General features: G+C 43.2%; 1 protein-coding gene across 4 annotated transcripts; it reads right to left on the bottom strand.

Moving 5' to 3' along the window:
* Positions 1 to 1,242: 1,242 nt before the first annotated feature.
* Positions 1,243 to 55,856, bottom strand: side-VIII (sidestep VIII). 4 transcript variants are annotated; one of them, NM_001103912.3, is made up of 21 exons: positions 55,538 to 55,856; positions 50,418 to 50,790; positions 48,331 to 48,351; positions 20,574 to 20,706; positions 17,985 to 18,190; positions 16,221 to 16,334; positions 15,366 to 15,575; positions 15,117 to 15,268; positions 14,403 to 14,547; positions 13,255 to 13,385; positions 12,417 to 12,576; positions 11,772 to 11,986; positions 11,314 to 11,395; positions 10,569 to 10,728; positions 10,074 to 10,210; positions 9,616 to 9,780; positions 8,219 to 8,653; positions 7,861 to 8,120; positions 6,149 to 6,433; positions 3,943 to 4,284; positions 1,243 to 2,310 (listed from the first exon to the last, which is right to left on the bottom strand). In NM_001103912.3, the coding sequence occupies exons 2-21, from the start codon at positions 50,557 to 50,559 to the stop codon at positions 2,200 to 2,202; spliced, it is 3,606 nt and encodes a 1,201-aa protein (NP_001097382.2). In that variant the 5' UTR covers positions 50,560 to 50,790; positions 55,538 to 55,856; the 3' UTR covers positions 1,243 to 2,199. The 4 variants fall into 4 exon arrangements, with proteins under 4 accessions (NP_001097382.2, NP_001137720.1, NP_001097383.3 ...); NM_001144248.2 differs by lacking the exon at positions 48,331 to 48,351; NM_001103913.3 differs by lacking the exons at positions 9,616 to 9,780; positions 48,331 to 48,351 and having other exon boundaries at positions 8,210 to 8,653.
* Between the last annotated feature and the right edge of the window lie 5,092 nt (positions 55,857 to 60,948).

Genomic DNA, 60,948 nt, shown 5'->3' with positions numbered 1-60,948 from the left:
GTATCCTGTATTGTTGTCTGTCTCTAAATTTATTTATTTATTTCATGACTGCGGCCGTATTTCATCTTCTTTTTGCTGCAGAGGTAGCAAAATCGCTTTCAAATTGATTTTTAATATTTATTTATGATTTAGGAAACAATTGAGCGCCATTTTTCTGCCAACGGAAGTATGATTTCCAGCCATGCGATTTCCAGCTTTATGGCCACCGCCTGATTGATGGCCTTCAACGGATGAGAGTTTCTACTTGTAGAACTGGCCCACCTCAGCTTCGAAAATGAGCATAAGCAGGCGTTTAATTTATAATTTATGTGCCGCATTTTGATTAATTGTTTTCAATCTGGCGGCTTAACGGCCGCGTTGGTCACCGTTTGACCCCGTTCTGTGGCTTTGCGGTCTGACATGTGGTCCACTTCAATTTCGAGCCAGCTTCGGCGTCTTGGATTCAAATATTTGATCTGTACATATGCGTTGCGTTGCGCGCTTGTGTGCCTTTGCCCAGCTTATGGCATATATGGCATATCTTGCAATCTAAACAGGTATTCCGGAGCGAACCGCAAAATTTACAAGTCATCGACGGCGGCGGCGATGCGTTCGAAATTTGCATAATTTGCTTTCCATGTAGGCAGGCCTGCTTACCGGCTCATAAATGCCGGTGACTGTCATCTAACTCAGTTACCTGGGCCGCCACTACTTCCTGGATGTTTGCGTTGCTTAAGCGAAAACGGTGTTAAGTGCTTTCGCATACAAAATTTACATGGCCCGACAATTTTTGAGAGCTGTATCGGCCATGTTGCTGCTTCAACTAGTTGATGTTGCTGTTGCTACTTCGGTTGCTGTTGCCTTTGCGGCTGCTTCTGTACTCAATGCAGATTGTCAGGCGCTTTTGTTATTGTTCCTCTGCGGTTGTGTCGCTCGGCTTGACTTCCGCTTGTCCCTTTGTTTGTTCACGCGACCCGTCAATATTTACCGTTGGCTACAAGGCAGTGCCGAGCACACTGGACACACGCCGCCCCTCGCTGCCACGCCCTCGTGTTTGAAAACATCAACATGCTGCAACATCCTGTTTGCTCCAGTTAGTGCCCAAAAAGGTGAAATCGAGAGGGAACGGGGTCGCAGCATCCCAACATGTATACTAACTTCTATTGCCATTTAAATTAACTTGAATTGAGAGTTGAAGAGATGGGAAACCTGGTGTAATTGCACCCACTTGCCATTGCCATTATCAGTACGCTCGTGCGATTTCTGTTTTCATACATTTTATTAAATTTAATTTATTAACTTTAGCCTAATACTCAATTAAATATTTTACATGCAGTTGCTTAGCCTTTTAATTTTATTATTTTATGCATTTCTTCTTAGAGTAGAATTTTACTTTTCCAGGGATTTGGTTGCTTTGTCGCAAACCTGTTCGGATTTTCATTCTCGTAGTTTGTTACGTATAAAATGCAAACTGGATTTGCTAATTTAAGTCGTTTATTAATTGTTCATTATTTGGTTACCTTAGGGTTAGTGTTTCTTTAAATTCTTTATGATCTTTTTATTACAATTTGAACTATGCTAAGTCGGAGCTTAAAGCTAGATGAATTTGATTTAGATGTTGTAAATGCCTTAGTTACGCCTAAGTTACAAGCTAAATGGTAATGGGAGCTAGGTTACTCAAACTCAAAGGTCAACAACAATTATGAATTCGTTTACTTAGCTAAAAGTTTATGTTTCTCTTTTGGCGCTTAAAGCTGTTGTTTAAAAATATATTAACAATTCAGTGTTTTTTTTTTGTTTGTTATCCAGATGTAATGTTAGTTTCAATTAGAGCTATAAGTGTTAATTGTATTCCGTAATTTACACGTCATCTTAGGCCTAATGGATTTTTCTTGCTGAGCTTCACGTTTGCCTCGAACAATTTACATGCACAGTTTATTGTTATCTTTTTACAGGGTTTGCCATCATCCATTTGGTATCAACGCATAATGTTCTTTGCTTTCTTAAAAGAGTGCTAGCTAAGGCAGCTCCCTCTGCTTTAAAATCAACTCAATTGTGGCTTTTTTTTACTGGCTCATCACATACAACTTATAGTCAATTTGTTTACCAATTATTCCCCGATTTTTTCCTCATAGTTTCTCATAGTTCTCTCTTTTGATTTGCATTCCCTGTTTGGCTATGACTTTAGATTAGTTGCTCCTCCCGACCTAGAGCTTAGCGTCAGAAGCGAGTTCCCGATCCGAGATTGCGATCCTGGGCGATCAGGATATCCTCCCCGTTCAGCTGATGGTGAACCTCCTCCGGTACGGTCTTTAGCAACTGTGGTTTGCCCTGAAATGGCGAGAAGAGAAGAATGGGGTCGAGATGAGACATTTTGACAAAATAACAATGACAAAAACCGTATTTAGCCAAGGAAATACCAGGAGACAGCTCGGGGGCAAGAAGTCCTAAAGAGCGCTGCTTTAAAATTAATGAGCCGCACATTATTTGAGTACTCACAGCTATTACAAATTCAAGTTTCCCGCCACCCTGGCCAGCGAATTGTACCAGCAAAAACGCTGTGTATGCGTAATATTTGGTTTTGCCAAACCAAAGACAAACACAAAAAAGACGAAACCAACAAGTCTCGCAGCCATTTTCTGTGTTTTTGGCCAACTCCCCTGGGTCAACAAGGCCCAAAGTGTTTTGGCCGCCTTTGGGAGCCGAATGCGGGAAAAACAAGGGCCACATCAGTGACAAACGAAAGGAGCAGCTCAAGAAAAGGCAACACAAAAAATGGCCGAGAAGGCAGCAGAGGAATAAAACATTGTGAATTCAGTCGCTGCTGCTGCTGCTGCTGCTGCTGCTGCTGCTCTTGATGATGATGTTGTTCTGCTCCCGTTTTTTTGCCCATTCTCTTCATGTCCCGGTGCTCTTCTTCTTATTTGGGTCATAATAATTGCAATCATTAGAGTCAAAAGTTGTCACACCGCAGTGTCCTTTTGGCATGATATTGTTGTAAAAACGTAATTCTTTTTGTGGAACGAACATCAGCGGGGACAATGCAATGGCCAAAGCCTGTTGGCCTGGTCCACTAGCGGCTATATCGTGGAGAAGGGCCAGGACGAACGCACTGCTGCGCTGCTGCGTTGGGAGTATACATAATGGGGTATTTATAAAGCAACGGACAGAGACAATGAATGGCGGACACTGGCGGCGGGAGCGGGACAGCGAGCGGCTAGCTTTTTTTTTTTATTATCCTGCAGCACATTCAGGGGTCATTTACCGCCTTGAACCCATTGAAAATGCCGGCAAAATTCTATCTATCTTTCTCTGTCTCCCTCAAGCTGAGTTTAAAGTTGTCTGTTGAGGGATCAAAGGTTATGGATTGCCAGAAAATTGCACTGTCACTGAGTTGAGGAGACGGTGAGTCATCTGTTGATCGATGACGCACTGGGTGGGCTAATCGATTGAAAGGCGCGTAATGTAGAGGAAATTGTGATGAGAACCGAACAAAAAAACGGGAGCTCTTAGGTCCCAAAAATGAAGTTGTTCAATCGTGTTCTACTTAGGCGTTAAATATCTGAACTCGAACAGTTTCCAGTCTTAATTTTCTACATTTGAATACCCTTTCGGCGGTTGCAATCACTTTAGCAGTTATCAGCCCGACCGCAAAAACCCATTTTCCGCCCCAGCGGCTACCATTTATAAAGGAAAAACGAAAACAAAATTGGGCACAAAAGATGGCCCCGAGGTGCGGGTGGTTCGGGGGCGAAGATAAATGTTTCCTGCTGCCGTTTCCCCCAAACCCCTTCGTGCCAAGAAGCACTGCCAAAAATCCTTGCCCGAAAATCCACTTTGCATATTGATGCTTTCAACGTTTTGGACATTAGGCGAGAGAGTTGCCTTGACGACCGGTTCGCTATCAACAAGGAGCAGCAGGAGCTTCCAGGAATTGGGGAAGTACATCAAACTGACACTTACCACATCGCTGCCATAAAGGCTCATGCCCATGCCGACGATGCTTCCGTTTCCGCCATTGGCCGCTGTCAGCTGCTGCTGTTGCTGTTGCTGCGGGGCCAGTGGAACAGGACCAGGAACCGATGCCCCTGCCGAAGATGTTGCCACCAGGCCCATGCACGTCACCGGCTGCAGGAGCCCATCGCCAGTGGTCACCATACTGTGGGTGAAGATGGGCGGCGGCGGCGTCGGCGAGAAGGTGGCCAATTGTGATGGATGCGACATGGTGACTCCGGTGATGGTGCTGTTCGTGCCAAACATCGGGCTCGTTGAGTACATGGGCATGGGATGATGTGCCAGATCGATCTGTGGCGGTTAGGTAGAGGAGGTAGGTAATGAGGTTTTAGTCATGTGATGATTTATATGCTGCGAGTTAGTCACGAGTTTGAGGGTTGAAACAAAAGTAATTGATCGATGAGGAGAGTAAATGATAATGCTGAACCTAAACATAATTAATTTAGAGAACGCGTTAATTTAGGTCCCACGTTGGGCGCCAACTAATTAGCAGTGGCTATTCGTTGGGCCCAAACCTTTTCAAACTTCTAAGTATGAAATACCAAAGTACACAAGTACTAAAATCAAACTTTAAACTTAAACAATTTGATTGCATAGTACTGAAAGATAATATTAATTATTTTCCGCAATTTAATGCCATGGTTTGGTATAGTAAATCTGAATACTGTGCCAGTGGCCTGTATGTTAATATGTATATGTGGTTTCCCACGCATATTGCTGGCATCGCGGACTCTGCGGTTCCACCGCCCCCACTTACCCCTCGCCATGTTACTGATAGTTAACATCGCGGCAGGCGTTTATTTAGCCAACATGGTTGCCGTGGCATACAAGAGGCTGGCTATGTGGTGAGCTACTACAATAATTGGCCCATCGGTGGGTCGTGTTTCTGCGAGCTGGCTTTGTGGGCGCGAGTATGCGACGCATGTTTATATGCTTATATCCGTAATTAACGCGTACGCCTGGGCGGGGCATGCTGACGTTGTTCTCTTAATGGGCACAACGGGATTTTAATGAATTAATTTTTAGCTCCATTCAAATTGGAGTATATGGTCTGGCATAGACTTCAAAATATGCAATTAAGTGTGGCAACAAAAGATTATGTTATATTTAATAAAGCGGTTTAAGGGATTTTTGTTTTTTACTTATGGGACATAAAGAAAACCAACTGAAATTATTTCAAAATATAAAATAATACAACTATTAGCTGGATATTAAAGGAACTTTTTTTTGGATTGCATAGGAAAAGCACTCGAGAGCCAAGTACATGTCGTGTACAACTTTTCGATAAATGACAATAAGGCCAAACAATGTCATTATGTGAAATGGATGCCAGAACTGCGCTCATGTGGTTGCATTAATCGTTGTTTTGGTTTGTATTCCCAACGAACGAGTTCTCCTACATCACAATGGCTGTTCTAGTGCATTTGCTACCTGTCCAGCCTGAATCTATATCTATTCAACTACACTTGGTCATAACTCAAGTCTTTTCAATAATTGAGAGGAATGAAAGCTGGCCGGATAAACAAAGAGAAGTAGTCTCGACTGTGCAAAAGTCCCGATGGGAGTGTTCCACAAAATCGGAACACAACTTGTCTGCCATTGCCAGACAAATTCGAAAAATTTTCTTCTCCTCTGTCATATCTGTCAAGTTTATGTATTTACGTTTCACAGGCAAGTTCTTTGCAAGTCTGTGGCCAGAGTCCCAGGTACTCAATTTTCTGGGTAAATTCCATCAAATATTTTATGCGCTTTCATCGAGGGTATGCCTTCGTCATTACTCTACATCTGTCAGATTTTCTGTGTCTTCTAAAGCTCGAACCTCAGAATTCCCTGTTTTTGGTCTTCACTTGTGTGTGTGTGCTACGGTGCGTATGTGTAATAACCAAAATTGCTTTTCGATGGAAGATAAATATTTTCCATGCCGGCTCGGAGTATTTTTTTTTGGACGTCGATTCATTGATTTGGTCAGCTTTTTATCGTGGCTGGATGATAATTTATTTTCTGTGGCTCCCCACAAATATAGAATGTAATTAAGCTAGAACTGTGCACAAATCATACAGTTAATGAGTGGAATAAATTAAGTTTATTTTTAATAACCAAAAACTATCAATATAAATAACGAAATTATAATCAACTATTCGATTCAATGCTAAACACGCGTCGCATAGCCTTGAACGTAGAGATTGGGCGCTCCGCCCACATTGTCGACCACGGCTCCAGCCACATAGCTTCTGCCGGATGCTGTGGCCGCCTGCAAGTCGGCCAGAATCTCGTCGTCCATCATAACATTTACCTGCGAGTAGATGTTCGGCTCCGCACGCTTAAGTTCCGCCTGCCTGCCCGGCCGTCCCAAGGTCGCGCTGCAGTAGGGTGCCATCCGTTGAACGCCCACCGGGCCGCTGACGAGAGGAGCGCTTAGTTCGCTATAACTGAGCTCAGTCTGAAGGAGAGAAAGTTGAAGGAAACAAAGATATTACAAAATTATACCTTTTGACCTATGAATTTTCGAAGAAATCTTGAAAACTGTTTTTTCTTATAAAATTATTTCTGTCACTCAATGAAATTATATTTGATACACCACCTCACTCATCATTGTCACAATCATAACCGCCTTTCTAAATAAAACAAACCGCAAAGCTGCTGGAAACTTTCAATGATTGCCCTATTAAACATACAATGTTTGGTATTGTCAAATCCTTTCCAAGGAAATATAAAGTAGTAGATATTAAGTGACACGAGCAGAAGGTATTATTAATAACCTGAGCAGGTTTAAGCTAATACACATCAAACAGAATTCACGGTTCGCTTCTGACTGCTTTATGTCTGCTGTTGGTCTGTTTGTTTAGGCCAGACACCGCCCACTTCCGGCGCCTGTTTGTAATGTGTCTGCCGTTGCTGGCCCTGCCCTTAACAGTCGTTTTCCAACCAGAACCAGAACCAAAACCAGAACCCTCAGCGAGGCACACACTTGGCCGTTTATTGCATTTCGAGGTTGCTGGCGAAGGAGCGGTGGGGTTGGAAACAGGATGCGCACATCCTTTGGCTCCTTAGCGGTTGCTGCTTCGCAGTCTCGAATGGCGCTGGGTCCGCCTGCAACTTATTTTTATTAAATTCGCAAATGGAAAATTTATATTGCTGCAGCTGCTGCGGCTGCTCTTGGAGCTTCAGCTATCGCTTACTGGCTCTTACTCCTTCGGAAAGGGGCGTGGCTAGCATAGAGAAATTTCTACTTAAATGATTTTCAAATTATGTTGGTTTCTTCGCTTCTCGTACAACTGCAGATGATGCTGTTCTATTCCCATCAGAGTCATTGTTGTTTCGCTTATTTTTCACTGGCGACCTTCAGGAGTTTTTGTTAGGAAACTTTTCGTTTTTTGTAAGTTTGCTATATTTTTGTAGTTCTTCAATGACAGAGTGTGGTAGCTGTGAGTTAGTTTTAAATAGTTTTCTTTTCAGCCCCATTAACTTTTTGTTCAAGTTATGTGTATCCTAATGTTTAATATTGATCCATTTGCTTCTAATTATTGTGCATTAATTATATACTGTTAAATTGACTCTAGCCCAATTAATGGCTTTTACTTAATAGTTATATACTTTTTAATAGCCGTACTTCTAAGCAAGAGCTTCCTTTAAGAGACTTCTTTGTGATTATCAAGAGGCAACGGCAACAAACTAAACTGCTGGCTATAAAAACCACTTAACCAGAAATATGTGGATGGCTATTACCAAGTGAAACAATAAGGGGTGACCATCACCTGGTCAGCCGTCCATGGGTCATAAATTAAGGCTCCGATGGCGGTATCTCAGGCATATTGTAAAAGGTTTTGTGCCCGCCAGTGAAAGTGGATTAGGGTGTCCATAACTTACCTTCTGTTGCGGCTGCTGCTGGAGCTGCTGCTGTTGATTGGCATAAGCGCCCATTTTGCTAACGGGAATGAGTGTATTATACTGGATGTACTGGCCATGGCCGGGAGGCGGTGCTGTCTTCTTGTCGACAACGGCGTACGTGGGCATCAGGTGATCATAGGTGCCGGAGGTTATCACGGCATTTTGCTCGGCCATCGCTGCCGTGGCGTAAGTGCGACCATGTCCCTTTGTCGTCCACTCATCGTCTAGGTCGTGTCCGTCTGCAAAAAAAAAAAAAGGGATTCAGCCCCGTGGGCATTGAGGATTAGCTCGGCGACCGTTATAATCGAAGCCACCTGTGGAAACTCACCCAACCCACCTTGCGGTATGATGTCCGGATTCTTGTCGATGCTGTCCAGACTGCTCGTCACATGGCACGTCTCCCGGCCGATGCGGTGCATATCCTGCACTGATTGCCCACCATTGTGGCCCAGGGTGCCGATGACGAGGCTGCCATTGTTGTTGCTAGCCAGCAGCCCCAGACTGCCATTCCCGTTGGCCGTGGTGCCGCCCACACCGCCGCCACCGCCGCCCATCCCACTGCCGTTGCCGGTGGTGCCGCCCACGCCGCCCACGCCGCCGACGCCGCTTCCCGGATGTGAGTAATTATTGCGATCGCGCCCCGAAGAGCCGCGCACACGCACCACAATCACAATGATGAGGGCCACCAGGAAAATGCTGCCCACGATGCCGGCCAGAATGCCGAGGAATGGCCGGATGTCCTCGATGACGGGGGCATAGGCCAACGAGAGGTCTGCGAGAGAATGAGGGAAAGTAAAAAAGGGGAAACCGGAAAGAGACCAGAGATTGGTGGATAAGCAAGTGCTTCTCCATTTACATATTGCTTCGAGTACACAGAAAAAAATAACGGTGAGCAATCATAGCTCCTTGAAATAAGTTGTACCTAATGTGATGTATATAATTTCATGAAAACACTTATGAAGCGCCTCAAAGCTAGACTGAACTGCATTTTCTTTGAAAATGATTTTAATTGTGATGGATTTTTCTCTGTGCACCACCTTTTCTCCTTCTTTCTTTCAGCGACACTGCATTGTTTTATGAGCTGCTAACTACGTTCCGTTCTTGGTCCTGTCTTCGTCCTTTGGCTGTTATTGTTGTTGCTGTTGTCGGTGGCAGTTTGTGTCGCACGTGCCTTGAATTTAGTGCCGCCCTAATGAGCTGCATGTGTGTGGGTGCATGTCTGCGAGTTGTAATCCGAACCGCTTTCCACCGCCACCGCCAACCCCCTGGCTAGCTAATTTTGGTCTCAGTCCATGTCGGCATGTCGAGAATTTTTAGTGACCCAACATAAAAAAGGGAACAGGAAAATAAAACCATTTGGCATCCGGATTTATTTGTGCAGCTTTTTTTTTGCAGACTTGGTGGGGTGAAGTTGTTAAAGTGAATTAATGGTGCTATAAACCAAAAAATGTTTAAGTGGAAATTAATTACAGCAAATATAAAACTAACATATTATTACAAAACGGCTAAGGGAAACAAACACAAATAAATATTTAATATTAAACACATGAATAACAACTAAAGCTACATACTCGTACAACAACAAATCATAAATCAAATTAAAATTCATATTTAAATAATAACATTGAATTAATATTAAAGCAAATAATAATAAGCAAACAAGGCAGTACTACAAGTTAAACAATAAAAAGCATAGTTAATAGAAAATTATAGAAAAGGATAGTCCACCGCTACCTTCTTGCTGGTCAGCGTCTGTGCCCTCGTCGTGGCTAATTCCCTTGCCCAGATTTAGGAACTCATCCTCATCGCAAACGCAGTCGCTGGTCGTGGTCGCTGTCGCTTTTGTTTTGGTATAGGCAGGCCTAAGTCCTTGGAAGGACTTAGTGAATGTTATTTTAACTAAAATAAAGCGTGCAGTTTGAAATAAGGCATAAGGGAAAGAAACCATGTTAGAAAGAACTGAAGGCAGAACTAAAAGACAAATGAAACAGCTGTAAGTGTGCACAGGCCCTTGCCAATTAATTTATAGGCAGTGGGCAAGGACTCGGACTAGGACATGCATGAAATTGCAAACGCACAGGGAGAAGAGAATGACAGGACAGCCCGCATCACTCGAGCCTTATATGTGTAGGATGGATTTGGTCCTCGAAACTGGAAGATTCGCAGGGTGAGTCCCGTGTGATTAAACTCACCCGTCTGCTTCTCCGGATCCTTCAGCGTGTAGACCTGCAAAATGGTGGCATTGCTACGGCCCTTGCTGTTGTTGGCAATGAGGAAGACATTGTAGCCCATTCCGGGCACCAGTCCGCTTACCTCAAAGTACGGTCGCCTGCAACGAAGTTGAATCGATATTTGAATGTCCAAATCAAGAACGAGGAAACCGCAAAAAAGGCCAGTGCCAGTGGCAGAGCAAAGAGCAGGACAAATGGGTTTCGCCGAAGGAGCAGCTGCAGCTGCAGGATGTTCACATCGCCATGGATCCATGGATCCAAACGTAACCATGGCCATGCGTTCTGTTCGATGCCACGGCTCGTTGGGCTTGTTGTAATGCAGAAGTCACACGGCGTGTGATTCTGATTGCTCCGTGTCCATTCCGCCTCTTTTTCTGGTATTTTGCCCCTTTCTGCCTTTTTTTTTTTTTTTTTTTTTCTTTTTGCGTACAGTTCCGGCACTCGAGCCGTACTCACTTTGATTTTGAAATTTTGGGATGTCGTGTCGTTCCGTTCATGTAAACCTCCATTATAAAGTCCTGCTGCAGGCCGCCATTGAAGCCCTCGATGCATTCGATTTGGAAGCCCGTCGATGTCTGGTTGAGCACCGTGCAGTTTAGCAACGGATCCGGCTCGCCTGCAAGCGAGGAGACGTAGAAATAGGTATTTATTATTCCGGCTTAGTGGCAGATCAGGCAACAAATTGCCGAGACCCCAAGCATTTGTCTACGGCTCTTGCATGCGCATACTCTTCAAAATCAATAAGCTAACTCGCAGCGCAAGTTTGCCTAATCCAGCAGCCAGAAAAAGCGAAGCGCCAAAGTGCCAAAGTCATCGACAAATCAGCACAGCGGGACTTTGCAAAACCCAAAACAAAACACAAACAAAAACCGCTGAAAGCCAAACTCTTTCCCACGGCTAGAAATTTTGATGATGGCGGCATAGATACCGTGTAGATAAGAATTATACTGAATAATTATCATTATTTTCTATTAAAAAATAAAAAATTAAATAATTAAATTAAATAATACAAATTGGATATTAATTAAATAAAAATAAAAAAATGTAACAAGTTACCCTATTTGAGTGCCGGATAAAACCTATAAAGCCCGAAATAGATAGGGTCCAAGCTGTCGGCACGCGAGGCACGAAGGCACATAGCCCGGCATACAGGTGAATCACCCACTTCCCGCCCACATCTCTACCCCCAATTGCAACTCACCTGCTGGGAATATTGTGTATACGCAGGGTTCACTTTGATCGCCAATTTCGTTGGTGGCCCAGCAGAGCAGCGTACCGTAGTCCTGGCAATGCAAAGAAGAAATCGCAAACACGGGCATCAGAACGAGTGTGGGTGGCGAAAGGATACGGCCGTATGGGGGTGCCAGGTGGGTGGCAGGGATAGGGGGTCGGGTTGAGTGACAATGCATTTCGTTGGCTTAATTTATGCATGCACTGCGGCGATGGCAACGCCGTTGGCAACACACCTTTTCAACCTTAATTGAAAATTCAAAACCGCAACTCGTTTGGAAAATTATGTGCTGGCCCTCAAGGGCGTGCCACGGACTGATTTATATGGCCTCCAGAAGGGGCAGCAGGATTCGGAATGGGAATGGAAATGGGCATGGGATTGGGCATGGACATGAACAGGGCAATGGGTCTGGGATGTGGTGAACTTACATTCTCCGTCATGGGCGTGTAATGGGCTATACTTCGGCCCCGATCCACGGCCACTTGCGAAGCCGGTATGTCAACTGTTTCGCCCTGGGTTGCATTGAATTTCCAAACGTAGGTGGCCTCCGCGGGATTGGCATCAATTTCGCAGGCCACCTTGACAGTCTCATGCCTGCCCGAGCTATAGGAGAGACGCTGGCGAGGTCGGCAAACAGGAGCAACTGCAAGGAGACAAAGCGCAGGGCATCGGTTTCAATTGCATGGCTATCTGCATAATTAAAGAAAAACATTGGCCCAACTTGAGCTTGATACGCGCTCGATGGGAGCATTTCACTTGACGACGAGAACTCCTGGATTTTCCACAATTAAATATTTAAAGAAAATGCCAGCATTGTCGCCTCGTTTGCGGCTGCATTGTTGCTTGCTTAATTGATTTATTTGTCTGATTTACGGGAAAAATTCAATTTGTCTCTGACAGGATAAGTCGCAAACAGACACTGACGGACAGACGGACACTCGTCCTGCTGTAATTGCATTGTGTAACGTGTTAGTTACACATTGCAATCGAAAGATCCACTTCGTTTTAATTAAGCTGTTATGTAAATTAACACACTGCAGCTAAGTCCAAGGACGAAGGACACCCATACTCACATCGTATGTCCAGCTGAACGGGATTGCTCTCGCCGTCGCCCTCCCGATTACTGCCCACACAGGTGTAGATGCCACTTCTCGCCCGGCTGGCATTTTGAAGCACCAGACTCTGGTTGGAGACGGCGATGCCTTCGGCTGGATTGTTGGTTAGAATCTTACCCTGAAATTGAAAGCAAAAAGTGAAAAGTGAAAGGTAAATTGAAAATGGAATATATCGAATACCAAATTCCACCCCATTCGTGTGTGGCGCAATAATTTATTGAATTGAATTCAATTTACCGATAACTGCTAAATTGAAATAAATTTAATTTCTCAAAGCTAATAACACTTTTATGTTGCGTTACATTGCGCATACGCCCCGTCGGCCGGAGGGCGGGATTGCTGATTGAAGACCCGCTGGCTGCTGCATAAATTAGGCCCGGTCTGCATAAATTATTAAGTGCTCTCACAGCCCAGTAATTCAATAATAAATTGTGTGCTCGCTTTCTATGTGTGCGCTGCGTTGAGTAGATTCCAATTTTTAGCCCCTTGGCAGCCGCCCTAAAATATGCAACAATTATGCGTTCCATTTCGGCCGGAGTTTTGGGCTTTCGATCAGCCGCCAAAGGCTAATGTATGTATGGTATATAAAATAATAATTATAATAATAATATCGCTGCTAATATATATGCATGTTGCTGTTAAGAGGCTCTCCTGCGCTCTCCTGGTCTCAAAAGTGCCCCCAAGTCGTATGAAATTAGACGCGAGTTGGCAAAGGCAGTGGGGCGTTCAATTTACTTTCGAAATTTGTGGGGTAGGCGGTGAATCGCGTGTAAAATGGCATCTGTCTGTCACTTACATTGTGCCGCCAGCTAACTTCGTATATCCAGGGATTCGATTTGATGTTGCACTCGAAGAAGACATCGATTCCCTCGCGCAGAGTTGAGTTAAGCGAATTGGTTCCCAGCTCCAGGCTCACCACCGGTATGTCTGCGAATGAAAAGAACGTGTAAATTGGATAGACGTCATTGTGCTTGGCTATGAAGGAAAACAGATTTTGCTGCCATGACATCGGCGTAGCTAATTACTTTAAATCGCCTGGCCAGACGAGTAATAAACCTGGCAGGCAAATAAAATTCCGGAAGCACAGGGCCGAAAGATGTAATTACTGCGTAAGCCGCACAAATTAGCCAATTTAAGTTGCTCAAATGTTCAGCTTCCCCTACTTTCACTCAACTCGCTCTACGATTTTTTCCGTGCCAGCTTGTTTGTTTATGATTATACTTTTTCCGTTGGCCAACTCGGCAATTAGGCCTTCAAAATGGTGTTCGGCTGGCTGTGGCGAGTTGGTGGGTTGGGGTGGTTAGGGTAGGCCATTGGGTAACTGAGCAACATTTTAACTTGATTAATTCGAAATTGGTGCGCGAATGCGAATCAATTAAGCTTATTAAGCAATCTATCAAATTGAGCAAACAGTGCCCCCTTCGCGCGCCGAAGGATTCGTTTCGCGGCGTATGAACCAGATATTTCAATCGAATCGAGTTTTGGGCGGGCGTGGCTGGTTGTGCAGCAAAAAAGTGGAAAAGTTAAAAGGTAAGCAACAAAACCGCACTCCCAAGGCAAACAGGAAGCGGAACTCGTCCTCGATTTTTGGAGTCAGGAAGGGGGCGGCGGTGGCTTTGCCATTTAAATTTTGTGCAAACAGGTCGAAAACTGTAAAAGCGTAAAGATGACTTTGCAGGCGGCGTTGCGGTGCTTGTGGCGGGTTAAAAAGTTTCGTAAGTTTTTGTGGAAAAGTTTCACCGGCGGCCGCTGGAAATTAATTTGCCAAAACTTGCGCAGCTGAGGAGAATCGAAGAAAAATATGGACCACTATATATACATATATATATGTATAATGTAAAAGGTGAAGTTGAGGACAGCGACTTTAAAACCGCTAGCCGACTTTAGGATTTCGGTTTCATTAAAAACTTTGGCACTTCATATTAAATATTAAGCAAAACTCACGATATATGTCCAATTTCCAGCCGTCCTCCATTCCGGACTCGGGTATCATGCTCTGCTCCGCGCGACACGAGAGGAACTTGCCGCGGTCATCGATGGTGGGCGTGAATGTCAGCACCGAGGTAGTCAGATTACCGTCCGGTGTAGCCTAAATAACAAGAAGTGGGCGAGAGATCGGGACAATTAGTTAACGGCTGAGCAGTTGGCCAAGACAAAGGACTCGGAAAGGGTTGGCACGTCCTGCCATATGGATAGGGGGTGACTTTTAATTGAGGTCCTTGCTACGTGACTGCCGTTCGAGTAACTTCAATTACCACAAAGCATGTGTACGGCTCTGTCTCTCGATGGGGAATGGAAAGTGTACTCTGGGGCAGCCATTAACAAGGATGACAGGCATTTGAAATTTGCATGTTTATAAACATTTTGACCAGGGTAGCAGTCGGGTGATTCCGACCACCAGCTTGAAACAATATTACTCATTCTTACTTATATTTAGTCCTTTTTTAAATGTTTAAATTTGATAAAGTGAGACTGCTTTAAAGCATTAGAAACAAATGCTTTAAACAACTTATCAATTAGATTACAAACATACAAGAAAATTCAATCAGCAGAGTTTGACAAGTTCCACTGATATTTTAGTCGAGTTATTTTCAAGTAAACATCTACAGGACCTCTTGCTAGTCGAACTTTGTACGGCTGCCTTGCGTTTCCACTTACAATCTCGTGAGTATTCTTCATGGGGGTACTGCCCTTCCACCAGGTAATCGTCGGCGCTGGACGTGCTCCGATGACAACGCAACTGAGCTGATAAGAATTCCCCGCCGACAGAGCTCGATTCTCCCCCTGCAGCTTCACAATCAAAGGACGCACTGTTGGAGGCGATAGAATTTAATTAGTTAGGCCCGGACCGAAATCGAATGGGGAATGGGGAATCAAGGGGACTCCCGGGGGCCAAGCACTACTCACGGTTCATGTCGAGGACGACGCTGCTGATAATTGGCGTTGTCAAATTATTGTTCTCCGCCCGGCACGTTAGCTGCATGTGAAGATTCCTGCGCTCCAGTCGAGCCAAGGACAGGGTATTGCCCACCCGTCGCTCGGACAGGGGTTGGCCCACACTGGCATTCTTGTAGACGGTGTTTCCATGCAGCCAGGTAACCCTCGGCTGCGGGCGGCCTGTGGAAGGTGGAGGAATTGGGGAGTTCTTACAAGATGCCCGGGCAAGAAAAAGAATTATCGGGCTTGTGGGTAACGTGTGCGTATGGATGTGGGTGTGTGCAACTGATATGTTTGCCATGCGGCTTAGACTTGGAGTTGTCTCTGCGTTTAGCTAGCAGCATTTTAGCCGGTCTTCTGTTTGTTTATGTGCTCACAAGTGCACGGAGTGGATGAGTGTCTTTCACTAGGGTATATGTGCTGTGTGGTCTATATGAATCGGTGTTTGTGGGTGTGTGGGCTGCGCGCGTGTGTTTGTGTGTGTGTGTGTGTGTACAAGTGCCTTTCGCTGTTTCATTTGTTGTCTTGTTTGGCTTTTAGCAATTCTCAAGTGCTCTCAATGCAATTTGTGTGGGCATTGTGTGAGCTGCCGAGCTCCTCGATTGTCTGCACTTGGTTTTCCAGCTCCAGCCCTTGTTTGAGTTCGAGTTCGTGTCCGTGCAGTCGACAGGCGGGTGGAAATTAAATAAAATGTGAAAATCTTTCGCCTGCACTTTCACGCTCATCACTTTTAATTGTCAGACACAAGCGTTGCAGCGTCAACACTTTTACACACACACACACATCGTACGTACGTATATGGTATGAAAACTGGTAAGGACTTACCGCCGATGGCCACGCACGTGATGTTTATCCCAGAGCCCTCGTTGTAAGGACCCAGCGTGTGATCCTCGATGGTCACACCCTTGCTGTCCAATATAATCACCGACTCGGGCGGAACTGAAACGAAGAAAGCAGAAAGTACTCTTCAGTATTGCGGCTTGCACACTGCCAAGTGCCCTTACACAACATCGCCACCGTGCGATATGCATATCGACTGGGAAAGCCTTCTTGGGCTGTCAACTCACCTATTTGGCCAGCAAGCTCCTTAAAGGCTTGACTGTCACAGCTTTAAGAGGACTACTTATGCTGTTGCCACTTAGCAAAGTGGAAAATAAAAGGAAAGATGTTCGAACAGGTGCAGTCAAAGTTGAACGAGGAATTTCCTCTATTTTCCCTGCGGAGCTTTAATTTTTTGTTCCCCATATTCTTGGGATTTACCCATTCCGCCTTTTTGCGTTTTCATTGTTTTGACTGCTCTACACTGCTCTTGCCAGCCAAACGGTATTCTTATTATTTTTGGTTATGTGGGTGAGCCAACTTGGCCAACTATTTTGAGCCAACCCCATTATCATCGCTTTGCTGGCAAATTTGCTTGGCCTGATCAAGTCCTGGGAATTTCCTACCCCTTTCGAGCATTAGCAGCAGCGGCAAGTTGTCCAAACTGTCCACCCCGGACTGGGGCAACTTTTAATCTAATATCTTCTTTAAAGTTTTATCCTCGGTTCCTTTTTCCCTTTTTGCAATTTCCCAACCAACGTACAAAGTTCTAAATCCTGCCATGGTTTTACGCTTCACATGTCACAGACAAACACACGCACACACACAAACAAACTGAGCATGTTCAACATGCTCAAGAAGTTTGTAAAACACGGCCACGCCCCTACCGCCCATACCGCCCCTTTTAGCCCTTTGCGCTTCATCTAACAGCAGCGACGTCGGCAGCAACTATTTACCAACAATATTCGGCCAGGCCAACTCTGCCGGCCATATATTTCAGCTAAACGCCTTTGGAAACGCATATAAATTTTAATGGTAAATTGCAAGCTGTGGCCGCCTCAATGCACAGGTAACCCTGCATCCTCATTCCCCTTGGAGTTGGCCAAAAAAACAAGACCCAAATTGAAACTGCAGGTTCGGAATAAACCATATTGCTATAGTTAAGCTTACCCTTTTATTACAACAATCAAAATTATGTTTAGTATATGCAAGAAAACAAACGAAAATGTATTTTTGTTTGGCCGGAAAATACACTAGTTCACTAGAAATATTTACTTGATATTTTTACGAAACTGTGCTGATCGGGTCAAAATGCCCACACTGCCATCGGATACCCTTGCCCAATTTCGATCTGAAATCCATTTAAAAGGCAAGGAATTCAATTCTGAAATTGCACCCTGCACTCGCTGGCCTTCCGTTTTTCCTTGAACAGCTTTAACCAGCCACGTTTAAACTTCTCGCCAAGTTGGCACTTTAAAATCTGTTTGCCAAGTGCAGAGTGCCACAAGGGGAGGCAGTAGCTAAAAAGAAGGGAAAACTTGGCAACCCGAACATATAGTTGGCGTCTTATTCTGTAACTAATGTGTTTGTCCAAGAGCTGAGTGCCGTGGTTGGCCGGGGCCAGAGAATGGAAACCGAGGCAGTACCAGGACGCAGACCCGGACCAAGGATATGTCGTTGCACAAATTAGCTGCTCAATTATGCTACCCCGCACAGTCTGGGCAAACAGACGGGAAGACAGGGAGATGTGGCGAGTGGCTCAATACTTACTTATGACAGTTAAATTCACTTTGGAGTTGCGAGTCGGACTCTTCTGGAAGTCGACGCGGCAGCGATACTCGCCCGTGTCGTCCTCCGTGGTTGACTTGATGGTCAGCGTGCCAGCACGTCCTTCCACGTGGAAGGAGAGCCGCTCCCGGTAGGTCTCATCCGACCAGTGCGTTCCCTGGGCGAAGTTCGAGTCGCGTGTGTCCACACTGAAATGTGGAAAAACAGACAAAAATTAAGACGTGCACTGGAAAAAATACATACAAATGCAAAGTCCAAGTATATATTGAAAACATAAACGTGAAATGAACTCTCTAACTAAGGGCTGCAGTATTTGCAGGATAATTAGGCTTTTAAATATTTTATCAATACTTTTGTCATAAGTATCCCTTTAAAGTGAATTGTCCTTTATAATTCCCTCAGTGTCGGAATGGGAAAATTTAAAAAAATTGCTGTGTTCTCAGCCCGATCGAATGGAAAACAAAAGTCGCCCTTACTCCCATTACTTTCTCATGCCATGATGAAAGTTGTTTTTTATTTTTTTTATTTTTGTTTTATCGCCACCAGCGTAATTGGGTTCTGCAATGAATTAATAATATACATCCGCCCACTTCGCTGTAATTTATTGTTTTCGCTTGAAATTCCCGATTATTGATTATTTCGTTCAGCTGATACTCGGGGTAACGAGCTCATTTTGGTGGTCAATCAATGGTCTTAAAGTGTCTGTGTACTGCCTCCACAGCCGCGAGCATTCGCCCGAGTTGGGTTTTTAAAAGTTTCGAAAGTGGGTGGCGCCTGATTTAGGTCAACATTTAGCCAAGTGGCGAAGTTAATTGGGTTTAAAGCTTTCCTCTCGGCATTTTTAGTCCGAGAGCTGGGAACACATAGTTAATTATGCACGTTTCAGCGTAATATTCTATTTTATCGTCCCTCTAACTGAACGAAGGCGTTTTTAATTGAGATCCCAAGTAATCCTCGCCCGAGGGAGCCAAGTTTTCAGGCCGATTTGTGTGTTTCTGCCTAGTGATATGCCACAATTTATGAATTAAACATTTATGGCTCGGCCCAAAGGCTTTCGAGTTTTAAACTCAGTTCGCTAGCAAAGGCAGCTAAATTAGACTTAAAACCATCGTTTGTTTGCCTCAAAAAAATACACATTTTTCCGTTCACAATTGCGCCATAAATTTGTTTTGCGCATGAGTCAATCTTAACTGCAAATCCATATGTCTTCCACTCAAGTTCCAATCCTGTGTTTTATTGCATTTAAGTTTTGATTTGCTCGCAACATATGGCACACTTGAACGAACTGAAAGTTGACCGGATAATGAGGTTCTGGTGGAAAACATGACGCCCAGGCATCACATGTCAGCTGGCCAATGAAAAACAACGAACGGATTCCGGAATTGAGCTGTCGGTGAGTTGAACGAAAATTTAATTTTCACCATTGGGCGTGGTCCTTGCAATGGCTACTCCGTTTTTTTTTTATGATTAATTTACTTGCTGAGTGCTTTTTAATTACAAACAAGAGTTGAGCTCGCTGGGCTAGCCGGTGCCCTTTCTCCTGCGGTCGTTATGCAACGCTAATTACTACTTTCGCTCGAGTCATTTGCAAGTCCTTGAAGTGCCCGAAGTTCAATTAGTTTTGGCCGCATGTCAATGGCCTGGCCAACTGGCTGCCTGGCTGCCTGGCAATCAGCTAATCACCAGGACTCTGGCGCACTGGCTGTCTCACATGCGGCGAACTCGGATAAATCCAATTAAAGTTTCACTCCTTTGATGTAGTCGTGTTTAGCAGCGAGATACAAGATATTAGATACTCCAAAACTAGAATGCTGAGGACCGACCAACCACTGCGACATTATGTCAGACATGAATAATTGAAAAAGTTTTCCTGCCGAATGTAACCTTGGAGCACAGCGAGCTGGGATTGTCGAGAAAGTTTCACTCGATTTTTGGATTCCTGGCAGTGGCTTAGGGCCTCAGTCATTCGCCCTCTGTGTATAATTCCCTAGTTATGCTAATTTCAGGCCTGCAGCCTGATGGACGAACTCCCCAAAAACAGACACACACGCACACACACACAAAAAAAAAGATGTCTAATTAGCCGCCATTAAATCAGAATGAAAATTGCCCGCAAATACGGCAACTGACATGTGCAGGTCTCCGTTTTCCGACCGCCACGCCCCCGCCTCCGCTTTTCCGATCCAATTTCCCGCCTCATCTGTCTGTCGGCCGTGCTTGTTTGTCCTGTTGTTGTTGCCGGCCGCTCTGTTGGCTGAGTGGCGAGCGGGTTGAGTGCGTCAAAAGTTGTCTGCGGTAATCAATTTTGTTTATTTATGGACCCGTGCGTGCCAACGTGTCTGTCTGAGTGTGTGTGGTTGAAATGTTTGCGGTCAGGTGGGGCTGCGGCCTGTGGTTCTGCATTTGACACGGCGGCTTAAAGATTTAAGAGCGCCTCCAACAAAAAAAAAAAAAAAAAAAAAAAAAAGTGAAGAACCGTGTCACTCAAACTTGTTGGCCTCCTTTGAATTCCGGGTCCACCTACCAGCTGCATTCGGGTGCGGAATTGATTGAAAAGCGCTCGGCACTCACCTGTAAATGGGAGTCTTCAGGCCAACTTTGTACCAGATAACCAGCGCCACTCGATCCTCGTAAATGGGCGGGGTGACGTTGCAGGGCAGCCGGCCGACCGTACCCATTATGGACTCAGATAGCACGGGAGGTCCTGCAAAAAATTTGAGCGATTAGGTGGTGTCACTGGCAAAAGGATACTGCAAAAAATTGCGAGACATTGGTAGTAGGTCATTTAAATCAATCCCTAAATTAGTGTGTCTTTTAAAATATATTGAAAAATTCTTATTTCAGAATCTTATATTTGTATTGTCTCATTTATACAAAATTATTATTACATTTCTTTAAATAACTAAAAACAGTGTTTAAATATGCCAAATGATTACTGTTTTTAATGCATATGATAATATATTGCACACTTTCTTGGCCCCTTTTTTGATTCTTTAAATATAAACAATTTAAATTTTAAACAATTAAACGCGATTTGAAAAATTAATTTTTTGATTAGTAAGACTGTGTCCACTTGTGACATCAGTTTTTGCTGTGTATCAGACGGAAACGGAAAGAATCAGCCCGAGCTGCAGGAAAGTGGCTGCAGAAATGTAAAAAAAAAAAAAAACTGGCTAACAAATGATGTATAATTAGCCGAGGGCATTAGCACTTTGTTATTGGGCCAGACCCCCCAAAAAGCCAAGTTGCGGGGCGCACGCTGCGATCTTTCGCGTGGCCCAACTAATAATGCTATAAATAAAGGCGAAGAGACTGGGCCAAATTGGTGGGATGAGGGGGTATTGCGAGATAAAAGTGACGTAATGGGCGCGACGTCTTCATCGCTGTCCTGCGCCTTTTTTCTTTCTTCGTCTTCTCACATTAAAGTGAAATTAGCGAGCAAATCCTTTTTTTATGCTAATTTCGCCCGGCTTTCAAGACGGGATTGTTCTTCCTCATTTTGCCGCCTTCCATTATTTTGCTGCCTTTTTTGTGTGTGTGTGTGTGTGTGCGTTACTTTTGCAGCCATTTTTTGAGTTATGTCCTTTGGCTTGGCTTATTTTCCGAGTCCTTGCTCTTAACAATTTCCCTTTTGCTCGGCATTTATTTGTGTTATTTCTGGCCTGCACTTAAGATTCGTTTGCCTTTTCATTATTCCCAGTTGCTTTGTTCGCTCATATTTCGCCGCCTTTGTTTAAAGCGCGGGACGAGAAAGCGAGAGATTACTGTTTGAAGTTGACATTAATTTCGGGACTCTTCGCCAGCTCAAGCTTATTTCAGATCCGGCCTGCGAAACAACCGGATTCCGTTGTACCAACGTATTTCGGTCTGATTTTAATTTAAATTTTATAAGATTCGGCCAGAGCCTGTCTAATTTTACTGTTCTATGAAATTTCTAAAGCATTTTCTTTCGCTAAACTTTGTTAGCCCTTTTTGTCTGCCCACGAATAATTCGACCAATTCCGCTCGGTCCCTCGTCACGGAATTCCGCCGTTGTTTGTATCTCATTTAAATTCACTTGTTAACTCATTTGCATTTCGTAGGCTCAGCCATTTCGCGTGGTCCAAACAAAGTTATAACAGTTCAACAAAAAAAAAAAAAAAGTATACCCTCATGCATTGACCGCAAGAGATGATTTAATTGTGAACCCAAATCAAAATCCAGTCAACTGCAGGCGGCGCACATTGCTCATACGCAACGTGGTCGCTGCGGAATTAGTTGCTAATCAGCTGGCTAAAAGCCAAGCTGAGCGAGTCATCGGGCAGCGATAATGCAATGCATAATTTATAATGATTATAAATGGTTTTTGCTGCCTGACTTTCGATTCTTCTGGGGGGTGTGAGTTGTATGAGGTCGTCCCCATGCAGAGTCGTTTAAAATGTGATGCCGTCTAAGCCGGAAATCGCCGGGCTCCCCAGTTCTTTCCGCAGGGATACGACATGGGTCCGGGTCTGGCTGCCGCCATGTTTCGATTTTTCGCTCATTTCATATGCAAATATGTTCGATTTGCCATTACGGAGGGGGGGAGCTGTGAGCAAACCAGTGCCGAAGAACGAGGGCAACCGCAATAATAACAATGCCAATGATGGCAACGATGATGACGTGGTCCAAACACACAGACGCCCACCCAGAATGTTGCGGTGGCAGCTTTCAGAATTTGCATTACCCCCGTGCTGAGTTAAACGAAATGCGAACATTGGCAAAACATTTAATTATAGCAATTAGCTAATTAGAGATTTCGCTAAAACCGAACGCAGCTTCCACTACGCCCCCTTCGCAGCCGCGCAGCAAAAATCAATCGTAAAATTGGCCAAAATACTGTGCGTGGCTCTCTGCGTCGCCATTTGCCATTTTGGCCACGTTTGTCCACTTGTTTTCGATTTGTTTTCGGACCCCGGGCTTGAATAATGCAAAGTGTTCGAATGAATTGCAACCTAGTTGCAGGAAAGTTGCTCTACTTTGATTTCGTTTAGGTAAAACTTTTCTCTCGCATCGCCCGGAACTATAAAAATGCCATCAACATTAATGGCCACACAACACGGCGACCATTAAAATGGTTTTGGCTAAACAATTTTTAGTAGCCCTCCAATATCGAGCAGGCAAAAAATAAAGTTGCCTCATTTACTAGTTCACGTACACACGAGACCAATTGCATTAAACGAATGTATAGTGTGGCAAATTAATTGCACATAAAATTATAACTCAACGCACTTGAAACTGACAAGCGACACGGTGACTTTTCCGCCCACCATTTTCCGCGCCCATTTTGATGCCTTTTCCCAGATGCCAGACGGAAAGTCGTAAAAACCCCAGCAGCGGTGACTGCCTGCGTATGTGGGTGCTCGGCAGCTTCCATTAATTAAAAGCAATGTGTTGATTTCTTATTCCATTCCGGTTTCCTTTTCTCCGGAACTGGCTGGCTTCTTGGTCTCTGGCAATTGGCATTTTGTTTTGCCTCTTAGCGCATTTATTGCCAATTATTTTTATGGCCACAAGAGCAAACAGGCGTAAGGTGTGCAAATAAATGAACTTTAACATCGGTCGATTGGGATTGTCATTTGTTTTCAATACTCCAAGTTAAAGTTGTCTTTTATTTTTTTTAAATAACAGAACGATATCAGCAGAGTAGTGTTTAATTTTAACAACGTATTGAATGATTTAATTGAATCCAATTTTTTCTGCAAATAATATTATTGTAGTCAATTTTAAAGCGAAGTTTTTTTTTTTTGTATTTTCCACAAATTCTCAAATTACAAACGCACATTGAAACGAAGAAAAAGTTCGCTTTTTGCCGACAGTTGACATTTAAAACGCCCGCCACAGACTGAATTTCACAAAAAAAAGAAGAAGGAATTCCTGTTTGCCGGAGAATAGGCAAAAAAAAATTCATTTAATAGGCCATAATAAATAAAGCATTTTAATTAATTTTCCTATTAAATACCATTAAATTCAATTAATTTAATAAGTAGTGGCAAAGTAGTTTGACCGCAACAGAAATAACAACATTAAAGAGCCGAGGGAAAAAATTGCGAATATTCCAATGTCAAACTAGAGGAATTTCAACTTAAATATGACGGCAGCCAGCTAGCAAAAGAATCTGGCAAAAATTATTATGCAAATTTGCTTTCATATTAGTGGCATTTGCTCCGCTCGGCTCCACTGACGACGGAAGAGAAGACGGCTAAAAAAAATTGGGGAAAAAAGTGGAATCTGCGAATCGAGACATGGCGGTGGAAAACTCAGTTGACAACGGCAACATTTGCTGATTTGGCAAAAATATGCACAGAACGTGGCAGTTGGTGGGGCTGAAGAGTGAATTGGGGGGGGGGGGGGGGGGCTTGGGGCAGCGATGTGACATTGCCGGAAACTCCTGCCAAGAAATTGGCAGCCAAATTTAAATAAAAAACTCTTGTCAATATTTGCCGGAGAGGGAGAAGTGAGGAGAACGACTGCGACTCAATATGAGTAACAAAAATGTTGTTTCAAATAAGTGCAAACATTTGCATAATTTGCTAAAATCATGGGGCTATCAAATAAAATAAGCGTGACAGCTTTAACCCCGTTTTATTTGGGGGATTTGGGGTTTGCTTGGTTTCGTTTGGATTTTCCTATGACTTTACCAAAGGGTTTCGGTTAGCCGTAAACTTAGCTAACTGCAAATCATTTTGCAGGCCATTTGTTAATTGCACCATTGGGAGCAGTACTTAAAAATTAAATAAAAATCAAATAAAATCTTCAGATACAATTGAAGCACATCGAGTGGGAGCGAGAGACAGAGAGAGAGAGTGCTCAGGATGGAAGCAAATTTCAGTCACAATTAAATTAAATTCCCAACTGGCAGGAGGTCCGGCAACTATTCATGTGTAAATTTCAACAAAAGGCGCTGAGGGTGACAATTACGAGTCGGTCAAGTCTGTGTTTTTTCTCGTTCGCTCCTTTGACTTGTTCTTCTCTTCTCCTTTTAACCATGTTCCCAGCTCCGTTTTATGGCCATTTGCTTTATGTAATGCCAAGTGTTTGGCCCAGAGAAAGTGGCATAAAGGCATGAAGAGCGACGAAGGCGGCGGAGGCGGCGGAGGCGGCGCAGTTTTAATGTGCAATAAACTGTAACGATAATGATTATGCGTTCTAGGTGGGGCAAAATCGGGACAGGAAAAGCCATCAGGGGGGAGCATAGGCCTCGGCTGTTGCAGCAGTCAATTCTCGGCATAAGTTGACTTTAATGTGCGCCAAAGTGGCAATTATTGAAAGTGCTCGGCCAGTCCGAGAAATGTAACAAGCAATCGTTTCGGTTCTCCTTGATTTCGGCAAATGAATGTTATATTAAATTTAATTTTTATCCCATTAGTGCAAGTGGAAAGCCATGGACAGAACTGTCGCCTCAATAGGAAAGTAAAACGTTTCAAAGATCGTTAGGTTTTTAATACTCTGATATTAGAAATTGTTTACACAATTGTAATTACATGCCACCTGTTTGCAGCTAAAAACGGAATTGAACAAGTTTCACACGCAATGGATCGTTTTGCCTTCGACTATTTTATTTATATTATATTTAGACATACCTTAAGCAAACTGACTGGAATAAAACGAATGTTTTTCACTTTATTTATGGGCATTGAATCGATTCAACTCAAAAGAGTTCCTTTCATTTTACATTCCATATATATAACCTATTACATAACCCATCAATGACCAGGCCCTATCTACATATGTACATATGCCTGGCCCAATTCGCCCCTGGTCACATAAAAATGCAGTAAATGGCTCGGTAACAGACTGACTGACTACGGAAAACTTTCACTTCCTGCCCCGCTGCCCCTTAAAAGATTCTTAACGGCCGAATTTTAGTGGCCATTGTGTGTGTGTGTGTGTGTGTGTGTGCTGGTCTACCCTTTTCGCATTTTCACATTATCCCAGCCACAGAGCATAAGTATCTGCGAGATACAAGCACGTGGCACTGGGCTTAGTGATATCTCTTGCATTTTATGACCGAAGAAATACTCCGTGTCAGGTGGTGGAGCCTATACACATATCTTTAATGCACAAATCAAGTCACTTGAGCACTTTTTCTATAAACATTTTCATTTTATAGATACTTAAAAGGGCCGCCTGCATTTCGAGAGCCTTTTATGCGGGTCCACGGGGTTCAGGTTCACCTACCCGGACACCATTCTATCCCAATCCGGCGGAGCCATTATGCCGGCTCTTTGTGTCCAACGGAAAATCGGAGAGTCTGTGATTTCGGCTAACGTTCGAAAATTGTTGCATAAGAAAGGGGTGCCAACACGTTGCGTGTATTAGAGTGATTCTGTACGAGTGTGTGTGAGTTTTTTGGTCCTGTTCCTACGTTTGTGTGTGTGTTTGGATGAGGCCATGACCGTTTACGTGTCGCTGGTTTCACTTTTATCTGAAAGTGGGATCGGGTAATGCGTTGCTGATTCGGCAAATGCTTAGCCAAGATTTAGTTTTAGTTTTCCTTCTTTGCTCTCTCCAAAAAAAAAGGTGGATCTGATAAAAAAAAGTAATTCAACGTAGCGACGTGAGCATGTGGAAATAATTACATAATGAAAACGTTGCAGAGAACAAATGGAAATTACCTTCAAGGATATGCACTATCTTTATGAAAAAGCCAAGCAAATTACAGCATTAAATTAATTTTGGTGTGTGAAGAGGCACAAAAACCGCAAAATGAATTCTTTTCCGAAATTGCTGCGCCCGGAATTTCCAAATGAAATCTTGAGCATGTCTATCTTAGTAGATTTAATTTTTTAAGACGTTTTTACTTTTTAATTTCATATATTTCCTTTTTTCTGGGTGGAACGACTAATGTGTGATGTGTTGCTTACTAAATTATGTTTTATCTTTAATTTTTCCTTTTTATATTTAATATAATTTTTGCTCATTTCGTTTTCACATAATTTGTTGAGTACATCTTTTTTTTTGCCGCTTCTCCCTCATTTCTGTGAACAAATATGTGTGGCCATCTCCTTTGTATTTTTTACTCTCCATTGATGTTTCCCCTGTGTTCTTCGTCTCCCATTGTGCAAACGACCCGCGGGTGTTGTTTCTTGTATATTTTCAGATAGCATTAGAAATTAATGAAATCAATTTTTGGAAAAACAAGAAGGAAAAATCAAAATGAGGCCACGCGGAGGAAAATGCCAGATGCGTGTAGGGTCTCAAATGGGAATCGCTCGAAGGCGTTTATTTTATACTCGACTATTGATTGGATATCCATCGACTGCAGTTGATCGTAGACGGATTCAATGCATACAAAGCTGCGGCGGCTGCGGATTGATGGAGCTTCAGGACAGATTTTCCGTGTATTTTCCGGGATTTGAGTTTCTCCTTTCTGTCAAAATGTCTGCAGAAAAGGGTCGCCGACCGCATAAAATATATAAAATGTCCGGCCATTGAAAGGGGCAACGCACATATATTTTTTTGTAAAAAACAATTTTCTTTGATTTATGCGCTCGTAAAAAACAAATAAAATTTACATGCCCATTTGAAGGCAGTCGTTGCGCATGAATCTTTCCCTCTATATAATATAATATTTTCCTAGCTAATATATTAAAAAATATGAAACCGTAGAGAGCAGTAGCCTCTGGCCTCGAAGTGCGCAGCAAAGTGTGCTGTACGTTTTTTTTTCCAAGCATCTTTTGTTTCTTCTTTTTGGCGCCCAACGAGGGACAAAAAAAAATTCATATCCATGCCTCTGAGTAAAATAAACACAAATACAGCAGACCGTAATGTGTGCGTAATGTATGGCAAATATGTGCTTGCTGCACACACGCACACATACGAACAAACACACACACACACTCGCACACGGCAGCCACATAAATATTTCATTAAGTATGTGTTGTGCCCCATTTATGATGTGTTTGTTACATTGCACAGCCATAAATATGGCAAGAAAAACATTTTGATGATGATTTGGCCATTGAACCGATTCGTTTCACGTTTTCCGCCATTGTGGAAAGGGGGGAGGGTACGGTTTTTAATTTCAATATTTTAATTCGCATAAGGAGCGCAGTCCACACGTTTGCACATTGTCGGTTGTGTTTGCGACATGTGCCGCAGCTTAATGCTGATTAGCAGCAGCCACAGCCAAATTGGCATGCACATTGGCATTAGCGGCTCGTTGCATCACCGGCAACCACTAACCATTTATGCACACCAGTCGGCAAATTAGCCATCCTCTCTGCACAACGAAGACGAATGTGTGCTCGTGGATACCGGATCCAAACGTGAGCGGATGGCCAATTACATTGGTTAGGCTGCGATACCCATAAATGAAGCGTTAACCACGTTTAAGCTGCGCGCGTGTCTTGGCCAAATCGTTGGCAGCAGCTAATAGGTAGCTAAGTGACTGGGCTGGCCTACTTCTCTCTTAATTAACTATGGAATAGGTGGGGCCGACACTTCATAACTGCCGCTTGAACCATTCGGTTTCTGCCATGCAATGCCGACCCCTCGCCCGTTAATCCTGACCAGGCATCGAAGCCCACTTCCTTCGTGTCATGGTCGACTGTGCGCACAACAAATGAAACGCTCTGTCATGTGTCAGTGCAAATGCAGACAAACACTGAAAAAGTAGAAAAGCAACAGCAGTTGGGTGGAGTGAGGTTCGGTTGGGTTGGGTTGGGGGGGGTGAAACCTCCAAACAATCAGTGGCTACATGGATGCCGACATCCCATTCCACATCCCATGATTCCACTGCCCCAGCGCTCAGAGTCATTGTCATTAATTTGGCCCGGCTCGGGCGCAAAGCAATAGCTTAGGAGTTGTTCTGTGCAGGAGCGAGCCTGTGCCTGTTCCTGTTCCTGCTCCTATTTCCGTTTCTCCTCCTGCTGGAGCTCAGGATCCTAGTCCTTGTCTGCAGCAGTGGCATCATGAGAGTGCAAAAACAACTTGCCAGTTAAATGGGAGCTCCCAGTTCTGGGATTCCTTGTACAATGGCTGCAAAAGCGGTACAACTTGGACAAACACTTGGCATTTCGATGGGTTGTCAGTGCACAAGATTGGCCAGCAAAAGTAAGGTACACAATTTCCAAAAGTGGTCAGTCAGCTAACATTTCGAAAAACACAAGGAACACTTAGCACGGAATCCATTTGGATGTAGTAAATTGCGCTATAGACCTAAATTGCCTGCAACTATGTGTAGAATTTTCATTAAAAATTTGCGCTAAACATTCCACTGTGCCGTTCCACCTCCTATTTTCAAGAGCATTGCAGAAGGTCTGGGCGCAGTGTCTAAATTAAATAATTCCCACAACTGTTACACTGTGTCATGTCTGTTGGTGGAGGGTATAATCCCCAGCATCCCCAGCATCCTCATCTCACTCCCACTCCCCTTCATCATTTTGTTTTTTGTTGGTCCAACAAGAATAACAACAGCAACCACGACAGCAGACCTGATAAATGAGTCCCTAATATGAGCGCTGTTAATAAAAGTGGCAAATTAAACGTCAACCTCTACAATTTTGTGCCATTTGTCGGGGGGTTCAGTTCAGCTCAGTTCTGTTCACAAATAGTGAGAATACCCAGGAAAAGTGGGGAAATGCCAGACCTTCAGCTGATTATTGCTGTTGGTTTTGCCTTTTTTAATGTCTATTTGTTTGCTTTTCAAATGCCTTACGGCTGAACTACAATGGCTGGGCGACAAAGAGGGGGTAGAGTTTTGCCCTATTCTGGGTCTCATTAGTCGTTGGACACGCCCACTCCATAGAGTTTTGCGGGGGCGAAGACGGAGGGTCTGCGGTCTTGTTGGTTTATAGTTTGTCGCATGATTTTGCACTTAAATTGCTTACAAAATGTTTGACAGGGCAGCAACACGACTTTTGAGTGAGGATTTTTAATGAGTTCCCATGCGTGTGCGTATGTGGCATCTGGGTTTTAATAAAGAGCTCGAAGGGGCACCGGCACTGGAGATCCTTGAATATTTAATTATCCCTTCACTTAAGTAGTGCTGTTGGCATAACATATAGTCCCAGGTACCAGCATATATAAAAAGCCAAATGCAATAAAGCGGAAATTAATGCTTCCATTATTTCGATAAACAATTATTTTACCACGCACACAAACTGACTGCCACTGGGAAAACACAATAAAAGGCCAAATTCATTGATTATCGATAATTTAGGCCTTGGCAATTGGGGGGAAGTTCCGTTTTAGCCACAGCTGGCCGCCTGCGTGTGCGTTAGCCAGAATAAACAAATGGAAATGGGCCGGAAAAACAGAGGAAAAATCTATTAACGCCCGGATTATTAACGTCACACTATAAGTAATTTATACGTTAATTATGCGTGGCTGAATGGGAGGTCGCAGGACTCGGTGCGGGGGAAAAGCAGGCGGGGAGAATAGCGTTAATTATAATGGTCTTGCGGCAGTGGAAAGCATCCTAAAAAAGCTTGAAAAAAGATGCCGCCTGGCAGCAATGAACTGCTTGCATTGCGCCTTAAGATATGCAGTGAAATGTGGGCAAACACATGAGACCGCATCGCCCGACTTTTCCACTTCCCTCAGTACTTTCTCCGCCCCATTCACACACTATACTTCAGGGATAGCAGACTTAAAACTAGGCGGGTAAAAGTAACAGGCTGACATATTACGACTAATGTCGCCTCAGCAGTATTCCGGACTCAAGTCGCTGGAGAAAACTGAGCAAGCAACTTGAGAGACGACAATGATGACTTGGCCATGGATAGTGTGTGCTTGTGTGTGTGTGTGTGGAACACTATGCATAACTAAGGCTGCAAATGATAAACTTGCAGGGGGAAAAATAAAAGTGGGGACTGCCTAAGTGGAAAGTATGTCAAGCTCAGTGACACAATAAGCACACACACACACACACACAAATAGAGTGGGAATAATAAGAAAAATAAGGCAGAAGGATGAGGAAACTGCCACGTGCAAATTATAAGCCTGCATGTGTCGTCTATATCATCATCATCATCTGCTTCTTGTTCTTGTTCTTGCCTTTCGTGCGCCTGCGATTATCTAAGCTTACTCTTCACCTCCATTGCCTGGCCCATGACTATGTTGCCTTTTCTTCGGCATTGCGCATACGACGCGTACGCCAGCGCCCACTAAATGCGTTTATTAATGCTTCTCCTTGGCCTAATTCGCAACACTTGTGCGTCGCAGTAGCAGTAGTCGTCGTCGTCGGCGTCGTCATTTACATGCATACATCATTTTGCATACATGATGTATTGTTGCCTCTCCATTCCACTGAGCTCACCTAGCTTATGCTCCTCTGCCCGTCCGTCCGCTGCCCCCTTTTGCCATTGTATATATGATACCGCCCCGAATGTCAGCGCAGAAAAACAATGGCAACAGCGGCAGCGGCACCGGGGCATAACAATGATAATAAAGGCGACAGGCTCGGGCTGGCAAGGAGCTGCGACAGATGTCCTTGCTGCCAGGTAGTCAGCCGGCATCTTTTCCCGAGGCCCGCCTGGGCCTGGCTGTAGCTCAGCCCATAATAAAGACAAATGCTCCGCGAAACTTGCACGGGACACATAATTAACACGGGAAAAGAGCTCTGGGAGAATCGGGTTTTTGTTTCAGCGCTGAAATTGCTTTGAACTGCACCTGCCCCCGCCACCACCCGTCCGCCATCATACAAGGATGTTGCATAAGAGCGGAATACAAAGAAAAGGATATTCAAAGAAGCTTTAATTTAACGCACTCAAAGGATCGTAAGGATAAGGTAACCGGCTGTAATAAGTTCACGTGCTTTACTGTTTGAAATAGCAATAGTTATGCCCGACACTGTACAGACTTCAAGATAGCAAAACAAGCTACATAAATATTAATGTGCACTTGCGATTTCCCCAATGTAATCCAAAATACATTTATCTGCCGTAATGCCACAAACACTCATCATCGACTTTTAAGTGACCCCGATGGCTTGTTGCTCTGCTCGAATTTTAATAGGATCCCAAAATGATAAATCTCAGCCGGCAAATCATGACCTGCTTGCTACACACACTACCCACTCAAGCCCCATGATCTCTGGCCTGGTCCCAGTCGCTGGTCCTGGTGCTTGGATATCCCTTCCTTGTTAATAGACGTCAGTCACAGGAGCGAAACATTAATCAAATTTTCAACCGAAAAATTCTCCAAGTTGAGCTCGGCAGACAATCGAAAAACTTTGCACGGTCCGAGGAGCCATCTCGTTCCAACTCGCTTGCTGCTCAGATAAGCCCATTTAGCAACGTTGTCATTTCTCTTGTTTCGTAACGTTGATTTCATTTTATTGTTGCCCGTCTGCCACTCCAACTTCACCCACTGGACCACCACCCATTTGCCATCTTCCCAACTTCCAGCAAGCGCACGCCTGTCATAAATCTTGTTTTGAATGTCCTGCCAGCGTTGATAGCGCCATGGTGAGAGAGGGGGGCTGAGAGGGATATCGGGCCTTAGTCAAGTCAGTCGACTCATCGATTCGCTTGCATACACACACACACACACACACAGATATTTAGGTATATAGCATATATAGCCATGGCAACACATTAAATTAGTACACTTGATCGAGCAAAAAATATTTATGGCGAAGCGAGACCAGCGGCCCAGTTGATGATTCGATGGGCGCCCGCTTCAAGGACACGTCGAGTCCTGAATATGGGTGGCGAACCAAATGGAGGCGGACGGGTGCCGAGTCAACTGTTTCCATAGAACGGCGCATTGTGACTGTTATAAATCTCGAACGCAAATTGACTGTGCAACGTTGCGACGCCTTTTCGAGTGGGCCTGCCCAATGTCCTGGCCATTTTTGGGCTCTACAAAATATCCAGGACCTATAGATATTTTTGTGCCAGCCCGACTGTCTGGTTCCGTTTCGCAGATAGGCTTTTGATTGGCATTTTATGTCTGTGCGTCGCTGGTTTTGACTTATGTTTCATTAATTTGTATCATTTTTATTGAGGCTAACAAGGGGTCCCGATATGGATAATTGACCAGATGGGTTCTTAGATTGTAAAAAGGTTATAAAAGTCATGGCCCTTTGCGTGCTAACATTTCAATGCTCTTGAATCTTTACATCTACATTTGTGTATATTAAAGCATCATAGCCATGAATGTTTAACTTCGGCATTAAAATAAAAATCATCATAAAATCTGTCCATTTTCAACGAAATACTCAAACGATAGTATTCAAGGTGCAGAATCCTGCATTAATAAGCACTCTCACAATTCAGTAAGTAAACTTTCCCTTTCGCAGCCACTCCTTAAATGAGTAATCCAACTGAGTAATATTATATTCATATGTTTGCTGTGTGTGCATGCGTAAAATAAATCAAAAAATGAATGACCTTTTCTGACCCAGTCGATATTCGATTGTCCACAACAGGGTCTCATGAATCGTGAATCTATAAGACTTGCAGCTGGCACCGTTTGACTTCTCCATCACTGGCAGACGTTTAGTGTTTGCAAGGTGGAAATGCTGGGAAAAACATTTCGAATGCTTACACAAAATTTGCAAGGCCTTAATGTATACACTCGAGTTTGTTTTTGGCATCTCTTGAATTTTCGCCCCACTCCAGACAGAGCCAAAGCGAATCGAGAGCGCTCTTCATAAATCCATTTTATGAATTCGATGAATTTCGCATGCAGCCAACATCGGTAGATGGGTGTTGGTTGGGTGGTGGGATGCTGGTGAGTTGGTGGGGTGGCCCAGGTGAGTCCTGAGCATTCGAATTCGTGCATATTTAAGCAGCGTCAGGCAAATGAATAAAAGTCTCACTGAATTCCATGGGCTTTGGATGATATGGCATGGGCCGAGCACTACCTGTCATATGCAAACGAAATTAAAATGCACTACAACGTCAGAGGCGGCAGAGAAAAAGTGCGCACGAATGCATAAATAAGTGAAGTGGTTCAGCATACTCTATTGAATGGCACTCGAAACTATGCAACACATCCGCATCTGCATCTGCATCTGGATCTGCATCCGCATTCGCATCCGGCGTAGACAAACGAAAGTATTTATGCTAGAGAGTGAGAGTTTTTTCAGGAAGAACAAGGAAGAGTCGTCGCATCTGCAGATACTTCAGTATGTCAATGAGCACAAATGAAAAGCTAGCCGGTTGGAGCGGGGAAAAACATTTAAATTGCAAACATAAATACCTGGCAAGCCCCCAGCTGCAACGCATATAGAATGCAGAATGCTTTTATTATTTGTGTGCCAGGGAGTCGCACTAAGCTCGTACGAATAGAGTGCATTTAAAATGCCTTGTCCCTAAATGGGTCAAACAACTTTTAAAGCGAGGCACGTAAATCGAAAGTGGGTGGCTCAGCGCCAAAGTTAAGTGCATATGCACCCACTCAAGTAGCGACAATGCGTATACGCCACGTTGTTCGGGGGAAAAGGCATGAAGTCGCTGAAAGGCCTAATGCAATCGTGTTAGACAAACACAGCGAGTGGTGGAGTGGTGGAAAAAGCCTGATGGAACTAACATTCACCCACGGGCAGTAATTTGTTCGAGGGAAATGGAAAGCCGAGACTTCCTGGCAACCACCCACCATCGTTCCCTTTTTGGGGGAAATCGTGTTGATTTGGCGCACTCCGAATTAGCATTGTACCGGACTCAACCGGACGGCGGCTCCTTTTTCCGCTGACTCGACACAAAAAGCATTGGGCAGGTCCCATGTTTTTTGTGTCCTGTTAGTGTCGTGGTGCGGTTTTAAATGTGTTTTTATTGATTTTGCTGAACACACGCCTTTGGCAGGCATTCTGCGTATTCTTTTGGGTCCGGGCTGCTGCCAAATTGAAAACTGCACGCCCACAAAATAAATTTAGCAAAGGCATGGCTATGGCATCGGAAAGGAAAACCTGGCAATGTCCAGGATTTTCGCTACCGTCTCCTTTCCATATTCCAACCCCCGCACCATCCCACTTATCCCAGGGTTATTTGTTGAGTTTTGTAAAAATTTATGCTTGGCAGCAAGTCAAAATGGGTATATGCTGTGGTCGAGGTAAATTTTGTGGGCTTTTCCCCTTTATACACATTTTTTTTTTCCCAGCGTCCCATATGGCAGGCAGAGCAATTCCCATATAAATTTAATGCGCCAACAGGCAAAAGAAATGTGTCCTCCTCGTCGGGCTCCTGACTATGACTTAATGCACAGGCTACATAAAAATTGCATTAAGCGCACCGAGAATTATGCAACACAGACGAGGCAGGAGCAATCTATTTCTGTGCCCAACGGCTGGGACCAAAGTAAGTCGCTGGAACCTTGGTAAGTAGCTGGCATATGGAGGGCAGGACACAGGCGGTTATGGTTATGGTTATCCAATGGAATAAGCTAATTTTACACATGATAGGCCTAGACCTCGGTGGTTTGTTCAGCTGGAAACCGGGTTACGCTTGCATTTTGCGACCCAAAAGCCCTTCAGCTGCACAAATGACTTGCTACAAAAGGATTGGGCCCCATCAAGTCATAATACTTTGCTAATGCTGGCCTAACAACTTTGAGTGGGCCCAAGCCTCCTGGGCCCGGTTTGACATTTATACGGAATGATTTCTTAAAGCGCTTCCCGTTGAGTGGACCTTTGGGTCAAGTTAATGGACTAGAAATCGCCAGCACAACGGGAGCAACAGTCCTGTTCTCTTGTTGGATAAAAAAAAAGGATAAAACATTGTAGCAGTGAATAATGCGCATAATAAAGTGTCCAAAACATTTGTTTTCTTTTTGCCCGTCCGGCCAGTCCTCGCTTTTTCGGATTTCTACACTCTGAGTTGGCCTTTTTATTTGGCACAACTTTCGAAACCGAATGATGACGGCCTGGAGAGGGGTGCGGGGGCGTGTGCGGCTGGCCTAAGTTTCAAATTGCTTTAAATTTGTTGTAATGGCGCTTTAAGTAGTTTTCCCTTTTGGCCCGTTGATTTATGGCGTGAAGTGGGGCAAAGTCACCAATTTTTTGATGCAGCATATTTCAGTAATGGCAGTAAATGTGGCTATAAATCGAGAAAAAAGAGAGGGAAAAAATCTAATGGCCAGCTTAAAGAATTTAAAAAAATAAAAATGCAAATCCAATACGAGTTCGTTGGCAATTAGCTGAGCTCGCCGGTTGTTTTCCACCACGACCCCTAAATCCCTTTAGCAAATATTGATAAACTGAACAGTAGAATCCAAGCCAAAACCCAGCTCAGAGATGGAAAAATGGAACAGAAAAAAAAGCAGCTTACACAAATACTACACATGTACATATGCGCATATACATATGTATGTGGCAGACACAGGAGGCAGTCAACTGTCTAGTCAACTTCCGGCCATAGAAATTAAATGCGCACCACGCACATGTGACCCATGTTGGTATTGCTTGCTCTGCTGCTCATGTGTTTGCTCAAACATAAACAGTGTGGCGTTGGTGTAAGTGATGGATGCCGTGTGCTATTGCGTGTGTGCTGAGTGTGTGTGTGTGTGCGCGCCACAAATAAATACTGCATAAAGTCAAATAGGATAGGCCCGTGCACACAGAAACAGCCGCAGTCTCGGCAGCATCAACATCAACATAAAGCATAAACAGACGCATTAGCAGCATATCATTTAAATATACGCAGCCGACAGAGAAGGGAGAAAGTGGTAAGAGGGCTCCAACAACCGGCTAACTAACCTTGTGAAAGGCCGAGCCAGACAAACAAACTGAACGATATACACAGCTCTGATTCACGAGCTGTTTCCCAAAACTTTAAATTGTAGGTCGGTTATGTTAAAATTATATGAACTTTAAGCAGAAAACTCGTTAACTTTGCGTTCATAGAACATACATCTTAATATATGTGATATATCAATATAATATTCTTATTACGTACACATACCTTTTATTTATAGACATTGAATCTATTTTGAGAGATATTCCTCCTTATACACTATTCAGGCAAAAACTACTTTCGAGGAAAGGAATTTCTGTGCCACCACTCAACCAAAAGGCTCTTATATCATTTTGTATTTTTTATGTGTGTCCAAGTCTGCCGTCGACCAATCTAATATTGGGAATTAGATACACGTTTCAAGGACAGCAACCTCTGGTCGAAAATCCATTCAGTCGACCACAGTCTAGAGGCTTTTCGTTGCTGTATGCCTCTGACTTTTGGCCAGGCGCCTCCAGCTCCAACTCGGCTAATTATGCCAGCAATAAAAACTCGTCTGAAAATGTTGTGAGCATGTGTACGTGGCCCCTTTTGCAGGAAGATGAATGTCGACACACACACGTAGATAGTTTAGCCATTTCTGAGGCCCTCTATCACTCACACACACATACAGCTTACTCCGACCACCGGAAACAGGCAGCTGTGCGAAATTCTTCAACTAAAATTGCAAAAGTTTTCTCCCGCAAAACTGTTTTGTGAGTGCCAACGATTGTGTGTGTGTGTGTGTGTGTGAAAAATGGCCAAATAGCAACTAATATGGCGCACATTAATTACGACAAAATGGCGCTAATGTCGTCAGTGCTCAGTCACCCACACACACACGCGTATAGGCACGCACTTCCGGTCCTCGACGTTCATTAGTATGCGTATCGCAACACGCGTTTTTCAACATCACCACATTTCGGCTTTCAGAGAGAAGCAAATAGGACTTTTAGTTTGGCTAGAAGTCATTTCAGCACTATGTGTCCTATGATTGAGCAATTCGGTTTGCCTGCACAGGAAAACAAAATTTTATTCCAATGCCTTTTCAAATTTGCGTATTTACCCGTATACACTCGAAAAAAATTGTTTCATTGTTCGATTCATCCATCCGCAGACATTCTATAGTTGTAGCCCTACACCAACTAAAGTGGCTTGCTATTGCAGCTGTTGTTGTGGTCATGTGGGTGTTGTGTGTATGTTCGTTTAGGTGTGAAAAGGCGTTTCTGCGAACGAACAGCTATTGATTGGCGGACCTATATCAATTGCGAGCCAACACCACTCCACCACCCAGTGAGCTCTAAAAACATGTCCCGTATACAGCAGCTTTATGGCCAGAAAATTTCCCTTGCCCAGAGTTTTCACTTGTTTTCGTTTTGCTTTATTAGCCAAACAATGCACGTAGGCGGTGGGCGGCATAAATAATGCTGATGGCTGGCCAAAATATGACCCTATATTTCATGTATAAACGAGTATACTTTGCATTGTCTGCGTGCCAGGCTGTTTTAAAAGAGCCAAACGACGCGCCGACACGCCTTTGTAAATATGGTTATCGGAAAAGGTGGCTGCCGTGACATAATATTTTCATCTTATTTTTCGCCAAAAATAAATCCACAAAGCAGACAAATAAACCCGCAAGCACACAAACACACAGCCCGACAATCAGACATAAAGTAGCCTCACATTTGTTGGGGATTTCTTTATCCCTGAAAAAGGCATTTGCATCTGGAAGTCAGGACAACGGCAGCAACAGATGGAAAACGGAAAAACTCAGTGGTTATTGAAATGGGCCAACTGAGACCTTCTTTTGAGCTCGAAACGGCCATGTGGGAAAAGTGCTGAGTAAAAGCGGCTCAGACAAAGGCGGCTGGTGAAAACAATTGTTTAAGGGAAAGTGCGTGCGCTACAAAGAAGAGCCGGAAGGGAAAACCCGCCATTGAGCTCCAGTGCTGAGCTCCTCTGAGCCCCTTTTCCTCCGCCCGTCACGTGCTGCCTCGCATAAACATCCATGTGGGTGTGCATACACATACACGTAAGCATACATACTCGTATACCCCACGGAAGGACCTTACATGACACGTCCTGCGCCTGACTGTTGCTTCACTCGCGCCTTTTGCTTTTAATGTCAGCCACAACAGCTCGACGAGCTTCGGAGTGCCTTACCCGTTGTTATGCGCGAGCTCACACAGAATCCTCCCACTTCCCTTTCTCCCCAGCTGCGTCTTAAGTATTTTGTACAATTTTAAAATGCTACTTTCACGCCAAATTTAATCTGAATGACATTTTGGGGGCGAAACTAGTGCCAAACAATGAACGAGTGCCAGATTGTGTTTTAAGATGTGACCTAAGCCTGTGGTTAAGCAAACGGAAAACGGAGTTCAACAATTTCTTTAATATAAGCTTTTCTGGTATTTAAAGTACAGCTTTTTAAGAGGACATATCAAAGTCGGCGCATTTCTTCAAACTTTCTTTTGATGGCCCAAAGAACACTTGAGGCATTCTTAGACACTTCAGCAGGCCAAAAGATTAATGGAATTGGCATTGAAAAACATCAGAGTGCCGAGCATACTTATGTGAGAGCCGAAATAGAATAGTCACAAAGACAGGATGAAACCCAAATTGATAAATATCAAATTAAAAATGCCACAAAAAGCAGAGATTATAAAACCGAAAGCGGCAGACAACAGGACCGTAAATAAAGTCACATAAACGGCCATAAACGACTACTGCTTTTGTTATTATTATTGGCCGACTGAAAAAAATAAAAATAATAAAATTCTAGAAACAATAGCAATAAATGCAAAGGGGCGAGAGCATATGAAAACCGATTTGGCCACAGACAATTTTGCAATTTAAAATGAATAATTCGTGGCGGTGTGTCTGTGTGCCAAACCCACACAGTGGTATTTCCACATGTGTGTGTGTGTAGATTGCATTCGCCTGATTAGCTCCTTACAAACTCCGGCCAGCCCTTCTGTTTAAGTACTGATAATGGACGCGGGTCGGGCAGCAAAGATTTATGGGCTTTGTGCGTCTAATTTCGATTTAACGAAATTTATTTTTGATCGCCCGACAATAAGTCAGCCAAATTAAATGGATAACGTCGGGGTTGCGTGGGCGCTTTGACATGGGTTTGTGTTGTTTAAAGGTTAAAGCCTGAATTACTGCGCTCGAAATAGGAAAATATATTCTCGATAAGTCTCATCTGTTTCCGCCTTTATTTGAATTATAAACGGCGGACGTTCAATCATTATTTTCAAGCACATATTTGGCGGCTCATATTTCAAAGGTGTATATGGTTATGAAAACACTAACTAAATTTAGCTACCCATAAAACTCAACTTGAGCTGATCCTGCTGTTGAGTGCTGCAAATATGTATGATATGGTTTTTTGCAGGTCCTGTGCTGTTGAAGACCGGACACCGAATGCAATTTGAGTCAACTCTTGTCGGGATTCGCTTGCCTGAACAACAATGTGGGTCCTGGCCCACCAGGATGTGGATGGCACAACATTTTGCATGAGGCTCTGACCGCAGGACGACGACAATTTGTTGTTGCTGCCGCCTGACTGCCGGGCTGTTGGCCTAGCCTGGCATGGGCCGTTGTCGTGAAAAGCCAAAAATGGGTTATATATTCTAGGCAGAGACACAAAAGCTGCGTTGACAAGGGCCACCTACGAAACAGCAGTTGAACTTTTGACCCCAGCCACGACAATGGGAAAGGATCAGGATGAAGGCGGGTGGACATGGGCAACGAGATGGAACCTAAACCAAACCATTGCCCGGTCCGGCAGCAAGAATTTACGAAAAATAACTGAAAAATTTACATAATTTCCAGACGAGTTTTCTCAAAGCGTCTGTGTGTGTGTGTGTGTGCCAGTGCACTGGCACTGCAGTGTTTGAGTGTGATGTGCATGTGTGCACTGGCTGTGTAAAATGCTCATAAATAAATGAACATGGCAATGGGCAAGCAGCCTAGTTGCAGTCCATCTACCATCCACCATTCAGCCCTGCTTTTTTGGCCAAGTCAGTGGCCTCAGCCGTTGTCGTTCGTTCGGACTGGTCGTTTATGGCGCGTTGAAACAGCACGAAATAACATGAAATAAATAATAACTTTTTCTGCACGACTTTGCCATCGCGGCAAACGGGCCTTCGGATTTGTTTTTGCCGCTCTCTCTCTCTCTCTCTATCCCTTGCTGTGAGTTAATTAAAATTTAAAAGCAGCCGCACTCGTGCGGGAATTGCAATTGCAATCGCCATCGCCATGTCCTGGCTACAATGTACCCATGTACGAGCTGTGCCCCTGCAACTGCCACTTCTATGGCTGCAACTGCTGCCGTAGTTACGGCAATCGTAACTGTTACTGTTATGGGCTAGTGGCGATGTCGAGGTTTCACAACACGCTTTTTGCGAATGCGATTAAAATGAGCGAGCGGGGAAAAAATGCGGGATACAACATTTTAACAAATTCCTAATAACGGAAATGCTTTAAAAAGTATTTCCTCATTCGGAGTTTGGATGCTACAAAAGTTACAATTATTTGTAATTTAATTTCATCTGTTTAAAAGAGTAAACATTTTATGCATACACAAAAATCTTTGCTTTAATCATTTTATCATCAATATGGTATATTACTCAATTTAATAGAATATTTTCAAGAGCCCAGAGATGTGGGATCCTAAATAAATGGCAAAACTGTTGTACCCAATAAAGCGAGTATTTTACATTAATGCCGTGCAGCTGTCAATGTTTGCCAGGGCAAAAGGACCAACTTGGCAACGGCAATGGGAAGACAAAGCGCTAAACTGACAGGTTAATAATCTCGACTCGATAATCGACAGCCCGCCAGGACCCCTGCCATGCCATGCCACAGATGACAGCCTGAAAGGGCCAGCAGAATGTGGGCGCAGATAATACAAGGTCCTTACATCAAACCTTACCCCCCCCCCCCCATGCCAACCGCCTGCGTTCGACCAACACGCGTGTACACACATAATGCGACACATACGCTCACGTGGAATCCAAGGACTCGAGTCCTGAACGCTTGTTTGTGTGCGTGTCAACAAAGAGCTTATTAACGTGCCGCAGACAGCAATTGGGAATTCCTGGGAAATGCTCCTCATCGCCTTATCTGTGCTCTCTGCCCATATTCGCTCTACTGATTGGCAAATATTTCAATTATTTTTTCATTTCGTTCAATGAAATGTGGCCCGCACATCGCGTTGAAATTTCTACGCGATTTAGCGAAACAACGACGACGGCAAACAAAAACGCATTTATAAATCTCATCCAGCAAATACAAAGTAAAATGCTTCGTTATTTATGGACCTCTCTTTCTTTTTTTTGCACGATTTCTGCTGGTCGCCCATCTATTTGTCTCTATTTTTATTATTTTTTGTATACGGGAAATTGTCAGGCGAATGGAATGACACATATTTGGTGGGCTGTGCAGTGGGAAAAAATTGTAAAATAAAATCATAAATTTATTAAAATGCAGCAGACAGCAGCCGCTCCCAGTTCGCTGCTCTTCTGGGGCAGAAAGCAAAATAAATGTTCATGTGTATGCAATGAAATTTACATGGAAAATTTAAAAACTCAACCATACTACGATGGATTCATATGCATATGTATGCATTCGGTGGGGGGGGGGGGGGGGTTATATTTGACATATAACCGCGTCGGTTTTACAGCGTCATTTCTGGTTTTGTTGAAATATTAAAATGGATGACGCAAAAATGCATATGGCTGGGATACGCGTATTCCGTACCCGAACTTTTCCAACAGGCCACTCGAATGAAACCGGAACAAAAAGCCAACGGCTACATTTGTAAAAATACACACTTTTAGTGCCGGCAAATATTTGCTTAATCGATTTATCATTTGTTGCACAATTTCATAATGAAGCCGCATTAATAATGCCACAGTAGCCTTAATACCTCGCTTAAAAATTCATATGGCGGATGCCATGCCGTTTGTCACATACATATATTTCGATACTCTATACATGCATAAATGCAATGAAATTTTTAAAGATTTTTCATTCGGTGCACAGGTCATTAAATTGCGGTCATAATAAACATATTGATTACAAATATGACACTTGCTTGTATATTTCGAGGGATTTATTTTAATAATTAATGGCAAAGCTCAACATTGTATTTTGATCATTTTGTTTAAGTTTCAATCAATTAAACCAATTTGGAAACGGCTAAAAGTAACTATACCAATATAGATTTCAAGCTTTGCTGTTTCTTATCTATTTATTGGATAAAATGTAGCTGAAGCCCGTTGCATCCACGTCTCGCACTCAACTTATCAAAGTGCACGCAAAACTTTCTTCCTGTCTCACGGGGAACGCCGAATGCAGAGTGGGGAATGGGAAATGGGGCATGGCACCTAAGTTGCTGCCACCTGTCTAAACTCCTTTTCAGCGGCACCTTGTTGCTGGCCCGTTACGCCTCTTTTGTTTGGCTTTGATTTAACATTTTGTCCGTTTACTTTGCAGTTTAACTGGTTTCAGACGCACGACAGGAGCGGTCTGTTGTTGGCCTGGGATGCTTGGGGCCAACTCCCGCCAGGACCTCAATCCCATTTCCCGCTGCCTGCCTTTTTTCTACACTTTCACGTTGGCAATTTCATTTCGTCCGGGTCTCAGTGGGAGTTCAAGCTGAAATGTGCTTTTGGTGTTCTCCACTCTTTACTCAACGCTTCGGAGTTCTCTATCCGTCCTATACATATACACATATATATATATATATCTTATATTTTTTCTGTGCTCACTCTAGAATGTCCTGTGCACCGAGCTACTTGGCCGTGTGTCCCTTGGCCCAGAGAGTTCCACGCGTAACTTGACTTTACTTCGGCTGCGGCTCAAAGTGAACAGAAACTGTAGTTGTGCGCCACGCCCACTTTTGGGCAACATCCGCCCACAACTACACCATCCCAGCAAAGAGGGTTGACAACTTTTTTTTTTTTTTTGTTGCTGTTGGTTTTAGTTGCTGCTACGCTATGTTTTCATTTTCCACCGCACTCCTGCTGGATTTTTTGCCCTCATCGTCATGTTGCACAAAGTTAAATGTTTCTGCGCAGCCGGGCGGCACAAATGCGAAATGGCAACAAACAATTTGAAGCAATAAAATAAAGAGAGCATATGAAGTGGGTGGACTCGCGGCAGCTCCAGGGCATAATATCTGAGGAATAAAAGCGAAATTGAATTGTAAAATTTTTATTGTGATGTCGAGGAGCCGCCGCATAGCTAGTAGCAGCCATTAGCTCAAGTCTTTGCCCAGTTTTCCAGTTTTCTGTTTTAATTCGCACTGCTCTCGTGACCCGCCAAACAATGGCCATTGAGAACTCGGCACTCGACGCAACTTAATCAAATTTCCAGCAGTTAGCCAGCGGCCAAAAACCTCAAATGTACGGGTTACGTTGCCAAACCATTGCAATACCCTGTAGCGGCAAAGCGGTGTTCACATTTTGCACATTCGATCCCGGAAAATCCAATCTACTCACTCGCAAAGCAAATCTTTGCCTGCTGCTCTGGCCAACAATTACATGTTTAATTAACTTTTGTTATGACTGGCGCACTCCACCCCCCCTTCTCTACACTATTTCTCGCCTGCTGGCTCGTCTAATTAGAAAAGTGCAACAACTGTCGGTCAGATTGCTGAATCTAATAATCCACCGGCCAGGGGAGCTGGGATGTAGGATAGATGCATTATTCCAGGATGGCAGGATGCGAGATTGCACTGCAAGAACATGGTATACGTACATATGTGTATGTATATGTGGCTAGCCTGCTTTTGATGCCCCATCAAAAGGATATGCAGCCGCTCGTCGACTCCATTCAGCTCGGTAAAATTTTAATTTAGGTTTTGTATGCAAATGACCCCAAATGTTGTATAACAATTGAGATAGCGTACGAGATTTTTGGCTACATTCTTGGCCGACAAATTGTTATGAATGTGCGAGTATGTGTCCACTTGGGTGGCTGTGCCCAGGGCTTTAGTCCTTTAGGCATGACATGTGCAACTGCAAGTTACAGTTGCCATTTGCGGAACTTTGTCATGGCATCACGTGGCTTTGGTGCCTTAAGCCCTTTGGGATCTAGGATCGCCCCCAGCATGAGGCCTATTCCTCTGCCTATTTCCTGTCACTCTACCCCTCAGCTCCTTGTCCGTGTCCTTTGTCTATATCTGTGTGGGCCAGGCAAACGCACAGGACACAAGCTTTATGATTAGTGCAGCCAGGAATGGGATTTTCAAGCACTAATTGTCTGGAATTTCTTTAGATCCCTGCAGTAAGTGCACTGGGATTACCAAGAAAACCAATGAAGAGTAATGTGGCGGTTACACAACGTTCCCAAGTTTAGTACCATTACGGAAAGTATTTTTAAGCTTTAAATGCAAGTATAATTCTTTTCTATACAGAATACATTATGTTCATTTATTCTAAAGAAATAATAGGTTCTGAGTCGCTGCTTGTACTCAATCTTAATCACTGAATTAAAATAATATTTGCACATTTTTAAAAGTTATTAAAATACTTTGGTCAGTTTGTACAACTGTTGCTGTCTGCCGGCATAAAAAGCGCTTTTAAATGGGCCTGTTTATAAAGTCAGCGATAAGTTAAGTATGCAAATCCTTAGCAGCGACAACAACTGCCAAAGATTAATGAAAAACTTTGGCATTTTTCGGAGAATTCTTTCATGAGCAAGTCCTGATTTGGGTTTTAGGGGGCGGAGGCTTAAAGCAAAAGTGCTAGACTCTTTAGCATACGAAACGAGACAGGACATGCACGAAGGAGCTGACAGGAGCCCGTGGGCAGAACCACTTGAAGGTAAGGGAGAGCTTGCGACTGAGTCAACTGTTTATTTATTATTTATTTATTATGCGGCCAACACTAAACTGTAACTAAAAACAAGATTCCAGGCCGACTGCCAACACAGGATGTCTACACATGTCGAGCAAAGGGATCGAAATGGAGGTACTGGTCCGGGCCAAACATCTCCAGTTGACGTTGACGCCACTTTGATATATTATGCACGCTTGAGGCCAGCAACAAATAATCAAGTATCAAATTCCATACGGAATGCTAACGAAAGCCCCTCCCCCAAAACAGCAGCCGACCGCACAGGCAAAGCGATTTTTTCCTGCCACCAGGGAGAGGGCTAAAATTTGGGGTTCCATCTGCGATGGCTGCCGTCTTAAGCTGTCAGCCAAATGAGGGCAGGCCGCAAATTTCGGAGGACGAAGCACACACACACAAAGACAAAGCTCGCAGGTATTGCGAGCCTAAGTTACATCTTCTGCTATTCTTATTGCACTGGAAAAAACTATTTATACCATTGGGGATCCTTAAACTCAGACTCTACAGACTCAAACTCTTCAGACATATTACCTCTCCTATCCTTAAAGTACTTAAAAATCTAACAACTTATATATTTTGTATACTCAATTGCATACTCGGAACAGTTAAATCTTTAGTAAACTTGTAAATTCATTATCCCTAATTCTTTTCCGTGTTCCTGTGGCCTTTGCCCATAGTGCGTGTGGCAAATGAACAATCAGGCTGGCAGGCACATGGCAACATCTTTCGGCGACTGGAAGAGCTTGTTTGCTTGAGCCCTTGGCTTTCCCACAGACCTGGCCCGGAATCGGTCTAAGCCGATTAGCATGGCATAATAGTTGCCAGTTGCCGACAATAAACTAGCCAACTGGACTGGGCCAACGGAGTTGTCTGATTTTTTATGTTGATTTTCATAGGAAGTGTGGACATAACGTGGCAGCAGAAGCAGCTGCAGAAAGAAATTGGTGTCGACCAAAAGCACATGGGAAACTCATCTGGCTGGGAAACTTCAGTTCAGTACATAGAAAATGCTTTCCATTTCGCAGGCATTTCTGCATCCATTGGAATTTGCGTGGAAATCTCTTAAGTCAGACATGGAGATTCTTAGGGCAAACTGTTTTGTCATTTCTACTCGTATCGTCTGTCGCTAGGCATTTGCATTATTACTGTTCGGTTCCGTTCTCGCTTCTCGGTTTGATTTATTAATGTGGTTGGGTTTTATTTCCATGGCCCGCTAAGCTTTATTTGTTCATTAGTGAGTCAGTCGGTCTGGCGCTGCCGGTCGTATTCTATTGAAAATAGATGTAGCTTTGGAGGCTCACAGTCTGATCCCGTTTTGTGGGCTTAAATCCTAAGCCAAACAAGGAGTGCAAACTCTTTAATGGCTTGACTGGTCGGGCCCGAAATAAATTTATCTCGGTCTTTTCACACCGCCTTGATATCTGCGAACTGTCAGGCATAATGAGTGCAAATAAATTTCAAGTAGGCTTAAAATTTTCCACTTTTTCACCCCGGCAATTGCTCTTCGGCTCCGGCTCCTTGCGCCTTGCTCCTTGCTCCTTGCTCCTTGCTATTCAATGTAACCGCAGAAATTCATATACAAAAATAACACGAGCGATAAGAGGGTATAAAAAGTGGCATGAATAACGGCCAAGGGAAATGCGGTCGAAGTCAAGGGGAAGGAGATGAAGTAAGTAAGCAAAATGAATTCTATTTAACATTTTGGGTGAAATTTGCGCAATTTTTTTTTTTTTTTTTGGCTGTGCGAGTATCGTTGGTGTTTGCTTTGCTGCTGTCCCGCCGCCAATATAGAAGTATCAACAAGAAGGGACAGCGCCACTGCCTTTTTGTGACGCATTCGAGGGGCAGATGATAAATGTCCTTGCCAAGCCATGAAATGAATGAAGTATGGCCACGCATTTATGTGTGGCCAAAGGCAAACAGGCAGAGTTTTCCGGGCAAACAAAAGGCGGGCAACAAGGCAGCAAAGGAAAACCTGACAACACAGAGACCGAAAATCACAACAAAAATGGTGGGGGAGGGGATGAAGAGATCTTTCGACAGTCGCTTTTCCTTTGAAGCCGCCGAAGAAACACTTCCACGGACTAGCAGTAGAGTAGAGTAGGCCACTCGCCCAGCGGCCACGATTTCTTGGCCACGACTTCACAGCCAATCGCCAAAAACGGGAATGGAAAAAAGCTGGCATCGAGAAGTGAAAGAAAACTCTTGACAAACTGAGCTGAACCGAACCGAACCAAACTGAACTGAACTGAACTGAACTGGCGCTGCTTGTCATTCATCGCGCTGTCAGCTCGCTTCCTGCTGCACTGGAATTTTCAGTCTCTCGGGCGAAGTTTGGAGGGAAAGTTTTTTCGGTCAACTACACGCACACGTTGTGAAGGACGTAGGACGCTGGACGAAGGACTCTGACCAGCTGAAAGTTGTTTTGGTATTTTTTCTACTTTCGGTGTTTTCTGGTTTTTTCAGCTTTTCCCTCGGCTTACGCCGCTCGACCCCATTGCTATCCATTCGAAATCTTGACTTTCCCATGGCCGGCTCGCCTTACAAAAGCTGATTTTTTTTTTTTAGCTGCTTTGATGCCTTTAACTCTGGTGGTTCGTGTTTGTATTCATGTTGTGGGCGTGGCAGCAGCTGTTGCCACCGCCCCTCGCATTTATACCCAGTCAATCTGATGGGCAAATTGTTTGGGCTGTCCCAGCTTAAAGACCAATAATATTTGTATAACTTTAAGGATGCATAAATGAGGGTATTTGAAAATAAATTAAGTGTTCAACAACTTACCAGCTAAAAGTAAAAGTAGGGCTGCAATAAAATAAAGAAAAAAATAAACATATAAAATAAAAGTGATATAATAATAAGGAAATTAAATACGTAAACATCTTACATAAAATAAAAAGTATAAAAAACTATATAGAGACAATATGGGATTTAAGAAACATTAAGTTTTAAATAATTTCATATATACTTTTTCGGCTTACAATAACTGGATGCAAAAGAAGTTAGGAAAGCACTTTCGTAGTGGCTTAATACAGACGAACTCGGCTTGTACTTGTATGAAAATCTTGTAAATCTGGCGTTAAATCCTTTCGAAAAGTTAGCAAGCTCCGACTCAGATATAGACATCTGAATCGAAGTTGGCAGTGCTTGGGCCGAAACTTAACTCATCAGATATGCTTCTAAATAAGCATTTATAGAGCTGCGCTGCGGCAACAACTGGCAAACTTTTGCCCAAAAACCGAAAACAACAGCGGCAAATCGGAGCGGCAAGCCAAACATAATTCCCAAGTTTTTGGCCAAAATGTTGAGTAGGTTGTTTTCATAGAAATGCGATAAATACTTTTCCCAGCCCGCTTAGAGCGTCAAGCGGCCGGAACTACGTATGTTTGTAGTCCAGAGGAAGTGGTGGCGTGTGGCAAAGTTAACTTGGAAAACATTAAAATGCCAAAGTGGAAAGTTTCATCTAGCTGGCTGACTGACTGACTGACTGACTGGCTGGCTGGCTGGCTGGCGCAACAACGAAATTCAATTGAAAACATATAAAATCTGAATTTATGAAGACCCGAACCAGCAATTTGCGTCTGTTGGAAACTTTGGCATCAAAAGGCCGAGCAGGCAAGTGGAACAATATGCACCCAGACCCCGGGCGTTAAACCGCTGCAGTGCCAGTTTGTTTGACTTGGACTTTGACTTTGACTTGGCCAGGGAATTGGTTGGCCAATACATGGCAGGGCCCACATGGCGTATGCATGATTTGGAGCACGGCTCCCACTTATTTTATGGGTTAATTGAGATGGAAACAGAACCAAGCCATAGATAACTGTTCCAGGACCTGGAAACACTTTCTTGCCGCTGACAGGCCTGTGAACTTGGATCAATGCTAATGTACAATCTATGCCCGAAACTTTTCGATGACCGAAAAGTTTTCCAAGTTTGTTTCGCATTTTTGTGGCTTTCACCGACACTCGTTTAGCACCCGATGTAGAGCCACTGCCACGGTCTTATTTATTAGCCACATTTTATTATTTGCCAGCGCAAGTGATGGCCAAGAGTGGGAATTTTCAGCTAAGCACTCCGTTTAGAAGGATTTGTGGGGCCAAGCTTTGAAATCAATTTCAAATCCATAACAATTTGGCATAATTTGCTCGCATAAAACCGTAAATTTCATTTACTCAATAATGCAGCGACAAAAGACTCGCTTTGTCAGCCCACAAAGGCAAACGCAAACGCAATTTTCTTTACACACAATAAACTTTATGTTGATTGAATAAAAGTTGCGTCAGGCCCACGCACACATGAGCACGCACTCACACACCAATGAGCACACGCACGCACTCACACAGACACGCCTAATGGAAAGCAAACTTTTCATTTTAAATTAACTTTCGAATTCAAAGGGAAAAGACACATTATCAGTTCGATATCACCGTCGCAAATTGTTCATATAATTTTGGCTTAATTAAAATAGTTTTATTACTGCAGTTTCAATATGAAATTACATTTACTATCAAATCATTCACTTGCAATAAAGCCATAATTGTTTTTGGGGAAAAAACCAATTGGACTTTATTTAAAGAAACGTGTATATTTAAAACCACTTGATTAATACGCGAAATTTATGCATCATTATAAGATTTTATTTCGGTAATTATTGCGTAGATATTCTACATTTCAAATCAGATTTATGATTAATTTTAAATATTTATTTCCGACAAATATCTATTTCGATTTGAATTGTTTGTTTATGAAAGGAAACAATAATCAGAGTAACAAATTTAAATCACCTATTGAGGTGGCTAAAAGTGTTTAAAGATTTTTACGCCTTCTATATAGTATATATGCTATGGTATAATTTATATTTCGGCACTCACCATTCTCCTCCTCGATGTTCCTGGTCATGGTGGTCGAGGAGCTGACGCGGACGCGAGATGCCGCCGCCGCTGGGCCATTTAGCGCGGACAGGACGAGCAGGCAGAGCGGCAGGAAGAGCGAGCGGCTGGAGGTCCTGCTCATGGTGGCGACCCAGCCCGCGATCCTGCGGACAGTGAGTGTGGTGAGGGGAGGACGAAGACGAGGGGGTTTCTGGGTAGCCTTCAATGCGGGGTGTCCTGGTGCTCCTGCACCCGTGTTGCCTACTTTTCGGCTCAGATGCCTTTCACACTTTGCAGCGCGAGCATTTTTCGTATGTAGTTCTTTTGCGCGATTTATTTTTGCTTGATTTCGATTTAAATTAATTCGCAAACGCTGTAAAGAGTGAGACAGACAAGGAGAGAGAGAGAGATAGTCGGCAGTTGAAGAGAGAGACAGAGAGATAGGTGGATTGGCACAGTCAGCAGTATTTGTTGACATGTCAATAAATAAAGCAAAACAAAGGCAAACCAAACAAAATACAACATAAAAATAAAATGAAATACAATTCCATTCCATTACATTTTTGGGTAATTACAGTTTTTCGATGCCGTTGCTCTGGCTGAAATTTATTTAATTGCCTTTATTTTCGGTTTGGCAAATTTGTAAGCAAATTCATTGCACTTTCACGCAGCAAACACACTTGCACTCTCCGAAACACAAACATGCAAATGTAATTTATGTGATTTTTACAAATTTTATTGGCTTAATTTGTTTGTAGTAATATTTATGGCAATTGCAAATGGACGTTATTTATATCGTTGCCATTGTTAACTCACGCTGCGAACTCAAATCGAATTACACAATCGAATGCAGCGCAGTTGTAACTTTAGACCAATTAAGCAATTAAATGTATCCGTGCTCGGAGATGTCTTGGCGCGACAGCTACAAATCACAACGCATTTAGCCATTTTGTCAACCGCACGACAGCACGTACACCTCAATATTTTAAAACATATTTCTGTCTTCCGCTGCGAGGCTCTTTTAATTAAAGATTATTTATAACTCGCAGCCGAGAGCGCGTGAACAGTGAGAAATCATTTCGAATGCCGCCTGCGTACATATTTGTTATAATTTATGTGCCCCATATATAATGACTAACAACACACGACGACCAACTGTGCAAAGGACGCTCCTTGCGACTCCTTAAGGAATGGGATTGGATAGGATGGTAGTATACCAAAGAAACATGTGCCAAAGTACCCGCGCGCGTGTAGATCCTTAAGAGGGGAAAAACCGGGCAGGGGATGCCGACAAAAAGCCAGGGAAACGTGCCAGCATCAAAGTTCAATATGACGATGATGGCTGTGGCACAGCAGTAGAAGAAGTCGCTTCCCGCTGAAGAGCTAACGAGTGCAAATTTCTCTTCGGAATCCTTGTTTTCCCATTTCTTCGCGCTCGGCGGCGTTTCGGTCTGGCTGTGCTTTTACTTTTACGTTGCGAAAACCCAATAAACGATAAACAGGAAAGCGGAAATCGGAAACTGTACGCGCTCATGTTTCTAGACTACACACAGACTGGCTCAAATATCACAGTAACCACCGCACACTAGCAGAAAAAAGTGGTCAAACCCAAAAAATATAACAAACATGTAGATGCAACTAAACAAAAATATTAATCAAACAGTATTTCATTTATATAAAAAAAAATTACAAATGAAAAGTCAAATAATCCTTTTTATATATGGACGACTTAAAATTGTGTGAAAGTCCATTTCCGAATTTGTTTTCTCTGTAAAATCGCTATAGATTCAGCCACAAAATCGAGGCTTCGATGAGACGTGCTTTTATGATATATTGACTTGCTCTTGCTGGATTTTTATCGGCTGTATTACGGGGGCCAAATGCTTTTAGCCGGCTGCACTAATTTTATTTCAGCTCTCAGTTAACGGCCTACGCCCTAAAGTTCATATTTATTTGGCTGCCGACCTGAATATAAAGTAAATAAAACTATTTTGAGTGCTGTAACCTCACAACCGCAACTGACAAGCGGCGGAGTGCCCACTTAATCATGTTTTTTTTAAAGCGGCTTTAATAAATCTGTCTAAATTTATTTACAATGCAAACGGCTGGCCAGGCCTGCAAATGGATTTCCATTCCGATAAAGTGAAAATATTTGTAAATCGTTAGTCAACAGAAGAGGAGTAAAATTATTTCCATAACGAAAACCCAAAATGGAGGGCTTAAATGAAATTCGAATCTAAAAATATCCAAACATACGAGTTGAAGTTTTGATTTGCGATCAATTTAATTTAATTGAATCGAGAATTGAAAGCTTTTATTAATACCTACGAAAACAAATGCTGGAGTTATGTTTATTAAATGTACATTGCGCATCGAGAGTAGCTTTAATGTTTGGCACACATTCGACCCCGAAATTAAATATGAGCCACTCAAAATCCATTTAGCCAGATCCTTGCCAAACTTTTGCCAAATCAGTTTAGTGAATGGGTTATGCAAGGATAAAAACTTGTGTGTGCAGCCAATAAAAAGCGTTCCCAATAAAATGTGAGTCACATTAGCTAATGCAAACTGAGCGCCGAAGGTGAAGGGTTTTTCCCAGGGAGTACACGCTGCGTATACGTAACTTCGATGGCCGTGTGCCTGTGAACCAGTAGTGTTCGTTAGTTTGAGCATGAGTGTGAGTGCAAGGGAGCATTGTGCCAGTTTCGCCATTGAGGCATCCACCTACGATCGACATGCACTTCAATTTACAAACTTGCCAAGCCAGCATGTTTGTGTGCGTCTGTGTGGGGATGTATGTATGTGAGTTTTCAGTGTGCCTGAGTGTGTGTGTGTGTGAGTGGCGGTGAGTTTTCCGGCTGCAGCTGCAGCAAAGTGTGTCGACGTTTTTCCATTTCCGGCATGCAAGTTTCCGCTCGCCCTCGCTCCCTTTATTTTGTAATGTAATGAAGTGTGTTTGCATTAAAATGCAATTTGAAGTGCAGAGTTACAATATTATTATGGCATCTATAAGTGCACGTGCGAGTGTGTGTGTGTGTGTGTGGGCGCCAGGAGAGCCCTTGAGCAGGATACTCCCATATACTACCTGGCCCTGCCACTTTTTTTCGCGGTTTATGTGCGCTAAGTGAGCCTATAAAAAGCCATGCCTGGCTGCCTCGTTTCGCAAGGGTTCAAGTGCAATTTTATGAATACTAAAAATTCTAACGGCTAGCCCACATCTATATACGCTCGTGTGTGTGTGTGAGTAAGAGTGAGGCAGGACTGGGCAGCAATCAGAGCGTTCAACACTTGGCGCCATCATCAACATCATTCGTTTTCCCCCCGAACAGCTGTTTCCCATCCCCGGGCTGCTAATTGTGCTGCATACTTGGTTGAGCCCGTGAGCCTGTGAGCATGTGTGCGTGGCAGAATTAACCAGGCATCAGGACACTCCTTCCCACAGAGGGAAACGAATGGCCTTGTCAAGGCACTCCCACACTAAGAGCGACACCCACACACCCGCACAACCAAACAGCAATCTTGGAAACCGTTTTGATATGCAAATAAACACTCGGTCTCCAGCTGTCCGCAGCATTAATTGCATATTAAAATTCACTTCTGCTCGCATTTCCATTCCGAATTGATGCACTTTGTTTTCGGTGTCCCCAATTATTTTGTTTATGTTGCATCGTGTGTCGTTTATAGATGGCTTTTGTCGCCAAATCGCATGGCCATTGTTCTACTCAGTTTGCGTCCCAGTCTGTCGCATTGGTGTCAGAATTCGAAATTAATGTTCGGCACAGCAACTAAATGAGTTTGATTAGGAACCAGAACAGCGGGGATCGGGTTCCAAATGGAAACAATGGTCTTTTGTGGAATTCTAGCATATGTAGGTTTTTTTTTGGGAATTTCTGCAATTTTATTATGTTCTATTTAGCCGGCCAATTAGAAATGTACCTATTTATTTTAAATATGTCTGTAGAGAAACCTAAATAAAATGGAAGCCTAGTCAAATTACATTTATATTTGTTTTAACTGTAAATAGAGGTATGGTAACTCCAGAATTCTATGATTTTGAACATTGAATTGAATGGTTTTAATTTAAATAATTGGTTTATCCATCATACTTGTACAAATTTGGTCTAATTGAATTTTATTGCTTTGATCTGATTATGGCAGTGAGTTTGCTAGGAAATCTCAAGTAGAAATTCACACCTCTGTCGAAACAAATGACAAGCTTTTGCTTTATAGCTCTTATCTTAATCAGCCGCAGTGGCCATCAATGTTTTTCCCTGCAGCTTATCGTGCAAATTCAATTTCGCCACCATCAGAGATCTCAACAGTTTGCTTTGAAGTGGCATTCATCTGTGTAATTTCATTACACGCACACTTCAGCAATTTAGCAATTTAAACAAACGTATGTGTACTTGGGTGTTGTATAGAGTGGCGGTGCGGGTGGGGCATATTTATCTATTAGTTTATGGATAGCATTTCACTGGGCCTTAATGGTCGTCAAAGGCCAGCAATTTTGCACTTATGTGCGAGTGCCGTGAAATATGATGGCATTTGCAGGGCCACTACATCACGAGAAATGTCGGCAAATGCATCGGGAAAAGCGAGGAGAAAACAACAAAAAAAAAATGAAACTAACCATACTAAATAACTAAAATGCTCAACAATAACAATTTTCGTGCAATTTGTACGGTCAGCTCGTTTGGAGCAACAAAAAACTATTTTAGCAAGCGAATGAAAGAAATCCGAAAAAAGGCGATATAACGAGCAGTTGAGCGGAGAAACCGTTTTATCTGCCGGCTTCTCTACAAAACACATACACACCCACATAAATACACACACAAACACACAATCACAGACACCATATAGACCGAGATATAGCCGCACACCCACTAAACTAGCAAAATAATCCAAAACGAGAATGACGCGCGCTTCGTGCGCTTTTCAATGGCTCGGCGTTCCGTGGAAATGATTTTCATTGAAAGCAAAGTGGGGGGCACTGCAGTCAGATCAGAGTCAGATCTCTTAAATGGGAAAACGTTGATTCGCGAATTCAACGTCATGACAACAAATTGCTTGTCGGCAACACAAGTAAAATAGTATAGAAACAACATTGGCCAACTGCTTACATTGCGAACAAGTACCGTTGTTTGTAGCTCGATGGACCGCGACTTTAAACACACTTTCCACACTTTTCAGTTTGACCTTATCCAGCTTCTAGGATAAGCACATTGTACTTATGGGCTTCGCTTGCGACACACTATCTACTTTGAACACATATGCCCGTTGCTGGGATACTGATGGAAATCAGGCGTTGATTTTTGGATGCACGTTTCGGTTTGATTTTGCTCCAATGGCCGGAATGCAATTCCATTCGCACTCTGCTCGCGACACGCCGTTCAAGTCCCGTTAGTTCCGACCGTACCCGCGGGATCGCAAACTCTCACTGAACGGATTTTTATGGTACACACGCTGGAGCCGAGCAGCTGAAGCTCGAGCGGCATACATCCACTCGGCACGGATGCTGGCCGAGTGGGTCGGCGAAAGCCGAGCGCCAAAAACGCTCCCGGCCGCCCAATAGGCGGTACCGGAGAGAAGCGCCACCGAGAGCAAAATCGAGAGACTTCAAGTGGCCGAAGTTGTGGCACGAAGTGGTGGATGCTGCACGCTAACAGGGCTCTGTTAGCGGTGCTCTCGAATTTATAGCACACTTTCGGGTGAGTTCCCGTTACTTTGCGGGATATAGGCCCGAATAATAGTGATAAATAATGAAACACCCTCAGTTTTTTAACTTATGGCAAAGTCATATTCAACTAGAGAGCAATTTGATAGTATACTAGATCACTGCAGTTGGATTATGGCAGCGGTTAATCTTGTTTACATTTCAAATTAGCCTGCGGCATTTCTCTGGCTTTCTCTCTCGGTTAATTTCGTTTCTCTCTTGTTTCTCTCTGGCGCAGCTTGTGCTAAAAATCAGCTGATGGCTGTGCTAAATTTTACATCAGTTTCTAAATGTGCGGATTAGGAATGTATGTTCAAGTTAAAGTTAATATATGTAAAAAAAGCAATAGGTGAATGAGTGCCATTTTTTTAATATAAAAAAGTTTTTCTTTAAATTTGGTCATATCTCTGTGTGTGTTTGTTATGAAACAATAGCCAAAAATACTGCTTGGGTTCACTTTAGGCAATCATCAATCATTCTGCTGCAGCTTTCAGTTATCAATCAAATATCCACCTGTTGATATGAACTCCATCCATCAATCAAAATGCTATATTAGATCTTCCGGAGACGAAATCGAACTCAACTTTAACTTTTAAAAATAAGTTCATCATATATACAGTACACTTACTTAATAAGTAAGTAACTAACTATTTGTTTAGCGGTCGCACAGAACACTGTTATCAGCAGAACTCGCTCTTTCGACCAACAACTTCGCTTCGCTCTCTTCTTTAAGAGAAATACAAAGCGGGGTCAAAAGTGTGCCAAATTTTTAGACGCCTTGTTGAGCTTTTTATGGCTCTGTAAGGCAATGTTAACTGGCCAGTGTAAATAGGCCAAATCTGGCAGATGTAGGTGATTGTCCTTTGGGGAAGGCCCCACTCGAAACTTAGAAATTATACTGCTTTCACTGCTTTCCGCACATATCGCACCAAAAAGATCCTTAATTTACTTGCCTTCACCGTTAAAGTCAATTTCCACTTCCACAAATGTTGGTCAACTGTTTTTTATCAGCTCATAAACATGGCGTACAAGTTCATTTCGGTGTTAAAAGCGTGTTCTCACACACACACACATGTATGTGTGTGTGTGCTTGCGTGTGAGTGTCCATTTTACAGCTGCAGCCCAACACACTCAAACCCACTCACACACACACGGTGGCTGACATTTTTAATAGCAAACACAACACGCAGCGACTTTCGCACATGAAATAATGCCAGCTGAAGTAGTAAGTAGTCCTGCCGGAACCGAACCCAAACAGATGACGCACCATGGAATAAGTTCCGTAAACAATGGTCAAAATCTTGGATATAATGACAAATACTTAAGAAACTATGTGCATCATATATAATTTATAAATTTAATTTAATCATTCATAATATCTTGGTTAATAAAATGCAATTTTATTTTGATCAATCAATTGTTTTTTTTTTATCAATTAAACAAAAGTATATCAACATAATTATTTCTATACCATTTAATGCACATCCATTTCATGAAATATTTTATTATTCTACCCACTGTGCCACGCTTGTTGCCTTTGGAGTTGTAATGAAAGTGTTTTTTATGAAGTGCTCGCATCCTCGTACGCAACATGCGTGTCCTGATCCTGCTGCTGCTGCTTTTGCTTTGCCTGTGCTTTAGCTACTTCTTGCCCCGGCCAGTGAAATATGACAAAAAGCATGCTACAGCTTCGCTATTTCCGCAGTTCTTGTTGTTGGTTTTTCGCTAGCGCTTTAATAGCGAGAAGAAGTCAGTGGCAAAACGTCGACCAGCCAAAGGAGTCGTCCTGTTGGTCCTGTTGTTGGTAACTGTGTGTGGCGTGCTGTAGTGTGGAGCGTGTGTGTCCGCAATAGCAATAAAAATATATTTTACAAACTGCTGTTGCTGCTGCTTCTGTTGGGAAACTGCTTAGGATTTTTCCTTTTTGTCCCGCTGTATTGTTAGAGTTTTCCTCGTTTTTGCTGCCGTTTGATATATGTAAAGCGGGTAACAAGAATACTGCCAACACCCGCAAACACCCCTTAACCCACTCACACATCCATGCAAAACAAGTTCGCTACAACAAATTATTGGAAACCCAAGAAGTTTTCTGCGCTGCCACTTTTATTTTCCCCTAACTCGTATGAAAAAAATATTTTAAAAAGTAAGAGAACATGGAGCAGCGGGGGAAAATCTCGCATAAAAAATAGGAAAATTGTTCCAAAGTTAGCAAGCCAACAACAAGCATATAAAATGTGTTTTTCGCAGAGTTTTCCCGCCGTGCTGATTACATATGTATGTGTGCGCCACTAAAACGCGTTTTGCTTAACGCGCTCGAATCGTTTTTGGTTTGCCCCGAAAATCCATTCCTTCACTGGTTTGACTTTATTTGGTTATGTCCTTCAGTTTGTGTCAGCAATAACGATTTTCTTTTCAATTTAGCTTTAGTGCGTATTTTGTTCTAATTTTATTGCTCGTATTAAAATATTTTCTTCTCGCCCGCCTGCAATTTTTTCGAGTGCCTGTTAACACACAATTTTTAGCGAACACTAACACACATACACTAGTTCTGTATGTGGGGGTATAAACCCAAAAAATCTTATTCGGAAGCACTGTATGTACACGCATATTTATATTGCGTATACCCTGCCTCCAAACGATTGCGAAATCATGGTTGCTTGATAATATATTTTTTATGATATTTATGACTGTGACATTTTGCTTAGCTGGCAGGCGATTTATATTTTTTGGCCAACTCTTTTCCATTTTCCGACTGCTTTCCCCTCATGGCATTGTTTTAGTTTTTCCTTGTTATTTTTTTTGCAATTTTATGTGCCATTGTTGCTGGCGTTTGTGGCTGTTTATTGTTTGTGATATGAGGCAGATCTATGGTCATTCAATGGATTGTCATATTGTGGCAATGTTCTTTTTTTATGCCCGCACACGTTTCGACGGCTTTTTATGGCGCAAAATCCACTAATACACGGGTATTATGCAGATGGTACTGGGCACAATTCTGAATAGATTCCAAATATTTGCAATATATAAAATAAGCTGAATACATTTTCCAATTGAAGCCAAAACAAACGGTCAACTTTTGTTCATATTTATTCGGATTCTTGAATATTTTTAGCTCGTTAACTTTGCGTGCACACTAAGAAAAAAAATATATAAAACATTGTAGATACATTTTGAATCAATGGAAAAATCCCAGTTCAAGATTTTTATAAAACGTGGATTAAAAAAAAAAAAAAATTAAGTAAATTGTTGTTTTTATTGTTCACCTGTAATCAATTCTTGAGTTGTTTATTTACTAATTTTAGTTTTGCAATAATGCGTATCGAGGCATATATACATTTTGGTTTGCTTGTTTTCTGTATCCAGAAATTATTTGGGAAATTTTTCGCATAGCTGGTGCAAAAATGTTTGTCTGCCACTTTGGGACTTGAAGACCGAACTGAATTGGGCGGGATGGCAATTAAAATTACCAACGGCAGCACCGACTGGCGCATGACAATGTTGTCTCTGCTCAAGTTTGGCTCGAACAACTTGCTCTCGGACACTCCAGAAGTAAAATGAAATTGTTTAAATTTAATTCAATTTGCTTGCTGGGCAGCAGCAAATTGCAGGCGCACAGAATGATGCAAACAATCTGCAATCTGGGAATTTGGAATAAAAATATGCAGAAGCAGTTCAAGTGCAATGCCATTTGAAGTCCTTGTCAGTAAACAAAGTCGAGTCTGCGAGAACACCTCTTACCAGCTGTTGCAAGTGGGTGGTTCTTGGCCTTAAATTTTGGCCCCGCTGCATATTGCCAGTTAGTTAATTATTGAGCCACCATCACGTACACACACAGCCATGCACGAGTGTGTGGCATCTGTTTGCCAGTGTCTGGGTTTAACTTAATTAGAGCGCTGCGCTGCATTTGTGGTCTTCATTTAACGCAGCGCCATGTCCTCGACCCATCCGCCATTCGCCATCCGACGGGCAAATCCCAACCAGCTCACCTCAACTGTGCCCAGCTCTCGGTTCCGTCCACCTGCCTTGGGAACCCACTCCCGGCCAGCTTCTGTCCCGCCATCCACTTCCACTTTTCACTGCCCGACTGTCTGTCTCCGCGGGCGCAAATTTAAAACTACATACAACTATTTCCGCCAACGCCGGAGGCTGCCGCTCCGATGTAGCCAAACATTTCGCTTTGTTTATTTGCTCTGATACCCTGGAAAAGCGGCTTGAATGAGCAACGACTGTGGAAATAAATAAATAAAATAATAAAAAAAACAAAAACAAATTCATATTTCAAGACAATATAATAAACAAATTAATAAATTTACATTTACAATTAAAATGGTATTAAGCTAAATATACTTTTCTTGAAATAATAGTGTGCAATTCACAGGGCATCTCTATATTCCATCACATTGCAATACAAAATTGTTTTTTTCCTATAGTGCTTGCTGTTGGTTCGCTGAGCGCTTGCATGTTGCACGTAATTTGCATTGTTGTTGCCTTTAATTGCTTAGTGTTAATTGCTGTAATTGCGGTAAACTAAACTACGAGCCAAGTAACAAACGCACGCACACACAAAAGAATAGCAGCAAACACGTAAATGTCCCGGCTGGTTAATTAAGCTGATGGCAGGGGGTGTGGACCTTGATTCGGATCCGAGGTCACTCACTGGGTCGGATGACCCACCACCCGGCAACCCGTCCCCGTTTTTCGAGGTGTTCGAGCTGAGTCCTTGGAGCGACTTTTGCAGCTTTGTCAACCGATCGCTCTGCAATTTGGCTCGCTGCGATGACACTCAATACGCTTGAGGCTTGGGTTCGCATTCGCTTT

This window comes from Drosophila melanogaster, chromosome 2R (genome assembly GCF_000001215.4).
Source record: "Drosophila melanogaster chromosome 2R".
Taxonomy (NCBI): Eukaryota; Metazoa; Arthropoda; class Insecta; order Diptera; family Drosophilidae; genus Drosophila; species Drosophila melanogaster.
This window is presented reverse-complemented; position numbering and strand designations above follow the sequence as displayed.

Bases quoted from the DNA above. Each gene is read 5' to 3' on its own strand.
- side-VIII (NM_001103912.3), bottom strand. From the start codon at position 50,559: ATGAGCAGGACCTCCAGCCGCTCGCTCTTCCTGCCGCTCTGCCTGCTC. The intron at 10,729-11,313 runs GTGAGTTGCAAT...CCTCGCTTGCAG, and splicing joins ATACACAATATTCCCAGCAG to GCGAGCCGGATCCGTTGCTA. The intron at 10,211-10,568 runs GTGAGTACGGCT...ACTTCGTTGCAG, and splicing joins CCCAAAATTTCAAAATCAAA to GCGACCGTACTTTGAGGTAA.